Source organism: Rissa tridactyla, chromosome 5, assembly GCF_028500815.1.
Source record: "Rissa tridactyla isolate bRisTri1 chromosome 5, bRisTri1.patW.cur.20221130, whole genome shotgun sequence".
Lineage (NCBI taxonomy): Eukaryota > Metazoa > Chordata > Aves > Charadriiformes > Laridae > Rissa > Rissa tridactyla.
In genome coordinates, this window is record NC_071470.1 from 62,649,783 (window position 1) to 62,721,340 (window position 71,558).

A 71,558-nucleotide genomic window follows, 5' to 3' on the forward strand; every position below is an offset into this window, starting at 1 on the left:
CGGGAAATCTGTGTGTTATTTTGTTTTGTTGATCAGGAGCTGTTAGTGAGGTTAAATTTGCTGAGAATTGACTGCAGGTGCTCTCATTTCACAGGCATATTGGTGACTGCAGGACTGACCTTCCTAGGATCCCCTCAGATCCACCTTCAGCAAAAAAAAAAAAAAAAAAAGCCCCCAAAACTATCAGATCCTTCAGACAAGTCTCTTCATTTCACCCCACTGGCAGGAAGCTCTGTCACCATAGGATGGGGGAAGAACATGATGGAGTATCATAAGATTAGCTGCCTCAAAAAAAAAGAATCTTTATTTTTTATTTTAAATTTACTGCAAGCAAGTTAACAGCTGAGGTGCAGTTACTGCATGGTTTGCATATAGATCCCATTTGACTCCATTTATGACGAATTTGCTTTAAATTCTCAGTGAGAGAGAATAGAAAAACTTCGGTTTTCCTGGTGACAAAAGTGGTTGGGGTGGTGCTGCCTTCAAGTATTAATCTGTCAGTCTTCGTTATCATCTTATTGTTCTGTGCTAAGCAGTATTAAAGCCAGTGAGTGCACTTCTCATATTTTTTTCCAGCTAATTCAGATATCGAGTGGGATATTTATCGGCTGAAGGACCTCATGTTACTCTTCTGAGACTTCACAGCAGTGGGCTGGAACAGAAACATTCTTCCAGCTCTCTTTACACAGCTTCTGAAAGTTTTCATATTAGTTGAAAACAAGCCATTGTTTCCCTTCCCACTGATTTACAAACACAGAGAAATGCTTGCACTCTCTCCAATCAAAGCATACCCCCAACAATACTGCTTGCCTTAATGGCATTATACATACCAGGAAGCAAGTGGTACCCAGCAGAAATGGAGCTGCTTGAGAAATAGACACATGAGGTCCTGAGCAGCCACCTGAAAGAAACCATGTCAGTCCCTTTGGAAGGGCATAAAGGGCTGGACTTTCTTGCACCAGGATTGTCTATAATGGGATTTGGCAATTAGCTGAGGAACTGTCACAGCTGGCAGATCTTGCGTTCTGACCAGCCTGGTGCTACTGGGAAAAGTGTCTTTAACATTACCGATCATTGATAGTGAGCAAATCTTGTCCCGTGGAGCACTGGCAAATATCAAAACACAGCCATAAGGTAGGAGTAAAACAAGAAAAAATAATTTGGACTGCTGCTAGCTTGCCTGGTTAGGCAGGCTTTTGGTTTGCTCACAAGGTTCTCGGTGTCTGTGTGTGTGTGTCTTTACCTAAAGTTAGGATCATGTCAAAATTTCCCTGACATCAGGAGTGTGAAGCCCCCCAGCCCTCAAGGGTTAAGTTTGGTTAGGTGGTTTTGTTTTCTGGATTAGAGAGATGATTAAGCTAGTGAGCTATTTACAGTGGTATTTACAGTGTGTCTGTTGGAGTAGAATGAAGTTTCTGGGATATTCTTTTCTTTTTTTTCCTATTTGTAGGCCTTTCTGGAGAAAGGACACTACTCATTTTCTCTGTGGAAATCCCCCTCCCATAATTTTTACAAACTTATTGCAGTGCTTTTCAGGGAATTCCCAAAGAACCCAGTTTGGCTTCTGTCGAAGTGAGTGGCAAAGCTTCAGCCTGCTCTATGAGACAGCTGAGACAGAGCCTTTAGCTTCTTTAGAAATTCTCATTTGAAAACACAGTTCTTCTTATCACTTGTACTTTCTTGCTTGGCATTTTAAAATTAGTTACTTGTGGTGCAAAGTGTAGGATCTTAGCACTGTGGTAGACTTACAGGCAAATAGCAAGCTGTTCTGTAACCATAGTCCCCCCCAGAATTGAGTGACTCTGATTTTCATAGGTGCCAGCACTTCTTAGCACTGATAACAAGTGCCAACTCCAAAGCCTCAGTTTGGTGTGAAGAGTTTTCATGGGAACAGGGGTGTATACCAGCAGACCACGTACATGACTGGCTTAGGCAAAACCATGCCTGGTTTGATGCCGAATGCTCAGCTGTTGCTGCTTTTTTCATCCCTTTGCGGCATTTTTCTGTTCTAAGTTTGCCAAGCACCTGTGCCGTAATGACCCCTAGGTGATCCACTCACATTAACGAACCTTTCTGCTGTAGACTGCAGCCCTGGCCTTCGGGAGTGGTGCTTCGCTGGCCTGGAGGAAGCATCCTCTCCTGAGCCGCCCTGGGCATGTGCCTGGGTGGCCTGGCAGGATCCTTCTAGCCCTGGAAGCGCCCTACACGGCCCAGCTTGTCTCTAATCTTCCTATGGCACAGTGCAGTCTTTTATCATGCTAATTTGGGGGCCAGATCCTCTGGGAGTTGTTAAGGGGATGATTTAGCCCTTTATAGCCTTGCAGGTGTTACTGCGATCTTATTAATGTGGCTGGGAACTTCCTAGTAAGGAGAGTTGATTTACGGTAAATAAACAGCAAATCGACCAAAACTAAAACTCGGAAGGATGTAGCTTCCTGAATTCATTGCTGGTTCACAAATTTAATGACACAGTCAGAAGGAACTGCAAAGTCTTCTGAGTGCTTTAAAAATTATTCCATGTCAGGATGAGCTTTTAAGTCCTCACATTTTGGTAACACCATTTAAATTGACTTCTAGCATATGTCATTCTATCTGACAGGTCTCTGCAAATTTTGACTCTGAAGCATAATGGGTCTCTAAATAATTCCTTAAGGGATAAAAGGAGCACGGGGTCTTTCTGACAAATTGTATTCGTAATACCCCTGGTGACTGCTGAGTGAAAGATACTGTGTGGTAGCAAGCGGCTCTGAAGCGGGAAGTACTGGCATAGCCGGTCCCTGGTTTCTGTTTTTCCACAGCATCAGACCGTTCCAGCCTCTTGTCAGTACACCTGAGTGTACTGACTGTATCAGTCAGTGTTATTATTAGCCAAGGGTTACTCTTGGGCAGTAGATATTTACAGAGCCAAGTAAATACATTGCAAAAGGAGACATCACGCGTAAGTACTAATGGATGTGCATCTGAAATGTGCTTTTTTCACCAAACCCCCTTGTAACAGGATCTCGGAGCACAGTGCGCTCAGCACACTGAAATGACTGAGAAGATGCACAAAGTGGAGCGGTCGTGTTTGAGGAGGGGATGAGATTTTGAGTGCTGGTTTGTTCCGTTACACAATTAGGTCTCAGGGGACCTCTGGATCTCAGCCTGGATCTCTGTAGGAACTTGTAAGAGTCCCGAGGCACACTTTGGCATCTAAATTTTAAGACGTTCTTTGCTATTGATAGGGATATCACGTGATGTTGAGGAAACATTTGATTTACTGCAAACAGGCAGGGACAGCCCAGCTTGTACTGGCATCGCAGCCAAGGAGATGTTTAGCTCCTGAGGCGCTCTCCATGCAGCAGATCGTATACTGTCAAAAATTCCTTTGGGCCTCAGGATTTCAGCATGTCCCCCAAGGCTTGGTTACATGCCAGAGATCTCTGACCTCTGTGGAAGCATTTCTTCTTAGTCCACCTCCAGCAATATCAGCTACCCACCAGGGCTGTGCAGCTGGCATGATGCCATCCCCTGTTATTCTTGACTGTTCTGAAGTGCAGCATTTCAGGAGCTTTCAGCCAGCCCAGCTCACAGATGTAGTTCAAGGCCTTACCTTCGAGTAATGTTTTGAACGTTACCAGTGACCTTGCCATGATCTTAATTCAAACTAGATCAAATACAAATTAAAAATGTTTAATTAAAGTGTACAAAGCTCACTGGAAAAAAAAAAAAAAGAAAGATAAAAAGCAAGTTTTATCTGCTTATATGAGGATAATGCCTAAAAAGTGCCTCTTCTGTATTTGGCTGCTGTATTGCAGGTACTTTCTGGTCCTACATTCCTGGAAGCTGATGGCCTAGCTGTAGTCTAATTAGATTTCTGAGAGAAGGCTGTTTCCTGGTGCAGAATATTTGCTTTGTAGTCCTTCTGTCCTTCAGAAATTTTCCAGAGGTTCCATTCATGTTCAGTCCTTTTTCTGCAGACTTGTTCACTTCTGGCAGCTGACGACTGTGGCACCTCCTGGGAAAACTCGATATTTCACTGGAATGTCATCTATCACTTTCTGTATGCATTAAGAAGTTTCTGACTCAACAAGGGGTTGAACTCTCTCTCCCCTGTTTTACCCCACACACCTACTCTGGGGAATATACAGTGTGGATCTTGAACTGATCTTCATGTGTGTATCAATATTTATATCAGCTATATGACTAAATGCCAGAACGAAGATGAATTCATGCAGCTCATTTCTGAGCATTGGATGAGGACAAACATGATGATGATCAAACTTCCGTCGGATTGATAGCTTGGGCAATGGACTCCCTCACAGTCTGTCTTGGAGTGCTGTTCCTTTAAATGCAGAAGTCTACGCCACCTCTAAATGTGGCACTTGTGTAGGTTTAATTACAGGTTTTGCATCATGAGAACTCCCAGTAGCTGTGCTTTGCTTTGCATTTGAATGAAACCAAACCTTTCAAAAAAAAAAAAAAAAGCTCAGATTAAACTGCTCATTTTCATCCTTTTTGTGGTTTGATCATATGAAGTTGACATATTTCCCATGGTTTCTAGCCAAAAACATTAATCTAAGGTTCATCTGAAACTCAGTAAAACTTCATGTGGAATTGGGCTCAGATTTTGAGGCGATTTCACTGGATCCGGACTCAATTCCAGGGTTACAATGGAACCACAGTGTGTAGTGGAAAACACCTGTTTAAGTTCCCTGCCTACCTCCTGGATGTTGAACTTGACAATTTAACTAGCATTCCTGTGCTTGGAAATAATAACCCCCTGCCAGTGCAGCCTGTGCTGCTAAAACTCGTCTTCTGCCAGTATAACTGTGCATAAGTAAAGTTTTCTCTCTGTCTGAGTGGGAATGTCACCACCACACAGCCTTGGTAAGTTGGCTGTTGTGGCCAGCTGTACCAGGATGCTGGCCAGTCATTAGGGAGACGTAAATGGCAGTTTGCATCTTATTGGATATCAAAGAGAACAGGCTCGGAACAAATTGTCCCCACATCCATGCCATCGCTTTCAGTAAGAATGTGCTTTCATGGCTGCCTTAAATTAGTCTAGAGGTATGCACTGCTGCCAGAAGGCATGCAGTTCTGGACCTCTCAGTGGCTCTTGCCAGTTTAAGTGGCTTCAGGCTAGCTGTTCATTTTCAGTTGTGGCAGTACAACTGTTTGTGAGACAAAACGGTGAAATGGATTCAGGGAGGCTGAGCCAGAAATTTTCCTGTCCGTTCTTTTCCATGTCTAAGCACTGTTCCTACCGTGGCTTCCCAGACAAGCTGTATTGGTACAACCGTATGCCACAGATGAGCAGGGAACGAGCTGTTAGGGGCAGAAACTCTTAAAGCTGGTGCTGCACTGAGAGAAATGGCCACGGCGATGAGGCTCTTGGCTCTTTTAATGAGTTTCAAGACAGGTTCTTTTTCTCTGTACCTGCTCCATGTGCACAAATACAAGGCTGCTTGTTATACTTTTTACAGCATTTCTGTGCTGACTACCACTGACCTCATCTGAATGTGTGTGGATTTGCTGTCATGCATGTGAGTGCATGGTCAAACAGCCATGGTAAATGTAATACCAACTGTCAAGAAGATTTAATCATCGTATGAGGTGAAACATCTCCCACTAATGATACAACCTAATCAGAGGATGCTATTTTGCATGTGTCACTGTCAAATGCTTTAATAGTTTCAGTCAGAAGGTACATCAGTGATTACAAGCTGCATGTGATTAAAATTAGTATAATTGCACTAAAGGAATCATAGAAGGTCACTGGGTTGGTCAGGCAAGACTTCCCCTTGGTGAAGCCATGCTGGCGGTCTCAAATCATCTCCCTGTCCTCCATGTGCCTTAGCATAGCTTCTAGGAGAGTCTGTTCCGAGATCTTCCCAGGCACAGAGGTGAGGCTGACAGGGCAGTAGTTCCCAGGGTCCTCCTTTCTACCCTTTTTATAAATGGGTGTGATGTTTCCCTTTTTACAGTCACTGGGGACTTCAGCTGATTGCCACGAGTGAGGTCTACAAACCCCACTGAATTTACTTTGAAGCCTGTATGTTACTTGAAGGGGCATTAGAAAGAGCCACCTGTTCCTAGCTGGGGAACTCGCTAAAGCACCTTAGGCTTACACATGAGAGTCTGCATCCATCCCATCTACGTTGGGAGACGTAGCTTTAAGCTCAGAGGGGGAAATGAGGTTGCTGGGTGGGGGGCAGAGTGTGGGTGGTTCTTTGCCCAGTAAAATTTTTAAAGTTGCCTTTGTGCTGTCTAGCAAATTTTTCCATCACTTTCTACAGAGTAAGTGTATTTCGTAACCAGTGTGCTATTTCGTCAGTTCCTCTTCCTGCTACGAATAGCAGCGGCAGTTACTTGTGGTGAAGGCAGCTGGCATGGGACTTACCAGGGTTTTTGAGAGGCAGTTGCTGATTGAAGACTGGAGAGAAACTGAGCCGGTACCTCGGGGGAAAGCACAGTTCACCTCGGTGCTGACATACGCGCACTGTCACTAACAACACAGCTTGCCATGCCCGCCCCCAAGCAGGGGTGGAAGGCGTTGAGACAGAGCTCACAGCTCTGGACATGACGACTACAAAAGCAGGTTCATCTCCCAGGTGTTGTTCCATTTCCTGCATGTCCAGATTGGCCCTTTGGCAATTACGGAGGAAACCAGCCTTAGCTGAAGGACAGTATCCATGCCCGGGGCTGAGTGTAAATTCTATAAAGTATTAACGAAAGGACTTAGAGCAATGAAGCCCCACCATATCTCACATCCTGGGAGCCAGCCAATGTTGCAGCATCGCAGTGGCAAAGAGAGTGTGCTGTTCAGTCTGGATCTGGGTTGCAGGAATAAAACTTTCCCTTTGTGCCCAGAACACAGGCAGAGTTTGGGAACTATTAAACTGAAGGAAGTGAGTGATGGAGAGGGAGGCAGGCTTTCAAAGGAAGTGTGTGGTGGGATGGTAAAACTCAAGCAAAGCAAGTATGTGATATCCAGAAGGGATCAGGACACTGATTGGATCCACGTGTCACAACAAAGAGCAAGACAAATAAATCTCCTTAAATGTGGGCGGATTGAGCTGCGGCATTAGGGAGACCTAGCATGTCTTTCACACAGATCCTCATCCCTTAGAAGCAGGAATTCAGCTCCATCTCTCTAGCAGCTCCCTCTAACTTCTCTGAAGCCTTCATATAGTTCCTTAGCCAGAAGCCTTCCCCAGTGTGTTCTGCAGACTACAGTAAACCTCTCACTTCTAGTCAGGATTCAGCTCCTTCCTATTGTTGCTTTTACTTGCTTTTTCTCTTTCATTGCTTCTGCGGGGCTACACGTGGTCTCAAGAAATGACTGGAGAGCATGATCCAATTCGAAGCAGAGAAATACCTTTTCTGTTCCATGGTACAATGGTTCCCTTCTTGCACATGGGAGACAGTGTACCCTATAGTTTATACTGAAAAGTACCACATAGGAAAAGATTGCAGTTTTTGAAGTTGCTTCTATTATTCTTGAACAATTTGAATAATATCATTTTTTCATGTGCTGCATGATTTCTAAACTCAGAAACATGTATGTAACTTGAAATTTAATTGCCCTTATTACCATTTGCACAAAAAAAAAATACTGCAAATTAAAATGTTTCTAAGTACAGTCAATTAAAGAAAGCTTTGAGAAATCCCAGCCAGAAGATTTTTTAAAAATTTCTTTTGAATAAACTATTGTGTTTCAATGAAAATAACTCCGTAGGAAGTCTGCTACTTTTAGTTCTGTATATTTTCGGCAGAATAACAAGATTTTTCTTGGTTTTGAAATAGTAGCTGAATGATCACTAGTGTCCTAAAAATCAGAAATACTGACATCAGTAAAATAATAATAATTAATATTATGCTGGCTCTCTCATAAGTATAGCTATTCTAGACTTAATAAATGATAAAATGTCAATTAAAAGGGTGTTTTCTTTTCTCAGGGTGTTTTCTAAATCCCAGCATGGTAAATTCTTTAAATGAGTGCATTTCATCTGTTGAAAGCACTTAGAGAGATGGGAAATTTACACATTTATTGTTCAGTATCTCAGTATTAAAAGTAATAGTCTTCCTTACAGCAATGCCAGAAACTAGAGGGGGAGAAAGCAATCTTGTAATTGTAGCAAGCCGCCTTTGTAAGTGTCTGTCTTCTTGAATTTTGATGCAGGCATAAACAGGAGTAAAGTGCTCTCTATGGGTTACAAATCTCTCCTATTAAAAATGCACATGACAACCATGGAGGAAAGGGTGGTTTGGGAGTGCAAAAAAAAAACCCCCATTCTGGTCCTCCAGACCTTCTGTACTCCAGCAACACAGCTTCCAGGCAGAAGCCAGTTTTCAGCTAGGAGACTGGAAAAGGGGACACATAACCCCCATTTTTAAAAAGGGAAAAAAGGAAGACCTACAGGAACTACAGGCCAGTCAGTCTCGCCTCTGTGCCCAGCAAGATTGTGGAGCAGAGCCTCCTGGAAACTATGCTAAGGCACATGGAAAATAAATAGGTGATTGGTGACAGCCAACGTGGCTTCATTAAGGAAAAATTGTGCCTGATGACGGGGTTACAGCGTTGGTGGATAAGGGAAGAGCAACTGACGTCATCTACCTGGACTTGTACGTGTTTGACACTGTCCCACATGACATCCTTGTCTCTAAATTGGAGAGACGTGGATTTGACAGGTGGACCACTCGGTGGATAAGGAATTGGCTGGATGGTCGCACACAAAGAGTTGCGGTCAATGGCTCAATGTCCAAGTGACGACCAGTGACGAGTGGTGTTCCTCAGGGGTCGGTACTGGGACCAGGGCTCTTTAATATCTTTGTTGGTGACATGGACAGTGGGATTGAGTGCACCCTCAGCAAGTTTGTTGACGACACCAAGCTGTGTGGCAAAGGAGGGAGAGGGAAGTGTTATTGTATTATCCAAGGCAGCGTGGTAAACTGACATACTGGACACAAGCCAGATTTGGAAATGTGCATGAAGTAGAAGGAAAACTCCCTGGAGTTGTGCCTGATGTCTGTGATTAATAAGTTACTCACTATCAGGTGGTGGTGTAGAAACTCATGGTCCTTGTCTTCAGCTAGGCCACCGTATTCAGCAGTTTGTGCCCTGTGGAAGGGAAGATGACCTTGTCATTAGCAAGTTAGCCACAATGTTAGAAGACCACAGCTTAAAAATGCCTAAGTGATTCATAAGTCGATGTTTTCCTGATACAGATACCGAGTTCTGAGAGCTCCACCTAAGAGAGTGCCTTAACTGAGCAATGATCTTTTGAGCAGTGTGTTTCTGAGGAAGCAACTGGGCATCCTCAGTGACTGCTGCTGCCAGGACCCAGCCATCCACCCCTGAAGGAGAAGCGTGTGGGAGCCCTGGGCTTCATTCCCCCTATGGATTATTAGTTTCTGACTCTGTTAATATCAAGTTGTAATCTCTAAAGAGTGCTTGGAGAGGTGCACTGGTTAACGTGCTGGATTAAGCTTTCATTAAACCTATTTCTCATTGTTTGACTAGGGCAATTTGGGAAATGATGTTCCCCTGCTTCACCTGGGTGTTTTTATCTCCCCTTTAAAGCAGATCAATCTGACAACTTCAGAGGTCATAAAAATAAATGTTTGTAAGGCCTTGACCAGAAAGGAACTGGCTGCCGCTATGTGACATGATTTTTATATTCCCCAGTACAGATTTGTGCTTACTGTTGAGTAAAAATTTTGAACCATTTTTAAGACATCACTAAGTAGTAGTACCCTTTGAGGATTTTGTTCCTTTGGATGAAAGAAGCAACACTCCCAAAGCTTTCTGGGTTGCTTCTGCTGGGTCTGATCACAGCATTTAAAGCCCATTGCTTCCTGTTCCTATGGAGTGTATAGCAGATTGGAGTGATGCTCCAGAGCCGTAGGTGATGGAAAAGCTATCTCTATAACGGATGGTGGTGGGAACATTTCCTTGTTCAATTTAGTTAAAATCAGACACGGCTCTTCTGAGGAGATGTGGAGTATGGTTTGGGTTTTTCTAACTTCCATAGAAGAACACACAAGAATTCTCGTGGCAACTAGGACCAGCTGCTGGAGTTATGAATTTGTATGAAGGGCTTTCTGGCAGCCATATTAAATAGTGCCTTTAAGTCCACATATCGTCTCTCTGAAGTAATTTTTATATCATTAGATGGTGCAAATGGGTGATGTGTTGCAGCACTGGCTGCCATTTAAACTCCTGGGCTACTACAACAAAAGGCTCGTCTACTTTTCAATGTTTTTGAGTTTGCAGTTTATTTTTCACTCAGAGTGATGCTAGTAGATAGAAGAATTATGGAAGGAAGAGAAGGGAATATTTTTTCACCACCCAGGACTCAGTTATAGTATCGGTTTTAATATCAGTTGAATTTCTTTACATCTTACTACTGGTTCTAGCTTCCAGGCTATTCTTCACACCTGTGGCTTCTTTGAAACGGCCCCTAAAAACGAGCATCACCAAGAGTTCACCCTTCAGTGACTGATGTCTCAGTCCAAATGGACTCATATTATGTCATTCTGCGATACAGAAGGACAAATTCTGTTCCCCTTTATGTGCATCACCTGCATGTCTTCAAGACTCATGATGTGAAAGCTGTAAGTGTTATAGCAGAAGTTGCGTGCAGGTAAATGAAAGCAGAATCTATTCTGTAGAGTGCAGGTAAGATTTGTTGGTAAACGCTTCTGGAAAGAAATCCCATAGGGCTCAAGTCAGTAGGTTCATTTTATTATAGTCATGCTGTATTCTTCTCCATGATGTTTATTGAAATACGAATTCTGTAATTTTCACCTTAAACTCCATGGCATTGCAGAATACCAGAATCCAGAGTAAGTTCCTTCTCTAATCAAGTTAAATAATTAAAACTATTACAGTGATCATTCACTGATGATATAACCACCACCTCACTCTGCTAGCATTGTTTTTATTTCAAGAGGCTGTGTCCTACTCTGCAGCTCATCTTGGTGCTGTGAAGTCTGGTGGTTGCAGTTGTAAAGGATGCTCATAAATGTTCTCCTAACTGTTGGAAACTGGTTCGGGAAGTCTTTTTCATTTCTGGTTCTACTTTTTGAAAGCACACCGAACTCTGTGCAGGATGATGCCCTTACTTTGGAGCTATGGATTGTCTGACAGTTACATAAAATAAGCTGGTTTTGCACTGAAGGGCTTATCCTGTAGGAAATGGAAAAAGGGAAATGGGAGGATAGAGAGGAAATGATGCACATACAGCTACCAAAAGCATCAGTGACAGAACGAGGAAAAGAACTTTGCTCCTTGTGCTCTATTTCATTAGAGCTTTCAATACCAATTGGCAACATTAGCTCCAAGGTTTCATGCAACATCTTTTCCTTTGTCCATGTTTCCTGACAGACATGCACCATTCAGTTGCGTTTTTCTGCAGTTCTCGTTTATATCATCTGCAGGGTGGACGGGGCCTGTGACGTTTATAAAACTCTCATATACTCTAATGAAACAGTATGTGTAATCACATACCTGCCTTTGTTTTTGAAGCTGGTCAGTACAGGGTTGGGGTTTTTCCATGTGGGCGACCCAGAGACTTTTAGCAGAGTTTCATGCATATGGATTTCACACCGTTCCTTGCTGGCATACTTCCTGTTTGATTACAGCACATCTGTACAGAGCTTAAACTGCAATAAAATATTTCAGTGAAAACTGCACACAAGGACCTCTGATTTTCTCTTAGGAACTACAGTCCTCCTTAATTATCTTCTGTAGCCTGGAGTGTTGTTGTTGCCTTTATGGTTGGACTTCTTTTTAGCCAGTCCACCCTTGTTTAGCCAAATGCCCTCCCTCCTTCCCTTTCTCAAATCATAATGTTTGAGGGCATTTCTTAAGACGTGGGAACCTTCTTAGAGCTTTGTGCTGCCTTAGTCAGAATACTTTTAGGGATAACCTCTAATCTGTGTGAGTAAGTAACACAAAATAAAGCCCGTATGTCCCTGCCTGTACGCAGACAGAGGAAGAAAAGGGAAGGAGGCTTTAGCAATGGTAGCCTGATGACTGACTGTTCAGCAAAAGCAAAAACCCTTTTGGCTTTGATCACCTCAAATATTTGCGTTTGCCAAGAGAGGCAGAAACTTCTGCATGACTGTGTAGAATGCCACCTGCTCATTTGGCATTGTGAATTGTGACTAAGCCTACTGTTAAATTAATCCTGGCCTCAAAGAACGGTTATTAATTTTGCAGGAGGAAGTATTCTCTTACATAGATTATCCTCAGCAATCCGTATATATTAATTCCTTATTTCTTAATCTGAATTTAGGAAAATTCTCCCCCATGCTGGAAAAGGAAGGCATAGGCCCGGCTCTTAATCAAATATAATAATTCATGCTCATTCTTCAGAAACAGAGAGCTACACTGATTATATAATTGACTACTTGACTCATGGGTAAAAATCAATGTTGTATTGAAATTCTCTAGCTGGAAGCAAACGGAAATTATTTTGTGAAAATATTTTATTTACTTTGAAATATGAAATAGAAATCACTTTAAAAAAATCACAAAATCTTTTTCCCACATGATCCAAACCAAACCAGGTGTGTTTTGCCAGCTGCACTTTCCTTTGCATAAACCAAGGCCTACTACATAGGTTCTGAGAGGTATGACAGTGCTGTGGATAACACCTAGAACCTACCCCTTTGCTCCTGCTTTCTCCCAAACAATTCCTTAAAAATACACTTGGGTCGTATATACATGCTTCTTCCTGTAGCCATGAAACTTAGGTAAAATCAAACGATGGAAACCTTAGATTTTTTTGCTTTTTGCTTTCTTTCAATGCAAGGAAGCAAATATTTTCATGCCATAACATTTCTGGTAGAACCTTTGGAGCTCGCAAATTAAACTGAATTGCTGAAAAATGGCAGAACAATTCTGGCTTTGGTTGCTGTATGAAAGGTGAGTACAGCATTACTCCAGTAACTCAGAACACTGGAAACTGTGGCACTGCTGATTTCCAGAGGCTTGCTTTCAGATCCTTTCATAACTTACACATTTAACTATTGTTGTGTTTCTGAATCCTGACACTGTGGCTGTATCATTGTTTAGGTACAAGAAAGAGGCAGGAATTAATTTTAAAAAAAAAAACAAACACAACAATGAAAAAAACTAAAATTAGATTCAAAGCCTCTTTTTTGAAAAAAAAATAATCTTATGATTAATTTCTCCTAATTGCCTGTCGTTCAATGGTGTTCATCCCAGCATTAAAGTCAGAGGTGATGAGAAACACCTTACTTGCCTGAGGTTATGCTCTGATAAAGTAGTACAGCTCTGCGAAGTAGATGACAATAAAGCAATAATATTTAAACACTGTTGTAAATCTGAAAAAGAGTACACGTCTTTAGTGTAAACGTCCTTCCTTTCAGCCTGTGTCCTACATTCACGTGCTCTGTCTGACGTACTGTATAAATGTTTAATGAGACTCTGTCTCGGGTCAGCTTCTATTAATGTTGAGCGTGTGCATAACAGTTTGCAGAATCTGAATCCTGGTTTCTGTCACAGCGCCCTTCCTTTCTATTGTGCTATAAGAGGGGCAAACAGCAAACCGCCATTGAAAGCCAGTGAACAAACACAGCAGACGAGCTGCAGCCCATCGTGGGTGTAAAAGTATGCCTGCTAAATGATATTTGGACAGAATTGAAGTGTTTGCTATTTGTTCTGTTTCAAGAATGGCTGTTTTGAAGCCATTTCTGTTGCATGAAGTAACGTTTAAACAGTTTTCAAATGACTGTTTCTCGCTTATTGGAATGAAACACTGAAGAGTCAAATGGTGTCGGTGTGAGATACTAAGCCCGCGTTGTTTCATTTTCTACCCATCAAAAGTATCGACCCAATAGCAAGTCTTTGCAGTTACAGTGAATAACAGCAGAAAAAACGTCAATAGTAACAGTTTCTATCCTCTGCCCCACCATCTTTTTTCAGGAAAAGAAAGTCTTTGCAGATTTATGCAGGGAGAGATGCCCATCCAAATAGATAGATACATAGCCAGGGCTTCTGCGTGTGGCTGGAGAAGGTTTTGTTTTGCTTAGTTTTGTTTTCTGCCTTGTATGTCCTGCCTGTTGTACAGTACCTCCTGCAGTCTATGAGCTCAGGAACTGTTGTTCCAAGCCTTCTGTGAGACATACACCATGCTAAAAAAGGGGTTGAAGGCTGAGCGCCAGTTATTTTTCTTGCTTTGGGTGTAGTAGCTGCTCTGTTATGTGCATGCAGGGGGAGGGCTCCAGGAAGTTTTTATTCTGCAGAGCTTTGTAATCCTCCTCTCCACTGGAAGCAGACAGCTGGGGACACAGCAGGCAACCTTTCTATTAAAAGGAGAGAGTAGGAAATTTTCCAGTAACACTTTTTTCCCCTCTTGACCAGACAAATTTGCAAAACTGAAAACTGTTAGGAAAAAGGGTAGTTTGCAAAAACAATCACAACCTTCTTCTGAGGGGGGAAGAATCGAAAAAGATTCGGTATTTTCTACTTAGTTATTTCTGAATGTTAAAAAAAAAAAGGGGGGGGTGTCTTTTTTTTTTCAAAACGACCTTTGTTGGTTAATTTATTAAATAAGGTTTTAAAAAATACAAAATTTTGAATTTGAAATTTAAGCTTTTAAAAACTATATAAAGAAAATTTTCAGTCTGAAATATGTTTGGGATTGTTGGTTCATGAATATACATTTTTTGGGGTGTTTTCAAATTTGTGTTCTGGTTCGGGAGGGATCTTCGATACCTTACATATACTTGCAGAGTAGGAAAGACATTCCCCATTGTCACGGTTTCAGATGAGACGGGGTTGACTTTCTTGCTAGCAGCTGGTGTAATGCTATGGTTTGGATTTGGGATGAAAACAGTGTTGGTAGTGCACTAATGTTTTTGGTTGTTGGTAAGCTGTCAATGCCTTTTCTGCTCCTCACACCGTCCTCCCAGCAAGTAGGCCAGGAATGCACAAAAAGCTGGGAGGGTCACAGCAGGACAGCTGACCCCAACTGACCAAAAGGGATATTCCATAATGTGTGATGTCATGCTTAGCTGATGTCATGCTTAGTTGATGTCATGCTTAGCTGGGGGAACAAGAAGGAAGGGGGCAATATTCAGAGTGACGGCATTTGTCTTCCCAAGTAACCATTACACACGATGGAGTCCTGCTTTCCTGGAGATGGCTGAACACCTGCCTGCTGATGGGAAACAGTGAATGAAATTCTTGTTTTGCTTTGCTTGCATGCGCGGCTTTTGCTCTACCTATTAAACTCTCTTTAGCTCAACCCACAAGTTTTTTCTCACTTTTTCTCTTCCGATTCTCTCCCCCATCCCAACTCGGGGGAGTGAGCGAGTGGCAGCATGGTCCTACTTGCTGGCTGGGGTTAAACCATGGCACCCATGCAGCTGCTGGGTGCTGTGGTGACAGTTTTGAAAATGTGAATCCATTCCCTGGAACTTGACAGAGGTCACCCACCAAATTCCTTTCGTGTAGGCTGTCAAATGGCTTTCATTCATAATAAATCTTCCTTTTTCTTCACTGACCTACAACTGAACTAACACATTAAAAATAATAATGGCAATATTTGTTAGTTTTTGGGACATCTCTTCATTTACCTTGTCTTATCTGTTGAACTATAAGCCTATTTTGCAATACATAATGGTGGAAAATACACCAGATCCCTTCACAAAATAGCAAGCACAGAGAAACGTATGTGCACGCTTTATCCATAACTCAAAACAAAAGTTGTGGTTTGTGAAGTCTTTGAATCCTTTGTGCACTGTTTGTGGGTAGAGATGACTGAACTGTAGCCAAAGATTTTGACAGGGCACTGTCGAGTTTATTAAACATCTGGGAGGCATACCAGGTTTCCTGCAAGTCATATGGCACAGAAGCTTCTTACTATAACCAGTGCTTTGAGGTTTGTTTAAGAGCCATCGCTGCTGCAGGTTAGAAGGAAGAATTTCCTCCATGACATAGTCCGACGTGGTTGGTATGGTTGGAAGTGACAGAAGGGAATGTCTTTCAAGCTAATAGATCATCCATTATACCAGAGTCCCAGACTGGGACTAGGCCCACACACAAGAGAAATAAACCAAGTGCTAGTATAAACTGTAAGCAAACATAGTAGGATCATTTTCTCATTTTGATAATCCATTAAAATGGAAACTATTTTGACCTCGTGATACTTGCAGTACAAGACTCTGCACTCCAAAGGTAGTTCAAAGCTCTCCAATTCCAGTTCAGGAGTTCAGGGAGAGTTTATGAACACTACAAAAATCAGAAGAAGCATTGGTTTTGGCTTTGGGAGGAGGTGGTTTATTTGTTTTAATTGTGGGCTTTGGTTTGTTGTGGTTTGGGGTTTTTTTTCTTTTTTTCTGAAGACTCCCTTTGTTTCTATTTTCTCTTTCCTGTTATTTTCCCAAACCACTGAGTCTGTTTCTTGTAGCCCAGATTTCAGTTGTATTGTGGTACCGGGAAAGACGTTCAAAGCTTCACTGGCCAGAGATCAGGCCTCATTGTCTCAAGTAGCAAAAGGTGACAGTTCATCCACGTAGGTAAATCTGTCGCTGCAGTCACCCTTCCATCAGCATTTCCCAGCCCAGAGGATGGCAAAGTTTAGTGCACAAGGGTTTTTTTAGCTGCCTGTGTGAGTGTAGTGAGTCCACAGAACATTATTATTCCAACCCTATGCCAGACTGCTTATGTCTTAATGCTTATTCAAGTGTCAGGGAGTGCTGGCAGATGTCAGAGTAAATGGGAGGCTGTCACTAAGGAAATTACTTACCATTCACAGGGTGATTGCTGCAGTCTGTCAGGTAGCATTCGAGAGGATGTCAGGCTGAAAGAAGAAAGAGTGGGGAGGCAGGAGAGTTGTAAATGTTTCCTTGTCTTGAGGGGGTGAGGGAGATGCCTCCAGCAACAGAACAGTAAATCATTAACTAAACAGAAATAAAGATCTCAACATCCAGCTTTAGAATAATGCTACTGAAGGAGTGGTTTGGGGCTTTTAAAGCTTAAGGCACGTGGCTTTGACACAGTCTTGCAGTTATTTTTGCAGTTATCCACTAGCAGCAGAAGCCAGATCACATTCATCAGTAGTCCCGTTTCTCCTGTATTCGTACATCGCGTGTGTATCATCAGACAAAGTCCTAAATGAGAGCTTTTACCCATAGTTAAAGATAGTAATTGTGCATGGTGCGTTATTTCTTGTGGATAGTGTGCTTTGCAGTTAGACGTACTTCCCAATCCATGAGGTTCTGACCTCCCAAGCCACAGAGGACTTGGGGATCAGGGCTCGGTTCTGTTCTTGGTGTTAGCTGCTCCTGTGCTACATCATCTGTCTTTGAAAATGCCTATGTTTGTTTAAGAATAGGTGGAATATTTTTCAGATTTGCAGGTAACTGTAAAGATTTATTAGTTAAGATACTTTGGGAAAGTTTTATGTAAATAAACAGGAAACTTAATTATTTCACTCTGGACAGTGTATTCCTTTGTGGGAAGTTAAATAGAGGCCATCAATAATGCAAGTGATTGCAATGAATCGACAACTTCTCTTAGAGATAAAAATTGGGATTAAGCCCTACTGAGTTGGCATTGACCTTATCCACTTTCTGTATCTCCCAGTTCGTAAGGGACATCAGGAACTAGTGAAACATCATGCACTGACCTGCACGTTTTTTGATGGTTTTGAACTTGTAAAGCACCAAAATAGTACTGGCAAAATTCACTCGAAAGGAGAGAGAGCCTTTGCTCCTTGCATAAATACATTTTTAAGGTAGGCCAAATCCTGACACTTTTCCTCATGGCTAGTGGTTCCACACTGCATTAACGTTGAAGGATTCAGAGTGACTGTCAGTCTTGAGAGGGTCTGTAAGAATTGTGCTGACAAATTCTCACATGTGCTTGTAGGGCAGACAGAGAGCTTTTAGAAATTAAGACCTTGTCTGAATTTGGGCAGTTCTTGCATTAAAGGCAAATTACAGGGAGAGTATTCTTTCGGTTTTCAAGTCCTTGTCCAAGGCTTTGTCTCCGAACGTTTTCCTTCAATAGGTAACAGTAACAAATAAAAAATCTGCAGTTAGCACAGAAACATGAGCAATAGCAGTATATTTTTGTCCGCCATCTTTTCAGAAAAGCATAAATGATTTCATCTGCATTTTGCCCTAGCCTGAAACAGGCACCTGCCATCAACACTTTTAGCTCCCATTGATTAAATTCTGACAAAGTTGTAGACAGCTAAAAACAAAGTCTCATTACAAAAAAAATCTGTTACAGGATGTATTGTCTGCTTACCAGTCTGCTTGTACGTCTTAATCTCCACACAAAACTATTGCACTGTCACATCACTCCATCTGAACATTGAAGACTGTACTTGAATCCCTCTGTCAAATCACTGAAGCATGCACTTAATTTCAAACTTGAAGCCAAGGCAAGGTTTAAGTGATCTGCTGGACTGATCCCTCTAATCTAAATGTTTGAGGTGTAAATTTAATTTGAAGCAGTTTTTTGAAAATTCAAAGTGGTCAAGAGTTTTGGTCTCTCGTTCTGCACATGATTCTATCTGTGCAGGTATCTCAGTGATTGCAGCATGAGTTCTCTGCAGAGGTTTAAATGTGTGCTAATATTGCCAGACTAAAGCTTACCTTTGAATTTCAGACAATTGACTTCAGGCTCTAAATCCTTCCCTTCCATCCATTTCTGTCAAGACTACTATTTGTGTATGAGTTTCTGCTGAGTACTTTTTGAAATGCCAAATATGTTGTGCACTTTTTACATAACATGACTTCTCTACAGTGAGTTAAATGCTACTTTTTATTTACTTTGCCTTTCCTCTTATTTAAAACCACAGATTAGTTTTGGCAAGCAGTAATAGCTCTTAAATGATTAGTAATCTGTTTTTAATATGATCCTAGTTCAAGTTCAAAATGAATAAACATGGGGCTTAAATGAAACCTGATGTCTTTCCGCTTTATGCAGGGAAGTGCTACAAACCAGAGGGTAAGGGTTGATGTACTTGCACAGCAACAAGTATTGAAATGGAAAAAGAATGGGTATTGGCTGTTTTCTCTTAGTTCTTCTTCTTTGATGATCCTTCGGAGTACCAGGAGGCAGAGAGCAGCTGGTTTAGCGATTGTTCCGTGGTTCTGATGGAGAACTGTCCAGAGGGTTACTGCTGAAACAAGAGGGAACGTTCTCTCTTTATGCTTTAAATTCCGCATCGCCTAACTGTTTTACAGACCACGCTTGTGTGAGCTAACCAGTAAAAGATTACTGTCTAAACTAAGGGAAGTGGTTTTTGGTTTATCGCTTGGAAATTATGAATAGTTGGCAGGGGCACATAGCACAAGCAGTGCTGCATGGGATCAGGGTAAACCCAGAGCCGTGGGGGAGCTGGGGAGGAGGGGGTGGCGGGTAGGTTGTTTTATCAGTAGACAGATTTTCAACCATGAAACGGAAGTTAGTACAGAACAGAAGTTGCGTAGAGCTAACAACTCTATTCTCAGCATTCCCAGGCTTGGTGATTTTTCTGAAGCTTCACTTCCTCAAATGATGCCATTAAATATTTTCACCATGAAACAGAAGTTAGTCCAGAACAGAAGCTGCACAGATTTAACTCTCAGGAGGTTCCTGGAGTGTGTTGGGGATAACTTCCTGACACAGCTGGTGAAGGAACCGACTAGGAAAGGAGCCCTGCTGGACATGTTTGTAAACAGAGAAGGACTTGTGGGGGATATGACAGTTAGAGGCCATCTTGGGCATAGTGATCACAAAACGATAGAGTTTTCGATTCTTAGAGAAGCAAGGAGGGGGGTCAGCAGAACTGCCACCATGGACTTCCAGAGGGCAGACTTTGGTCTTTTCAGGAGCTTGTTTGACAGAGCCCCTTGTGAGGCAGTCCCAAAGGGCAAAGGTGTCCAGGAAGGCTGGACATTTGTCAGGAAGGAAGTCTTAAAGGTGCAGGAGCAGGCTGTCCCCATGTGCTGAAAAGCAAGCTGTTGGGGGAGAAGATCGGCCTGGCTGAACAGAGAGATATGGTTACAACTCAGGGGAAAAAAAAGGAGAGTTTATGGTTTTTGGAAGAAGAGGTGGACACTCAGGAAGACTACAAAAAAGTTGTAAGGCTATGTAGGGAGAAAATTAGAAGGGCCAAAGTCCAACTAGAACTTAACCTGTCTTGGGATGTTAAGAACAATAAAAAAAGTTTCTATAAATACATTAGTAACAAAAGGAGGACTCAGGAGAATCTCCATCCTTTATTAGATGAGGGCGGTAACATGGTGACAAAGGATGAGGAGAAGGCTGAGGTACTTAATGCCTCCTTCTTCTTTGCCTCAGTCTTTAGTAGTAGAGTCGGTTGTTCCCTGAGTACCCAGACCCCTGGGCTAGTAGATACAGGTGGGGGGCAGAATGAAACCCCCATAATGCAAGGGCAAATGGTGAGGGACCTGCTCCAGCACCTAGACATACGCAAGTCTATGGGGCTGGATGGGATCCACCCAAGGGTACTGAGGGAGCTGGCGGAAGTGCTCACCAAGACACTTTCAATCATTTACCAGCAGTCCTGGCAAACCAGGGAGGTCCCAGTTGACTGGCATCTAGCAAATGTGACGCCCATCCACAAGAAGGCCTGGAAGAAGGATCTGGGGAACTACAGGCCTGTCAGTCTGACCTTGGTGGCTGGGAAGGTCATGGAACAGATCATCCTGAGTGCCATTATGCAGCACATGAAGGACAACCAGGTGATCGGGCCCAGTGAACATGGGTTCATGAAAGGCAGGTCCTGCTTGACAAACCTGATCTCCTTCGATGACAAAGTGACCTGCTTGGTGGATGAGGGAAAGGCTGTGGATGTTGTTTACCTGGACTTTAGTAAGGCCTTTGATAGTAAGGCTCCCCACAGCATTCTCCTGGAGAAACTGGCTGCCCATGGCTTTGAAGGGGAGTACTCTTCGCTGGGTACAAAACTGGCTGGAGGGCCAGGCCCAGAGAGTGGTGGTGAATGGAGTTAAATCCAGTTGGTGGGTGGTCACAAGTGGTGTTCTCCAGGATCTGGATGAGGGCATTGAGTGCAGCCTCAGTAAGTTTGCAGACAACACCAAGTTAAGTGGGAGTGTTGATCTGCTTGAGGGTAGAAAGGCTTTGCGAGAGGGATCTGGACAGGCTGGATCAATGGGCTGAGGCCAATGGTGTGAGGTTCACCAAGGCCAAGTGCCAGGTCCTGCACTTGGGACGTAACAACCCCATGCAGCGTTACAAGCTTGGGGAGGAGTGGCTGGAGAGCTGCCTGGCAGAAAAGGACCTGGGGGTGTTGGTCGACTGTCAACTGAATATGGGCCAGTGGTGTGCAGGTGGCCAAGAAGGCCAACAGCATCCTGGCCTGTATCAGGAACAGTGTGGTGAGTAGGACTAGGGAAGTGATCACCCCCCTGTACTCGGCACTGGTGAGGCCCCACCTCGAGTACTGTGTCCAGTTTTGGGCCCCTCAGCACAAAAAAACCATTGAGGTCCTGGAGCGGGTCCAGAGAAGGGCAATGAAGCTGGTGAGGGGTCTGGAGCACAAGTCTTATGAGGAGTGGCTGAGGGAGCTGGGGTTGTTTAGCCTGGAGAAAAGGAGGCAGAGGGGAGACCTTATCGCTCTCTACAGCTACCTGAAAGGAGGCTGTAGAGAGGTGGAGGTCAGTCTCTTCTCCTAAGTAACAAGAGATAGGACAAGAGGAAATGGCCTCAAACTGCGCCAGGGGAGGGTTAGACTGGATATTAGGAAAATTTTTTACACTGAAAGGGTTATTAAGCATTGGGGCTGCCCAGGGAAGTGGTTGAGTCACCATCCCTGGAGGTATTTAAAAGATGGGTAGAGATAGTGCTTAGAGATGTGGTTTAGTGATGGTTTTTGTCAGAGTTAGGTTGATGGTTGGACTAGATGATCTGAAAGGTCCCTTCCAACCTAGGCAATTCTATGATTCTATCATTCTAATTCCTTTAATCTGCATTGCTGTTGTGGGCACTACCATATCAAAAATGGGAAAAATAAAAAAGCATCTGAGCAATGCAGGCTGGGCATGTTCTGTGTTTGAATTGTTGACTCATAACTGCTTAGCTCCTTACAATTTTTGGTCTCCTCTCAACTCTTGCCAAGTTATTCATAACCACTTGCACTGCTGCAAATGGGGCCTGAGCAATGCCAAGCACAGCAGACAAATTACTTCACTTGCTTAACGTGATACTTGACTGCAGCCCACTGAGCTGTAGCATTTGTCAGTCCTGCAGCAGTGCAGCGCTGCTGACTCATCCACAATGCGTCGTTCGCTGCACCACCCGTCGCTCCTCTGGGGTAGTCCTCTCAGCCAGGAAACCCACAGGCTGATTTCGCTCGTCAGCTTGCACCAAAAGAAACCAGGATAAATGTGTCTGTACATGCCGTTACTTCAGTAAAATATTTCTGCTTTAATCACAGATCGTGTCTGAGAATACAGGAATCAAGGGGAGGGAAAAACAAAAGTTTGTCCTCAAATCTGAGAGGGGGAAAGGAAAAAGGGAAAACTCTTTATCTGGATGAAGTTTAAATCTTTTTCTAGGAGATTTCTTGCAGGTATGGCAACAAAAGTTGTCTGATAAAGAGAGTTGTAGGGGTAAACAGGAATCAAGAAAGTTAAATAGTTATTGCAGTAGGAAACCTGTCACAGAGAGGAGATGGAGGTAGAAACATCACAAAGCAGAGCCTGAGGAACATGTGTAGCACCATCTCTGACATACTCACTGAAGTGGGAAAAGGACCAGAATACGTGTGTAAGTGCTGTGACCTCCGACTTCTCATTGTGTCATCTCCCTTCAGAAATAACATTGCAAAGTCATTTCGTTATACTTCACATTATATGTGGCACTGCGCAAAGGGACAGAGCGGGCTTTTCTGTGAATCCAGAACTCAAAGACTTGAAAGTAATTTCTAGAATCCACAGGGAAATCACATGAGCCTTTAAGTCCCAGTTCCACGGACTTTACTATTAGTTATCTTGCCAGCTCGGTTATTTTTAAAATAGATTTTTAAAGTATTTGTTTCCAGAGACTGAGTTTCAAGAAATGGAAATGCAGGTAGGTAGGATTGTGTGACTGACTCCAAAATCATCCTGGACAACGGAACGCAGGTCTACATGCTCCTATGCTTATATGCAGAAATAGTAGCCAGAGGGACCTATCTTTTGAGCATTTAAGTACTGGGGACAGTTTTTCTTCAATTGGTGGAAGATCTGATGCATGTAGCTTCATGTGCAAAGTATGGGTTCTGACCTGGCTGCTGACACTTGGTCAGAAGATCTTGGGTGTTCTGAAGGGTGGCCCCAGCTCAGTGCCCAGTTGCAGTCAAGAAAGGAAATGTAGCATAGGTTGGGAATTGCTAGGAGGGGATGGAGTGTAGGGAAAGTTGGCATACTGCTCCCCAAACCTAAGGTTCAGCTGCACCTTGAATTGTGCGTGTGCAGCTCCTTTTCCCTCATCTCAGAAGGTTTAGAAGTAGCGCAAAGAGGTTGGTGAAGGATAACAAGGATCGTCAGAGATTTGGACCCTGTTTGTGGAGTGACCAGGTACACCTGGACTTTTCAGCCTGGAAAAGCGGTGACTGAGATTGTTGTACAAGAAATGGAGAAAACTCAAGAGTGCTCTGGAGAGACCGCGTAGGAGCAAAATGTTTGTCACTCCATGAAAGAACAAGGGGACATCAGATGGAAGCTAGTAAGCCGACTTCAAGAGAAACGAAGGACAGTGGCTCTCTGAGGGGTTGTAGTGGATCTGCCCAAGTCCTTTTTGAAGGCTATTGTGGATGGTCTGCGGGGGGAACTGAACGAGTACTGGAGAGAAGGATCTGCAGAACAGCACTGGGCTCGGGCAATCCTCTGTGCTGAACGTACGAGCCGGGAGGAAGCACCGTGGGTACGTGTCCTGTTCTTGCCCGTGTATAACCACTGGCTTACGACCGCGGCCGGCGGCGAGCTGCAGGGCCGGCGGGGCAGTCGCCGCCCAGGGGCCGCCTCAGCCGAGCCCGGCCGCACACGGGCTCAGCCCCAGCTCTGAAACCCGCGCCTGCGACCTCTGCCCCGCTGGCGGCACCCGGAGCGGGCTCGCTCCAGCAGCCTCCCCGGGGGCCAGCGCCGCAGCCAGGACGGGCCGCCATCACGCTCCGCCGGCACCGCAGCGCGGGCGCCCCCCGCCCTTCCCGCCGCCCGGGGGCGGGAGCGGGGCGGGGCGGGGGAGCAGCTCCTCCCGCCGCTCCGCCTGCCGCCCGGCGAGCCCCGGCTTGGGAAGCGGCTGGGGGAGAAGCTGAGCGCAGCCGTGGACGATGTGTACCTGTGGGCGGTGAAGCAGCGGCCGTGGCCGGGAGCGCCTGCGGTCACTTCCAGGTACGGTCCGGGGCGTCTGCAGTGCTCGGGTGTGCGTCCGTCCGTCCGTCTTCTTGCTAGCGCCGGCAGGATGTCGCTTTCCTCCTGGTGTTTATCTCCTTACCAGCTACCCAGTTCTGTACAGCCACTCATTTCTGCGGGACTTCAGGATACCGGGGAGGGGAGAGAGACTTCAGCCCATCCGGAGCATCACTTGGCGGTGCGGTGGTTGGGTCCCTCTCCCTGGCCCTTTCCCTGTATTAATATGGAACAGGGTCCTAAAACTGCGTGATGGAATCTTTCTGTGGCTATAACCCTTGGAGGAGCTCTCCCCGTTTTTCCTGAAGCCCGTCGGTTCAATTGATGGCTGCTTTTTTTGGATCGGAGGGATGAAAAAGCAGTTTGCCAGATTGTGGTTGTAGGGCTGCATAAAATGGGTGTGCAGGTGGGACAGAGGTGTGTGTGTGGTATCGCTCAAATGTGTTTATGGGCTTCTCTTATGCTGGGCATCTGCTGTGCGTGACTGTGGTAAAACAGGTCCTCTGTGCTGAGTAAGGTGGAAGCAGTTCAGGGACAGGAGGAGAGTAATGGCTGTTAAATGACCCCTAAGTTGTGCTTAGGCCAGACTGTAAACTAAGGCAACCCTAAAAACAAGCAGTGCCTCCCTTTTCTTCCTGTGCGTAAAGCTAAATATAGCACTGAGGCATGAGGAAAACTCACTCAGAGGAGTTCCCCTGAATAGAGCAGAGGAGGGCTGATTCCTCTTAAAGGGGAAGAATGGCCTGAAAAATCAAAAGAGCCGTGAACAAAGAGGTACTCTGGACCTCAGACAGGCAGCTATCTGTCTCATCGAGGAGTGCTGAGAGGGTTGCTTTCAGTGAGATTACAGCTGTAACGTAATGTAATGTGACGTGGGCTGGGCTGAGATAACATGCCATCTGTGGGAAATGGGGACTTGGGCAGTTAGAACTGGGTCTCTAGTCTATCTCTGTGTTTTGAAAGCCAAGAACATTGTTTGAGGGATAGGTCCCTCAGGCTTACCTTACAGCTTCCAAATGAGATGTCTTGGAGAGAAGCTCATAATCAGCTGAAGATCAATGCTAAGCATACTCAAGACGAGTAGCTAACTGGTGAGCTGTGCTGGAGAGACCTAATAGGTCAGACCCAGCTCTGGTTTTGGCTTAGCAATGGGGATATCACTCTAAACAGGCAGGACTGAAACAAGCCACTGTAGGTTATGTTAACTCTTTGTAAAAGAGGGAAGAAAGTGCTGGTTTGTCTGGGGTTAAGCTCGCAGCGGTGCTACACACTGAGTAAAATGCTTTTTTGTGCAGTACAATGAATCCCTGTTGGTTCGTGTTCTTCATGGTTTCTTTCTGCTGAGGTTTTCGGGGATAGCACAGTGTGTTGTTACCTGTGCCCCAGTTGCATGAGTTATCTAAACAGTCCTTGGGGAATGCAGTGAGTCACCGTACCTGTTCATGGTCTGCAGGGTGAGCTGCTGTCACACTGTGTCAGAAATGACAGGCATAGTTCAACACTAGAGCCCCATCAGTGAACTGAAAAAGCTGAAAACATGGGAGTTTTTTTTTGTAACTCACGGTAGTTAAAAAGTGAGTTTTTCTTGGGGTAAAGGTAGGAAGGGGCTGTGTGTGGATCATATTGCCAGTTTGTGCTACGTCGCTGGAAGGGTCTGGCATTGTGACACCTACTAGAGCTGACAAAATTGTGTGGGTGGGATCTTTCTTGGCAGCCTTTGACTACATGGCCTCTTGGGCATTGGTGTTACCCTTGGAAGAGTGCTACAAAGCTAAATGGTTAAAACTGGTGCTCTCAAGCACCTCTGAAATGATCGTCGGTAAAAGGTTAAGTGATGTTTGGAGCCAAAGATGCTGAATGCTCCTGGTAGCAGGGATGCGTTGTGGCTCTAAGCTTTTCTGAATATCAAGCTCTAGGTGCCTTGTGCAAAGAGAGGAAGGTAAGTATTGGATGGTTCACACTCCAAATATTTCCTATCTAAATCAGAGGGTTTAGAAACTTTTTTTTCTATGCAAGGTTGCAGTCAGTCAGCTGGTATTGATTTTAACTGGAGTGTCATTACACTTAGAAAACGTCCTGGGAGCTCAGTCAAATGACTTGGAAAAGGGCAAGCTTGTGGTGCTCATTTCATTCTTGCACATCCTTGATGTGGGTGTGTTGTTCTTTGCAACTGTGTCCCTGCTCAGTTTGTAGAGCTCCTTCCATTAGCTGTGATCCTTCTCACTCATTTAGAGAGATTAATGTCAAAGCTCCAGCGCTGAGTAGGGTAGCTGTCATAGGAGATTTCATTTAAAGCATAGTCTTCAGAAGACAGCCCTTGATTTTTGGAGATAGAAATGATCCAAACCATCTATTTCCTTATATCTTTATGCAGCATTTCTAAATGAAAAGCTAATTTTGCGTTCGTCTCAAGATGTCTTCCTTTTCTTCAGTCATTTGAGCACTGTTGTGCTGTTCAGTAGATGGTTGGGCAGTACAGAAAGAAGCCGTCGGTTGGAATAGGATGCCTGTGTTTCAATGAAGGCAGGATTTATGATTGCTTATACTTAAGCATATTTTCCCAAATGTTAGTAGATACACAAGTGTACTCTGCAAGCACTGATGAGTGCCCTTTGCTTGCTGGAACCAGGCCACATCATCTAATAAACACTTTGCTAGAAAATGAGCTTGCAAACAGAAGTTCCAGAGTGTACTTTGCAGCCGCAGCAAGTACAGTACATAATTTACAAACAGGAGGCAAAGACTCTACCTCTAGCCGAAAGCTATTGCTAATTTCTCCTCTATTATAGCTGCTGTGAGAAGTAGTATTAAAAAATATAAATCACTGCAGTGAGGAACGTGAACGGATGGTATTCAGTATGGCTGTATTTTTAATTAGAAAATGAGCAGGATCATGGAAACAATACAGCTCAGTCTTCCTAGGCGGCTCTAGAATAGCACTGCGTGACTCAGATCCATGTATTCTGACTATTTTGGTTTTGACTCATTAAAATGCATCTTCTCCCCAGAGTAAAATGTTCCTCGGGTCACCTGCCCTTCCCATGGGGTCAGGAACTCTGCTTGCATCTTGTCACATCTGGAAATAGCACCAAAAATACCAGGTTACACACCAGTAGAGAGATGAGCCTGGGAAGCTGTGAGTCTGCATCAGCCAGAACAATGAGACATTTAGATTCATAAGCAATAAGACAGAGGATAAATATGCTTGAGTCAGATTGAGGAGTGGGATATTCTCTGAGATAATTGCTCTAATTGATACAAGGCCAGGTGCTTTCCGCATGAAAGCAGCATGCTGACCTGACGATACCTGCCCATCAGGACTGCGAGTCGATCCTCCCTTATACATCCTGCAGGGATTCAGACTCTATTAGCCTGTGTTTACAATGATCCTTTCACAACCCAAGCTGGTATACGTTTGCTCAATACCATACTTACTGTGTGATGAATTAATAGGTGTAATAGTTTCAAGGCAAGACTTTGTCCCATCGATTGCAGAGGGCAAGGGTCCACCTTCAGTCGAGCATGGGAACTGCTGCCGGGTCTTAGAGGCTGGCACAAACCAGTAGACGCAGCATGTAAGCGGTGGAGATTTCTGCTGTGGCCCTGCCTAGACTAGGGAAAAAACTTTTCAGTCAGTTTGGCTAGACTGTTCTTCTCAATTTCCCAAGGAGCCAGTCAAGCTGATTGGAGGAGCCAACTGTTTTAAAGGTCTCCTGTACCTCAGACCCAGCTCTTCGCTAGAAACCATTGGCTGATGTTCAGGTTGTGAGGCAAGTATAACTGATCCAGATACAGAGCTGTGTTTGCTTTCTTAACTCCAAAGTGGGACCATCCCTTTTTATCATCAACCTAAACATTTGAAGCTGTATTTTTTTTGTTGTGGTTGTTTTTTAACTGAAGTATTTCTACTGCAGAAACTCTAAATATACTGCTCTCAACCTGCTGTACGTCTGTAAGTGTCAGTAAAAATTCCATACTGTTCATGGTTTTAGTAAATGGAAAAACAGAGATTAGGTGAATTGTTCACCTTAAGCCAGCATTTTTTCTGCATCATCTAAGTGGAAAGAAGACGTTTGTCAATGAGGTTTTAGGTAGAACCAGTTAAATGAAACTAAGTACTGTTATTTAACACTATTACAGCTTTCTGTTGTAAATTATAACTTGGCTGTCTGTTACGATTAGAAGAGGGAATGGTGCTTTCTTCTGAAGTGTGTTGTAGGTTTCACCAAAAGGCCAAGCATGGATGTCTGCAAAGAACAACAGCTTTTGCATTTGGAAAGTGTCTTCCTTTGATGAGGTCGAAGAAGGAACCGTGTCAAGAGAGCTTCATGCTTAAGGCTAGTGCTGTGCTTCTAGAATTAATACAGTGTGATACATCTTCTGTACCCCTTTTGAAAAAAGATCTTGGAACTTAATGAAAGGAAATAAGCCCGTACTAATCCCGCTTTGTACTGTCAAGCAGAGGAATGCAGTAATGAGAAACTGAGTGACTTGACTAAAGCCACTTTAGGAGCTTGTAGCAGCGTCAGAAGCAGATCTAAGCTCCCAGTTGCCGTGTCTGAGCACTGAAATCATGCTTTTTCTGTTGACTGCAGATGGATGTGTAAACGGTTCTTGATCGAGCTGGTTATCACTACGAACTAGTTTGGACCCACGCTTAGCTACTGACCATGCAGATAGAGAAGGTGTATCCTTTGGCCTCGACCGCCTGGGGTGGGTTAGGATTACAGAGGTTCACATCCCTGTCTCATAAAATGGGTCATATTCCCCAAGCTTAGTGGGAGTCTAATACCGCATTGAAATCAGCGATACTATTCTGATGATAGTCTAGGGGAAACTGCTCCTGTCTCTACTGACAACATCAGTTTTCTATTTCTTCAGTTTGAGGTATGCAGGAGGCACAAAGCGTGCTATGGAAACGATAGTCAGGGTTCTGATTCACTAATGGGGATGGCATGGCATGGATGACATGCAGATCTCAGCTGTCCACCCCACCCCACCTTACGTCCCATTCCTGGACAGCTGAGCCATAGTGAATCAGCTGCTGAATGACTCGTTTTACAGCATGATGTTTTGAAGTTAATCATCACTGCTGTTCGCTTGCCTTAAAACTCCTGACTGCAAACTGCAGCAATTCATCAGCTGATTGATGAGCAGCAGGTCAGCTGTCTGCTCAGCTGCATGGGAGGCTGGGATGGTAACCTCCTCAGATCTGTAGAGCTTTGCATCTTGATGGTGTGTGGGAGACCAGATGGAGCCAGTCTGCAGCTGGCTGAATAGAGAGGTGGGATTTTAGTCTTTTATGATTGTAATATTTAAGTACCCTCTATTCCCAACAGAACAAATGGCAAAACTCTTCTGTACTTCACTGGGTGCAATTAGGGGAATGCTGTGTACTTATAAAAAGCTTACCCTGCTTCAGTAAGTTAAAAAAAGCATAAGACTTGAGTAGAACACTTGTGTTTTCTTTGCACTTAATATACTTGTACTCTTATTTCAAAGCTCTCAATTTTGCCATCAGCAATTCTAGCCTTTTTCTCAACACTTTTTGCTGGCCACCCACTAGGTTGTCTGCCTTTCCTGATGGTATTTCATTTTGAACGAAATTTAACATGTAGGACTGAGGAGATCACACTCAGCTTGTGCATTGGTGTAGTTTTTTAAAAAGTGCTTGAAGGACAGTTAATTTATGAATTTTTCTAAAGGAAATAGATCCAGGGGAGGTGAAGTTGTTTCTCTAAGGTGATCCCAGTATTGCTTGTCTATTAAAACTTCTTTGCTTTCAGTCCAGCTGTCTGCTCATAAATTTTCGTAGAGAAAAGTAGCTACATGCCTTGTCTGTTGTTTAAGATGGGCGATATTTCATTGCATGCTTTGGCTGGTCTGAAGCCTTTGTGCATCCTTTTATGTTTCACTCATTCTGTAAATCACTCAAGCTGTACAGGAGTCACTATGGAGCATACAATGGACTGAACTTTTCTAGAATTTCTGGTGGCTTGTAACTTGTAATTACTGCTGTGCTAATCCATCATGTCACTTACAACAGATACTTATCCTGTGTGGCTCATGTTTTAAACTTCTCCTCTGATACCAGAAAAAAAAAATAATGTGTGATTATCAGAGAGATCTACAAGGTTAAAAAACCCCTCACATTTGTGGGAGAACAGCCTTATTTTGAACAGAAAAATTAATTAAAATGTTAAGAGGACATCATCCAGATAAAGAAATTGTCCATAAATTAAAATATAATTTACAAATGAATTTAATAGAAAGATTAGTCAGTGATGGAACACACTTCATATAGTGAAGTTTTAACCTACAGATAGAAATCTCAGCTGCATTGTGATCATGGTAGGATACAAGTGTGCTGAGAAAGCTAGTATGTGCTACGTGTGTTCTTCTTTTCACATTCTGTGTTTCAAGGCTGCTGCTTTTGTGTGCCCAGCAATACAGACAAATTGTTTCATGTGTTTTGTTTGGAAGGAACTTATGTCCTCTCCTCTCCCTTGGCCTGGGTAGTTTTCCTGCAATTGGGGGTTTTGCCGTGATGTAGTTTGCCTTTGTGTGCTTGTCTGCAGCGGTGCTGTGGCATGGCCACCCTCAGCATCATTAGGCTCGTGTCACTCTTCCTGCCCCACAGAAGAAGAACATGGAGAAAGGGCAGAAGTGGGGTTGGTTCTGGGGGCTTAAGCAGGGGACATGGATTTACAGCACAATGGCATCAAGAGGAACTTGTTTGTTTTCTTCCCTTTTTCCACCCTTGCAGATTTTGAAAAATTAAAGGCGTTCTTAACCCCCCTGCACTTTTCGCTATGCTCCCAAGCATATACACAAATGCATTCATATCCGTCACACTTTTGCAGTTCAGTATCCAAGGACTTTAGCATCGAGGGTCCGTTCTCATATGTGAGTGATCAGTCAGCAGTGCTGCATCTGTCCTTCCCGCATCATCAGCTGGATCTATTTATAGATCCAAGAAAGAGTTCCTTTGCACATTCAGGAGGAAAATGCCTTTCATTGAAATTCAGCTCCTGGTCTGTTCTTTGCTTACTGGGGTTTTCCTTTTTCCTTTGCAGCCTATTACTGCCTGAGTAATTCTTTGAGAACTTGACAAAATTGTTCATCCTCTGCTGTTCTAGTGAAGATGAAGAAGTATCTCAGGGCTCGGTCAGGTTTATTATGCCTGCCTCAGGTGCTTGCTCACCCTGCCAGAGGCTGCAATTCACTGGTCTCTGCTGTGTGCAAGATGTGTTTCTACTGTTACGTCGCTGTCTAGCAGTATCACCTATGGATAGTTTTAGTCCTCTTGTTACTCTGTGATGGATTCCTTCTGAGTTGCTCTTAATCTTGCTCTTGATTTCAGGAAAAAGCCCATGTCACTCCTCTTTCCATCTCCTATGTGAGTATGAAATACCATTCTGTACTCTGCCGTTTACAAGGTGCAGTTAATAAGAAGTATTTCTAGGAAGAACAATATATAAGAAGGAACTGTAAGTCAAAGTTGGTGCTGAAGTCACACTGCCAGAATCGTATGGCAAATTCTTCATGGAAAATGGAAGCAAGAAGACTTGAGCTGGGATAGTTCTGTGATCTTAGTTTCTGCAATTAAGGCATATAAAACGCCGACCTGGGTTTTTTTTCAGGTTTCTTATTCTTCTCAATAGTTTGAGCTGTAGAATTGCACTTTACCTTTCAGTGCAAAAAATGCTTTGTAAGCAAAGCAGTGACACCCAGCTGTATGGAATGCAACCAGTGGCCTCTGGGTCTGGTATGCTTTTGTTTTAGGTAGCCTGGGTCATTGTCTAAAATACTGCACACTTTCCAGAAACAATTAAGAGAGCTGGATGTTGCTGACAAGCACCTAGTCCTTACTTCCTTTCTATATGTTAAAGCTGAGGCTTATTCTGACTTGCTCAGACTTTCCCAGGTTGGTGCAAGTAGTCCTTTTCCCAGCAGTCTTTTATTTTGCTATACCTCAATTTTGTAATGCTGTCCTTAGCAGCAATGGGAGATGGTAATCACTTGCTAAATGTGGTTTGGGGTTTATGGTGAAGCATTGAGGTATGATGAAGCGGCTCTGAGGGGATATAATTGCAGACCTGAGGTTTGCATCTACTCTGAGGAGGTGTGCCTTGGGACTCATAACAAGTTCAGTCACCATTCCTCTGATTGAGGGAGGTAGTGTGGGAGATAACCTGTACATAACAGAGGAGCTGAAAATGTTTGGCAGTGGCTTTAAAGGCACTTTTGTGGCTACTACTGAACCCCTCAGTGGGTGCTTCTATAAAGGATGCAAGCTGTCCATATTGTTGATTTTGTTGTATACACCTGATGTGCAGACTGAGCTCTTTAATGTAAATGAAAACAAACCAACGCAACTTTCCACTGTTGCTAGTAGAAAACTGATTTTTTTTTTTTTTTTCTATTGCTGATCATAGAGGTTTGGACAAGCACTCGGCAGCCTGGAAGCTATGTCCGATTCCTTTCGTTTTGCCAAACTGGAACTCAACTCCTGCAGGAAATGGTGGCGTTTTGAGCACATCATCTTTGGCTTTCTAGTTACACCAGTGTTACTGGGAAGATTGAGGCTTCTTTCCTGTCAGAGGCTACTCAAAGTCAGAATTTGGACCTTAATGCCCAAGATCTCATGTTCTTCATAAGGATACTAAATGCAGAAAAAATGTTTTATTCCTCTTTCCATAATGCAGACAGTTAATCGACTTCTCGCTGTCACAGGAGAACATCACTGGTAGAGAGCCAGGAAACTATTTCATTGCTCTTTCCTTCAAGTCGGATCTTTAAGTCACTCTTTTCCTTAAAAAAAAAAAAAAAAAAAAAAAAAAAAAAAAAAGGACAGAAAGAGGAGAGATAAATGTTTTTCCATGTTAGTGGTAGCCAAATGTTTCCAAAGCCCCCTTAAAAAGTTCCAGTTTTAACTCTCAGGACGTCTCTTACTGGAATCATATTTCCTGACTTTTTTTTCTAATTCCTGCTTCTCAGACATAGTACTGTTGTGGTTTATGTAGACCTCTGCTCTATATGCCAAGGATTTGTGGACCAGATTCTGTTCTGTGCCCAAATTTCAATTCTCCTCAGGTTATTCTGAAGACAAGGTTTGGTGTTACGTGTTTAGCTTCTAAGCTAATTAAAACTAAGCATGCTGCTTTGTGGCTCCACCTCTGTATAAAATGCAGCAGGAGAGTCAAGGTAACAAAGGAGTCCTGCTGGAAAAAGTACGTGTGTTGTATGAATCATCCTGTTGGCTATACTGTATTTATCTCAGGCACACTTTGATATCGTCCCTTTTCATCGCATGGAGAACGTGTCCTGTGTCCTATTCACTTACAAATGAAATCCTCAGTGTCTGAACACAGGACATACAGAACGTCTCTTAGCTGTACGACTTGATGTCTCACTGAAGCAGAACTGAACTATCTCTATCAAGCAGCTTCCAGAAATAAACAGCAAACAAGTGAGCAAGTATGTACCTTTTGGGGCCAGACTTTTGGGAATTTTATGTTATTGTTATGAAGCAGTATATCTATTTATGACCTGATGATTTTTTTCTTTCCTCTTGGTGAAGCTCTGTGTGTCTCAAATTTAGTTTTGTCTGAAGAAGGACCCATGTGGTCCTGGGTGTAATTGTTTTGCTGAGAGTTACAGGATTGCAAGCTTCAAAAAGGTCTCATTCCCTTTGGGAGTTAGTTGGTAGAATTTAAGCACTACCTGCTGACCTTCTAAAAAGCCTTACACTTTAATGGGCAGTAAAATATAGTGTGCATGCGTGAAATATGTTGGAGAAAAACCCTTCTGTGATTCACACCTGTTTCTGTTCTTACCATGCTCGGTAAAGTTAATGTATGGTGGAAGTGAAGGTTTTTCCCCAAACATCGTATGGCAAATGAAAGGAGATATTGCCTGAGTCTGCAATATACGAAATAGCAACTAATTGCTGGCTAGGCTGGCTAAAACCTTTGCAGATTCCAGTCTCACACTGAATTGGGCCGTTTTGGTTAATACGAGATCTGGATTGAAACAACTACTCTCCTTGTTTTTTCAGAGTGCCAGCATTGATGTCAAGTTGTTTTGCAGATGCAAGCTAGCCTTTCTCACTTTCCCTGGGGAGTAATACCTTGGAGCCACAGGGCTACAAATGTTTGGTGGGTGGCAGTGTTTACACACTGTCCACTGCCACTTGCCTTTTGGCTGAATAAACTTTGCTACCGTAGCTGAAAAGATTTCTGAATTTTGGTGCGAACAGGACACCGTTCAGTGCCAGGGGGCTGCAGAATATTTTGGATTTGTTCAAGTCTGTGGTTTGTGGTTAAAACACGGTGAGCTTTACACCGTATGAAAACCTAGGAAATGCTGCAGAAGGTTCGCGTCAGCTCCTTAGTAATAACTTTGTTTCTTAAACTTTGCTAGCCTTTCAAAGAGTCCAAGAGTCCTTATGCATCAGAGTGCTTTAGTGTTGCAGAGTGGCCGTGATGGGGTTGCACCTCACCTGCCCGGTGATTTGAACTCTCTTGTATGGGAACCTTGTTCTCTTCAGTCCTGCCCCTCGTCCTCTTATTCTGTGGCACATGTGTTTATTTTATTCTTCTTTTCTCTCAATTCATTGGGCTGGATGGAATTGAATTGCTGTTTGAACAGCTGCACAGAGTGACTAATGTCACCTTACAGACATGGAGACTCCTCACTCCCATTTTGATGCAGATATCTTTTGGCATCTCACAAGGCAGGATTAGCACAAGCCACATAGGCCAGGAGGCTCTCTTCACCGTCCCTCTCTGTTTTGGCAATTGTTTTCACTTTCTCTTACTGTTTACTTACTGAATCCCTCAGTCTTGTGCTGGTTTGAATGCCTCCATTGTCCGGAGATGCTGCCAGCAGCAGCAAGTCTGTGGCTCTCTGTGTGGTGCTTCAGGTCCCCAGGAATCTAGCTAATAACTTAATAGCTTCTCATCTCCACTCAGCTCACCCTGAAAAGTGCTTTGTTGTGAGTTGTGGGGCACACAGATGGCAGCACGCTATTTATTTCCAGGCTGTCACATTGCCAGTTGTTCTCAAAGTGGAGTGCCTTTACAGACTCGTGTTTGCTGAGGTCTATGGCTTTAAAGTGCCTTTTCCCAACTAGGATTCAATACAATGGAGAGAAAAGCAACAGCATCTGCAGTTACAATGATGGTTCAGAGGCATTAACGCTTTTCTCAGGCTCAGGGACATGCTCTGTCAACGCAGGAGCCTGGCAGCCTGTGGATATTACCTTCTCAGTTTGATCTCCCTTGCCTCCCAGTTGTGGGGAGGATGGGAAGCAGTGTGCGACACTTTCTTGCATTTGATCCACCCGCTCCCCAAATGCGGCTGCCCCATTAGCACTCACAGCCCAATAACTGCCCTAGTAGTTAAAACCAGCATGTAAGTATTTGTGGTCAAAATTGGGCACAAACTTACTCGTAGTCAAGACTATAAAACCCAGGCTCCTTAAACTGACAGGAATTGGTACTCACAGAAAACAGGGGAGGGGAGAGGGAAGGAGGGTATGACTCAACGCTCAAGAAATCAGGGAGATTTTATCTTTTGGCCTTTTCACATACTGCTCACCAAAAGATCTCTTGGGTGGTCATAGCCCCCTCGCCGCCTACCCACTACTCTGGATGACTGAACAGCCTGCAGCGCTGGCTGATCTTTTCCTTGGAAAGACATTTTCATTTCACAAGCACTGAGGTGCAGGCTGATGAGTAATTGCTTTATTTTTCCTTAAGTATTAAGAAAATCTGAAGCTGGAAAACACAGCGCTGAATTTTTACATTGTCACAGAATTTGGAGAGAGGCTTTAACAGATCTCTGACTCTGCTCGTATCTTTGATATCATTGGTGAACTTGGACAACGTTGGTGAGCAGCTATACACAGGCATTTTTTTCTAAATTTCTGTGGAGCCCCTCAGAGAGTAGGTGGAGACAGATGCGCTGTAGCATCAGGCTTTAGCCTGGGTCACACCTGTCACGGTGTGGTTGGAAAAACCCAGCACTAATTTACCAGGGTGGAGTTGGGAAATTGGAGCTTTTGATTGCAGTTACGTGGCTGTTGTGTCGCATAAGGAGACTGTCCTCGCACACAACCTCTTCGGGGCTTTACTTCAGCCTCTCTTCCTCTGCTCGGACTGGGGCTATGTCAGCCCGTGACAGCCTGAACACGCTTCCCCATCAGAGTGCTGCTCTTAGGTACCTACTGTCAGGATTTGCCCGAAGCTGTCCATGAACATTATGCCACATGCCCAAAAGCTTTACAGAGAGCTTGGGTTCCCAAAACCCGTCGGGATTCTTGTATCCTGCATCTAACTCTTAACCTTGACCTCTTATCTGTCGTTTAATGAAGAAACAGCAAGATATAAAAGAAGCGCCTGGCAATTGTGACAGACAGGTAGTGATGAGAGCCTGTGTTGGCCCTTTCCTGAGAAATCTGCGCAGGCTGGAAGACAGTACAATCTTTACTGCTGTGTGCAAGCAACACAGGGTATGACTCTGGGTTTTCTTCCTAGTGCAGTACTATCTCTGGAGTGTAGAAATCCTCTTACATCACACCTTCTGGTAATTATCACGTATCTCTTTTGTGTGTCTCCTCAGGAAAGGATGCCACAGACGCCTCTCTTTGCAGCTATGTTTGACAGCAGCAGCTACAACAGGAACCTGTATCAGTCAAAAGAGGATACCTGTGGAGGGCTCTATTACCATGACAACAACCTCCTGTCAGGGTCTCTGGAAGCTCTGATCCAACACCTGGTACCCAATGTAGATTACTATCCTGACGTAAGTCTATATACCCAGGTAACTACATGGCTAGGCCTGATGTATCTTGTAAAGGGGAACTTTCACATATGCAGCAAAAGCAGAAGGTCTCACATCAAATTGCTAAGGAAGGGGTTCAAGTGACTGATCAGCAATGGCGGGATAAACACATGCTTCATGTGAGTGCAGTATGCAGTAACTAACGCAGGAAATCTAATTCTTTATTACTCCTGTTGTGAGGTGTGCAACCCTGGTGACTCATTTATAAAGTAAGTACCTATTGTGACCTGCTGTTTGATGGATTGTATGTACCATTGACCCTTAAAAATCTGTCAGGCAAGCTGAGGAGAAAAGCATGACCACTGGCGTGACAGGATGAATGTATTTAGTTTAAAAATAAACAGTTTTTAACGCATATTTCCCATTGCTCATCTGAGGTCGACATGTATCTTGCAATTGGCAACTGAAGTGTTGAACTAGTACCACACTGTTCAGAATCAGCAGAGGCTTTACATGAGAAAAGGACATTTGTCATCTGAGAATTTTTGGTCTGTCTAGATGCATCCATGCATTGAGACATTTTATTTAATTCTTAGAAAAGAAGAGTGATATCAAAAGGTCGGGGGGGGAGGGGGCAGTCAGGGATGACTGAGGGATGATGAAATTGCATCTCTGCTTGTTGAAAGGCTCCTGCTGAAGACATAACTCCACTTATATTCAGCTTCTGTTACTGTCATAGATGTATTCACATTTCCAAGACAGGATCTTTTTTAACTTGGGTCAGGGTTAACAGCAGCACAGGACTGTGCTTAACCTTAAATGTGCTTAATGTAAAATTCGAACATGTAGCAATTTAGACATCAGTTGGTCGAACGTGATGATTTATTCCAAGTCCCTAGAATTGGAACGTTGTAGAATCTTTCTTGTGGGTGCCACAGATACTTAACTACTGGCAGTGTGGGGAGTGGAGTGGATGTTTTGAATATCCATCTCACAATGAGTTCAAATCACGATATATGGAAAATTAAAGCAAAATAAGGAGCCTCTTCCTGTAACCTCAGAATGAGTTATTAATTTTAATTCTCTGTAATTAAGCTATGTAGTTCCCTCTGCTTTCACTCAGGAGACCAGCAATACCCTGAGAAATGAACAGCATTTGGGGATTCTTAAAGGAAGCACAAGGTCATAGTATGCGGTTTACTGAGGTTAGGCAGGCAAACACGGCATAGCAAAGATGGTGTGTGTGGCAAAATTGAGTCAGCTCAACAATCTGGTCAACTGGCATCTTTTTTTTTTTTTATTATTTCTCTGAAGACTGTTTACTTTCACTAGCAATGTGGAAGCAGAAAAGATTTCTCTGTTGGTATTCTAAGTAGCTTGGACTTGCAACATGAGTTTCATTCCATTGTCAGCTAGAAAGAGTTATGTAAGCTGGTAATGGCTCTCACAAAGGTTTGCTGTAGAGCAAGAGAAGATGAGTTTAAATTTGATTGTGGGTAATTTCAGGTACTGAGCTTGTAATAAGGCGGTGTGCAATAGGAGAGCAGAACGAGCCCTGCCCTGCCTTGTTTTGGTTAAATCTTGCATAACTTGGCTCAAGAATTAATTTATAATGCTGATTCTGGAGCAATGACAAGTGTTAAACGCTTAATGCTGTAGTATTAGCTCCTGACACAGCCACATGCAGAGTTTTCTTCTGCAGATAATAAAGCATTAGGAACTGATCTGTCAGGAACACATTTTGAGAAAACATAAAACTGGTGGTAATTTATCTCTGTCTTCCTCTTGTTTGCAGAGGACATATATCTTCACCTTCCTTCTCAGTTCACGTCTGTTCATGCATCCGTATGAGCTCATGGCCAAAGTCTGCCACCTGTGCATTGAGCAGCAGAGACTAACTGAGCCAGGCCTGGACAAGGTAAGATCCTTCACTCTCAGGATCTCCTCTTAGTTCCAGTCACTGTCTCTACCCTGCCCACAGCAACGTGTTCCTACTCAAGAGAGTCCTCAATAGGATCAAACAGATTGAAAACCCGATACCAGCAACTAGAATTTGACCCTTTATTCACTGACATTCGTGAGAAATTTCCACAGTGCTCAGCCTGTCCTCCGTGAAGACTGTTGCAGCTGCTGCACTGTTTGTTTTGCCAATACGTGGGCCAGAAACAGAAGTGCTTGCTGTTAATGACATATCCTGCACCGACCCTGCAGTGGTTGCTTTTGATTCACGGTTCAGCGCCAAAGTGTTGGAAAGACATTAAAGATGAATTAAGCACATCAATGGGAATTACACTGACCTGTCTCCTGTGCTTAAGCTACACTCTTGCTACAGTCTTTCCAGAGTGGCTTAGGTTACTGGCCCCTTTGCGCAGGAACACATGGTGTTTTGTGTGTCATGTCTAGAGTTGAAAGGAGGCAGGATGTGGACGTTTGGGTAGAACCTCCACCCCAGTGGAAAATGACACAAATTAAATTAAGATACTTGAATACTTCCACTGGTTTCTCACTATAAGGTATAGCGCATGAATAAGTCTTGGCAGAACTGGCGATTATCACTTTCATTGTTGATAGTTAGCCGTAAGTTGTGGAAACACTAATAAATGTCTTGCACTGAGACGCTCCTGATAATGAGGAGAATCATTCTAAGGTTTCGACCTACCTGGGCCTAATTTCCAGGTCAGTTAAGCCAATGAGATTCTCTTCATTGGCTTCTGTGGGTATTGGCTCTGGCCTGTAATCCAATGCTGAATTAAATAAAGCTTTAAAATTAACTGACCTTCATACCCACTCCACAGTATCCTACAGAAGGAAAATCTATTTCCTTTGGGTTAATTATGTGCTGTATTGCTGTTACATGTAATATTCCTCCTTACCATTTTCAAATAGAACTGGAATCAAAAAATTGCGCCCAAAATCCTGCAATTGTTGACTGAATGGACAGAGACATTTCCTTATGATTTCCGAGATGAAAGAATGATGAGGAACTTAAAGGAGTTGGCACAAAGAATAGCCAGTGGTGATGAGGTAAGTTGTCTGCGCACAGTTATTGAATGAAAAGGCATCCCTTTAATGCTTTGATATTGCGGTTTTGTTGTTGTTGTTAACAACATGGTATGGCTCTGGGTGGCTAAACTAACTTATTATGAAGCTGCTGGTAGGCAAAAGGTTCTGTCCAGTACCTAGGCCTAGGAAGAAACTACACAGCATAAGCAGACCCTTTCCAACACACAGGCAAGGTTCACTCCATCCCTAAACACATAATATAATTGAATATTGTGCAGACAGACGCAAGTTGGTGGGTATTAGTATTTTTCATTTTAGCAATTCTGCTTGGAAGAAGCTAGATAAGACACTGGAAAGCCTTGCATATCTGAGAAATCCCTACTGATGAAGTTGTGTTGGAATTGAGCCTCTGACCTGTAGGTCAATGTAAGAGTTATAGCAGGTTTGGGAAAAAGTTTCTAAAAGAAAACCGGTCCAGGAAGAATTGTCTTGAGCTTAAAGCATCAGATATGGACTCAGAGGAAGTCTATCATATTCCTTCTTTATGGATTGAGCACAAAAGGAAATCACTTGACTCTTTTCTAGTCCCAGTTCTCAGAGAGAAGTTAAGTTTCACGGAGGTCTTATGAAATATTCTGATGCTTAACTGATGCTTGTCTTGTAAGTACCGAAATAAACTCAGCTGAAAGCCAAGGTTGATATTTACTTAGTGGAAAGGCAATTAACAAGGTTTCAATAAGCAGATCATGTGTAGCCGGGGTAATACTAAGATTACAAAGGACACTGGAGCACTGGAGTGGCATTTGGAAGAACTATAAACGCAAAGAGCAATTGCTAAATGGCACCATGTTCCTAGAGTTCCTTATGTAAACTTTTGAATAAGGATATGGATGAGGCAGCAAAGGGCATGTTGGCAAGCATGTGTGTAAGCTTTAGCGGGAGGAGTTGCGAGTGCTGCCAAAGGCTTGGGAAGATCTTGAGAGATTGTAAACAAGGATGGAAGAGAACAAACCTAAACTGAATTTGGAAGCTGAAATACATTTTGATGTTGTGAAAGTGGGAGGGGGACAAAAGAAGATGGCACAAGAGGGTGACATGCAGTATGGAATACAAATGAAAAAGATGCCAAATTTGATGGGCAAGCTTAGAGTTGCTGCAAGATAGCTACAGGGGGCTTTGGACTCTGGAGAGGCAATAGCTTTGCCTTCACTGTGAGGATGCCAGGAGGCACCTTTCCCCGTACAGTACTCCTGCACGGTTGCTTTGTTTCTGGGTACTCTTAATAGGAAGATAGGGAACTGAAGTTCATTTCAAGGAAAAGCAATAAGATTGAGGACTCGCGCCTACTTGAAAAATACTCACTGGCACAAAAAGAGAGAGCGAGCTATTTAGCCTGGAAGAAGTTTAGTTGGTGGACACAAGACTGAAATGGCAACAGTGAAGTTTCTGGCAATACAGACAGTTTAAACAGTTAAATCATCTATTGAGGGGAAAGGCAGAAGTACAAACTGCTAGAAAATGAGCACTAGGGAGCAGTCTTACTCTGGCAGTGAGCTATAGATCTCTTCTAGCTCTAGCTTTGAGCTTTTTTTGACTTTGAGGTCGCCTTTAGAAAGACAAAAGAGAAAGCAAGTGCTGCAGTAAATTGACTTGCATTATTGTGAACTGCTTGGAACAGTAAATGGCAACATCCTTGACCTTGCTTTTCTACAGATTGCTAGGATTTGTGCGAGTCATTACCTTGAAGGATACAAAAGAAGCAGTGTTTCCTATTCCTGGTCACTATAGCTCTTCTACTTGTAGCTTCTTATTCCACGTCCCAAATTATTGTGCTCCAGTATTGTTAAGAGCTACCAGTAAAAGTCCAACTAAAACTGTTCACCATGTTAGTGTATTGCTCCGTCAAAAAAAATGTCTTTAGAAAAACCTTATTTTTATCCCCTTCTTCTCCCTCAATTTAATTCCATTCCTTCCACTTTTCCCTGCTCTGTGTCCCGAGAGGTCATCACGCTCGTGAGATATTTCTAGATTGTAGTGGTCCCTTTTACTGCTTAACTGACCTTTGTTTCAAGGTACGTCTTTTGAAACCTTTCCCATCAGCCATTGCCTCACATTTCCTGATTAGTTCGATATAAACATTTATCAGTAGCTTTTTCTGTTGAGTGTACGCACTCACACCAAGCCACGTCCTGTATCCTGGTGTCTTTTCATGTGCACTGACCTCTCTTCTTTTTTTTTTTTTTTTTTTCTTCCCCACCATGATATCATATAGTGAGATTGACTGTGGAAACTCATTTAACATGTGATATTCCATATCTAGCAGGTAGTAGTGATGCATCCAGCCACTATCCATACCAAACAGAGACAAAAAGGCGTGACCTTTAGGTGTAATGTCCCATCACTTTTCTCCTGTGCTGTCCAATCCTCAGAGGTTTTTAAATATAAATGAATATCAGTGTTGTCAGTGTGAACATAAAATCAAAAATGAGACTGTGGGACAAGTAAGTGGAAAGGATTGGGTTTGTCGGCTCAGGTAGGCTCTCACATCTTTGTGGGCTCTCACATCTATGAGGTGTGAGAGGAAACTGCTATTTCCTTCTACCTTTGTGCCAAGAGGGTTTTACCTCATCGCTGGACAGAGGGGTGTTTGTTATGTTGAACTGCTGTTAGGTCAGGTGTTAGATGAGATTTCTTGTTCTGTTTTGGAGGGTATCTCTGCCAGTTTGCATTTTCTCTGGGTTTCTCCAACTACAGAAGCAGGTTGACCGGAATTAGGTGGTTCAGCTTTGTATGTTCACACGTTTTCTCCCTGAATTTGTTGTCAGTTCTGGGTTGATGTGAACCACAAATTCAGGCAAGGTTTGTGTTGGGTTTTTTTGGGTTTTTTTTTGCTTTGAAGCTCTAACCCACTGATTATTATGTGATTTCCATCAGTAGCCAGAATTCATCCTGAGTAGTTTAGATGTTTTTTTCATTCTCATTTGATTACCAGCGGGGCAAGAAAATGCTTCATGAAATTCTCTTAGGATAAATTTCAAAGAATTTGGAAGGAAATGGGTCAGTGAAGCAAATGTCTCTGTGTGTCACCTGTTTATGGAAGTGCAGCACTTACGAAGTAATACTCCTGTGTCTTTCTGAGGAAAATGTAGATCCTTTTCTTTAAAAGCTTGAGATCCTGTTCTCCCCACCCCACTGAAAAATTATGCTGTATGTATTTGTCTAGAAAATCAAAATACATCTAAGCAGAGGGCAATTATTTACAAACTAACACAACAAATTCAGCCTTGGTTGAACACAGCTGACTCCAAGAATGAATCTGACCAAAGATAGTGCTGTTGTATTGAGTAGATTTGGAAATCCATATAAATGGCAGCTTTGGAGGGAATGACAAATTCATTAGAATACAAGAAACATTCCTGCCCTGGACTGATCACACCATAATGTGACCGTTGGACGTCTATTAATAAGTTTTGGATGCTCCTTTTTTCATCCACTTAGGTTTCACTTTACTGGCTTTAGGATGGTATCCGGAATTTGGAAGAGTAACCACCTTGAGCTCAATTACACAGATCTATCTACCTGAGTCAAGTCCTGCTCCTACTTAAATTTGTCACTCCTGTTAACTTAAACTGCCACAAGGAAGGACCGGAATGGTGAAAGAAAAGAGAAGCTGTTTTATTGAATTCTTTTTCTCAGATTTACTGCAAGTTTTAACTGACTTCAGTGAAACTGGTCTTGATTTACTTCAGAGAGAAGCGGGCCCTTTCTTCATCATTGAATGACTGTATATTGCTTTTTCTGTGGTGTTAGCAGGAGAAGATGTAGTATTTTCATTTCTGGTATTTTGTCCAGTACTTTTCATGCAGTAGATTACGCATGTCTTTTCTGCTGTTCCTTGAGCTAACCAGGTCACTATTGAATCTGTGAGACAATCAGTGTTTAAATCCTCAATTGGATTCCTTTAGGTCTGATGAAATGCCAGTATTAGAAACTTACGTAGTAGAGTGTATGTTAAGTTGACAACAAATACAGGTATCGGCATCAATCTGTTTTGGTGTTATGCAGACTTCAATACTATCTTCTCATGTTTTGAAAACATCTTCCCATTGTTTTATGTCACGACAGATGTATCGGAAGAACGTTCAGCAGCTCCTCCAGAACCTGATTCGGAAGCTCTCCACTGTTAGCCAGTATGAGGAAGTACTTGCAAAAATTGATGCCACGTCCACAGATCGCCTCACGGTTCTAAAGACCAAGCCCCAGTCCATCCAAAGGGACATAATCACAGTCTGCAATGATCCCTACGCATTAGCTCAGCAGCTGACACAAATAGAGCTTGTGAGTTGTTATACTTCAAGTATGATTTCATCCTTCCTCTCCTTTTGAAATGCAAGTTAACGTAGGATATGACTTGGCTGCTTGTGTGCTTTATTTAGGAGAGACTCAATTATATTGGACCAGAAGAATTTGTCCAAGCGTTTGTACAAAAGGATCCTTTGGATAATGACAAGGTAATTGGAGCAGATCTGGAGCAGCTCTGAAATGTGATGTTTAACATCCTGGAGCTCAGGAGCCCCATGAGCTGAAAGTGAGGTCCAGCAATAAATGAGGACCAGCAGAAACAAGCTTTATAGTGAAAATGCTTTAGTATTCCTCTAAAAAATTTTGTTGATGCTTTTTCTTTCTGGAGGACAACTCCTGGAGCTCCAGAACTCAGACAACAAATTGACTTAAATTAACACATTTGCTATTTTTTTTCTGATTGAAGCTAAGGGAGAACTTAATCCTGTTAATATTTTCTCCAAGCCACCTACGTGGTCTACAGCTGAAAAAGCTGAGTTTAATTTTGGCTTTTGCGTTACTCATTTTCAACATCTGTTTATCCTTTTAGTAAACTTTGCAGCAAACTGGCAAGTGGGGCAATTTGCAGGGAGAGCGCACATCACAAAAAGGGGGCAGTGAGCTCTAGATCCATGTGAGATGAAGGGCAAAGATGCAGTGTTTTTAGCTAACCGTGACAGAGTTGTCATCTCCTTGAGTGCTGCTTTTGAGATGACTTATGCTCTGTCAATAAACTGCGCCAAAGTCAGGCAGTTAAAATTTGAATTACTGTCCTCTCTAAAACTGACAAACAGAACAGAATGACTCAAGTTTGCAATTTGATGTTCAGTCAGACAGCCTCTGAAAATGATTTTATAGGTAGAGATCACTAAAACTGCCGTGTGCCCCTTTTTAGGCAACCCTTGAGATGTGGTGTGGGAATCATTCCAAGACAGAACTAATAGCACTCGTTAGGAAAGGGGGAATCCAATCAACGTGGTAGAGCTGATCTCCCAAAGTTAGGATGCAGTATGTTAATTTGGTGTCAATGACTGAATGTAAAGGGACAGTGGAGTGGGCTGGCCTCTGTTTTCCTTCTGCACTTGCAGAGGCCATAATGTTGTCTCTGCTATAATTCAGTGGGACAGGAGTGAGGACTGAAACAGTGCTCATATGCAAGGAAATTTTAAGCAGATACTTAGCTTTGATTGTTTGCATAAGTTTATCTTAAGTCCTTAAAGCATCCCAGTAGGACTTACAGCAGGTGATGGATTCTGCGTGCTTGCTTGAGTGCTTTACTGAGTCAACAGCTCAGGACGAAGTTATACACGCCCAAATACTGTCACTGCTGCTTTCCCTCTAAGCTTTTTGTCACTCTGTGTAATTGAGTTATTCCTGATTACTTGACAGTGTCTTGGGATGGTGAGGTGGAAAGCCAAAAGGTCTCTCAGGGAAAAGATGAAGATTACACTAAAAGTTGCTATTTTTCTTCTGTCTGCAGAGCTGCTATGGAGATCAAAAGAAGACCCGGAATCTGGAAGCTTATGTGGAATGGTTTAACAGGCTCAGTTACTTGGTTGCAACAGAAATCTGTATGGTCAGCAAGGACTTTTTCTGCTATATAAGGTTTTGTTTAGTCTAGTTGTCTAAAACTGTGAAGCCTTTTCAGGTTTGGTGACCCTTTGGCACTCTTGACTTGTGCTCTTCGACTTTTCATTCTCTCAACTAACTCTGTACTTTTTCACATATGGATGAAGTGAGCACAGGGCTGAAGAGGAAATAAGTTCCACGTTTTTGGCATCATACTCGTGCCTCAGCCTTGTTCATTTGGCACAGTAGTGATGTTATGCTGGGTTAGCCCTTCCTGGCACAGGAATGCGTCTGGCCTGCCCTTCTCTCCTGTGAATGCCTCTTTTGAATGGGGGCATCATTTCTCTCCCCTGTGCTGACTCCCGTTTCCGCTCCGCTGTTCTTCGTACCCTTCTTGGCAGAGCCTCTTTACCCATTTTCCTTGCTCTCTACCTGCCTGGTATCTGGGTTGTCTTTGCTGCCCTGAGGGCTTTTGAACACAATAGTGTGGCTTCCTCTGCACGTAAAGCATAGTGTGAAGTTGTGGTAGGTGAGGAAGACTTTTAACTGGAGTGTTGTTTCTTTTGGGGATGGGTCAGAGTGCTCTGTTTCTGTCTGAGCGTAACATTCTGATGGCATCTCTTGCAGCCGGTGAAGAAGAAGCACAGAGCAAGAGTGATAGAATATTTCATTGATGTGGCACGAGAATGTTTTAACATTGGCAACTTTAACTCCTTAATGGCTATTATTTGTAAGTATGTGTCCTGAGACGTTTTGAATCCAGTTTGAATCTAGATAAAGGAAGCACAGTGCTTTATACAAAAGTCTGCTGCGTAGCATGCCCAGCAGTGTGAAGTTGGGGGTGGGAATTGGTGGAGAATCGCTCAATGTTATTGTGGTGTTATGTTTTAAGAAATTATTTACTGCCTTGGTTAAATTATAGAAAAACAAATTTTTCATTGCAACTATTCAGAGAGGTAAATCCCCACTTTTTGAAACCAACTGTAGTGCTAAATTGGAATAGAAGCTCTTCTTGTAATATGGAGGATTGACGCCTTCCATTGTTTCTGTTGCACCATAAATACCCTAGTGCTTTAAAAATTCCACACCTTTTTTATATTTGATAGGAAAATATTTTGAATATTTTTAAAATTTGAAATGTGAAAACTTCATAGATATGTGCAGTTTTCAATGACATTTGTAAGAAGCGGTGTTGAGAAAACTCATTTGTGTTTTTTTACTGTATATTCATGTTTTATCAAAACCACATTAAATAATGTCATAGCATGTTTTTGGAGCTTTCATTCTGTAAGAGATGTTGAGTTTGTTTCCAAAGTTGATTTTAACGTTGGAATTTCAAGAAAATTATGAGCCTGATTTCTGAGTAGCTCTGTTGAAAATACTTGCTATTGTTAATAGCTTCTTTGCTTTAGAAATATTTACTAGCCTTAGTTACGTGAAAGATATATTTTTAAATACTCCAACAATTTCTCTTTCTTACATCAAGCTGGCATGAATATGAGTCCTGTGTCTCGGTTAAAGAAAACTTGGGCAAAAGTGAAGACAGCCAAATTTGATATTCTTGAGGTAAGCTTTGCCAATATTTGGACATGGAACGGTTAATTTTACTTTCAACCGCTCTAAAATGCGAGTTTGTCTTCATTATGACATGTTTAATTTACTATGTTTGTGTTCTGTATGGAAGTTCTAGAAGACATAATAGAATTGTTCAGCCGACTTGTGCTCTTTTGATTTGGAGGAAGGAAATTGAAGTTGTTTTTTTTTAATTCACAAACCCACCTCCTAAGAATTATTAAAAAAAACCCACCACGTAGGTAACCTCTTTAAAGGGAGATGTATTTGTGGATTGACCTAATGCAGTTCTGCCTTTGAAAATCAAGTTGAGCTGCAAGACAGCTGCCTTGCCCTTTCAGAAAAAAATTATCTTGAGCTAATTGATTGCCAGTTACCTTCAGGTAGTAGAGAGCTCTGTCAAAAGTTCATGTAGGTGCAGTGTATGAGTTTGTGATTTACCCAACAGATTATTTGCCAACAAGTTAATTATCCTGCTGGAAATGGCAGTAGGGTTAATTCAGGTCACGTATTAATAAAATAAAGAAAGTATAATGTTTTGTACTTAAAGAAAGCATGAGAAGTTTATTAATATCATCAGGAGATTTGACTTGTGTTAGGACAACAGATTAAAACTGGATGGCTGCAGCTACTTAACTCTTCCTTCCCCCACCCTTGGGTGCGAAATAGCCTTCCTTGTGTCAAGGGTGGCTGCACAGCTCAGGAAGTCGCTTTTATTATTGCAGGTCTATTTCATTTGACTTTATTATGCAGTCTGGACTTTGCTGGTTAAGGACGCGCTTTGTGAGCCATGCAGTCATCCTAGTCATTGAAGCGCGGCAGTCAGTCTTGGAGCAGTGAGGTGGGGGCACTAACAGCTTTAGGTGTCGCATCTTACTTTGCCATTGCAACTGAATTGGCTCTCAGAAACCTACACGCTAGGAAGAGCAGAAAATTAGTGCCAAGACCCATTGTAGTCTTAGTTCCAGGATTTTGGCTTCCAAATTAAAGCTGAGCTACCTTCTTTGTGGAGAGAGAAAGAAGGTCCGTGAAGCCTGTCTTTGCTTTCCTGCCCCTGACTTGTACTGGATCCCTTGTTGTGCTGAGTGAACGTTTTTAAGACAAGATTCTCTTCTGATCGAGTGAACAGATAAAGAGATACTGCAGTCCTCTAAAAGGCCGTTTTTGTGGTGCTGCTCAGCAGACCTCTTGCTTTTTAAAATAGTTGCTGAAGTGAAAAAGAATTGAGTGTGGTGATGACTGGCTCATTATTTACATTTTTTCATGCCTGGTAGCATCAGATGGACCCTTCTAGCAATTTTTATAATTACCGAACTGCTCTGCGTGGAGCCGCTCAAAGGTCCTTGACAGCTCACAGCAACAGAGAGAAGGTATGTTTACAAATGACTTGGCAGCGTGCAAAAATGAAATGTGCTTGATAAGTTGCATGGTAAACTGTTGTCTTGGGATTCTGATCCTCAGCAGCTTTACCCTGGTGGGCTTGAGAATTAAAAGTCTCAAAACCGAATCCTTCTCTACTGGGAAAGTCTAAATATTGCCTGTAAGCTACCGAGAAAATAAATGGGATGTTTGAGGAAACCAGGTGGCTCGAGGAAGCTGACCATCTTAGGGATGCCAGTTCAGTTTGTCACTGACTGAAATCTGCAAACATGAAGTGATTCCTTTGATTATTTATATAAAATAAGTACACTGCCTCAGCTCATTTCTTTTTTGACAGAGAACTTTATCTTGGAAACCAGCAATACAGATGGAAAGGTTAAGGACTGAGATAAGGTTGCTAGTAATTTGTTCTTATAGCTGCGACTTGTGCTCAATTTTAAGAGGTTTATGTTTTGGGGTGAAAAAGCTTTAAAACTTACTCAGAAAAGGTACTCTAAATCTCAAATCTAGACAGAGCTTCTGTCTAGATTCTGTGGAGTCCCCTTCCTGTGCACAGTCTTTAGATGAGCTTTAAATATACTCTGGAGATTTTTAGTGGAAATGGTGAGATGAATCGGGTGTTTGTGTAATGCAGTGGGTTAAAATCCACCTTTAGATTCAAGAGTGGCTGTGAACTATGCGTTAGTAGAGGTGACATCTTTCTTTGCTCTTCAAAATAAATTAGCTTTTGACAAATAAACTGGGTTTGGTCACACATTAATGCAGAATCTCAGTTGTAGTTCTTGTGGAAAGAAGCCAAATAGTTGCTCCCCACTTAGAAGCATTGCTTATCAACTGCTGTTAATATTAGGACTTCATGCTGTGTTTAATATACCCGATCTTGGTGCTCGTAGAATAAACTACCAGGCAGGATGAAGCAAATCCACATGCAGTCTGCCGGTCTATATTGTGGTTATACACATGTAAATTAAAAACAGGGATTTTTTTCTGAGTCCTGAGGATCTGTTCACATATCATTCAAAATACTGGAAGTTTAAATGCAAGATGCTTACTTCCTTTCAGAGAAGAGTGAGTTTTAAGGCATCAAAGAAAGAACTTATTGAAATGGTGCAGCAAAGTCTTCCATGGAACTACTGATATTTGTTTTATCCCCAGTTGCAACAAGGACGTGCAGCTGTGAAAATTTTTGTAGGATGCAAATTAAAATACAATCATTTTAAGAACGTAAGAATGTTCCAGCATTCTCCAAAGAAAAATACTTTGATTTGTTCAGTTGGCAGGAAATGCTTCGTTTTGAGTCAGTCGGTGCCAAGGTTCAATTTCTTGCAGGAGCTCAGGGAATTGTATTTCGAAAGCCATTTGTGCTGCTATCCCCAGATTTTCCATGCTGTGCTTTAACATGCATCTCCTTTCATTTACCAAGCAAGAGGGAGAGCTGTACTAAAAGATACCCTGCAGGAATTACATGTAAGAAGTAGGCACCTCTGAACTCTTGTGTTCTGGCATCTGCAAGGAAGAACGAGAAAGTGAAAACAAGAGGGACATGACATAGAAATGAGACGAGTTAGGCTTATTGTTATTCTAAACATGCCTCATAGCCACAGTTGACAAGCAGTGGAGTGCCAACAGGTACTTTAATTGTGACCTTGAGAGAGCTACATACCCATAAGAGTTCAAAGTAATGGAAGCAGTTTGGCACAAAACTGGAAATAAAACTGTATGGATTAGTTTACCTTCCAAAGGATGACTGTCTTTATAGAGAAACATCATGTATTTTTAAATGTAGTGAATGCAGAATTTTTGTCTAGTGAAAGAGAGATATCATACAGATCTTAGTCCTTTGATATTTTGCTTACTTTTTGCACCACCTGTCTTCCTTTTATTTTTCTCTGTAGAACATTATATTTTGATGCAGTACCAGACTGAGAATAATGTTGTTCTTTCCTTAGATTGTAATACCTTTCTTCAGCCTCTTGATCAAAGATATTTACTTCCTCAATGAGGGTTGCGCCAATCGTCTTCCAAATGGTCATGTCAATTTTGAAGTAAGTAGAGCACTGAGTTGGGTATTGATAAAGGATCAGCCCCTTTAACAGAAAACTGAAGTAAATCATGGTTCAAGTTCCACTGGATTCTGGGAGAGCAAAATTAGACTCGAATGTGAGTGTATCTGCTACTTCTCACAGGAGCTGGGAGGTAGTCAAGATATTCACAATTTTTTAAGGGGAAAAAAGTCAGAACTTTTTCCCAGGGCTCTAATTCATCTAAACATTTCAACTCATAGGTCTATTATACTGAACAACAAAATCATTCAAGTTAGTATTTTAGAGCTGCCTTGTGAATTCCACATGTAAAAGGTGAGGTCATCCTTTGTCAAGATATGGATGCAGTATTTTCATACATGTAAGTCACAGATGATTGTCTTTGAAGAAACATGATAGTGCAGCAGGAAAGAGTTTTCAGTCGCTTGTCTTTCAGTAGTTGTTCTGCCTCCAATTTTACACTTGTTATCTGACAGCGTGGGTTACCCATTGATTTGTTTGCTGGTGCTTTCAACTTTCAAGAAGCCTGGGTCGCGCACAAAATTACAGCACATTTCACTTGGAGTCATTGGCCTGAATTAGCCTGGTTCTAAAGCTGTGTGATGATCTAGAATGTACTTTTATTGTAGGAATCCATATGCACTTAAGACATGTTAAAATTTAATTGAAAGAGTTTATCAATGGATGACATCAACACACTATGTGGGGAATGTTTATTTTTGGCATAAATTTCCAGTAAGAAAATTGCGCATTTCAGATTAACTAATTAAATGGAACATCTGGATTTTGAAATGTCAGTATTAAGCATCTAGAGACTTTTGATGTGGTAATTACTAAATATTTCACTCTGAAATAAACAAGCATGAGCATCATCAAAGTGAAACGTTGGGCATAAGGAGTGTTATCAGCTCCTTGAAAAGAAACTGAATGCAAATCATGGTCTACTATTTATATTCCTAAGTAGCAACAATTTGACCATGGTGGAGGAGTGGAAAGTCATCGCAGTTTTGAAACAGAAACGCAAAAGTTAGAAGCTGAGTTGTTGAGTCAGATCATGTTCAATTCTAGCTTAAAAGCCAGGGAAAATCCAAGCCTTGGACTTGAAACCAAGATATCTCTCTCTCTTTAAAAAATGTTCAGGGTAAATAGTACTGTTCAATGTATAGCACCTCTTCTGTTTTCTCTTCTATTCTGACAGAAATTTTGGGAATTGGCAAAACAAGTCGGTGAATTTATGACATGGAAGCAGGTGGAGTGTCCTTTTGAAAGGGATCGGAAGATTCTGCAGTACTTGCTCACTGTCCCAGTCTTCAGTGATGACGGTAAGAAGCTCTGGACTTCCTGCAGGTCTGATGTCACTGTCTACTGCTTAGTCTCTCTCCATGTTAAGTTGTTGCTTCCTCACAATGAAGAAAGACTTTGCCCCGAGACATCTTTGTCTGGCAAGTAAATAGTGATTCTCCCTTACAAATGAGAGAGAAAATAAGATTTTTCTTTTTATGTATGTGTGGTCTGTGAGAATTGACTTTATCCCTTTTTCTGAAATGGAATGAAAAAAATTTGGTATGTGGTCCCATAAATATAACCTGAAGTGTATTTATATGGACTTTCAGGATGCTTTACACTAAAGAGTACTGCCTGAAAAAGAAAACAGGGACTTCACTAATTGCTTACAAAGCACCATGTCCCTGGGCTCAGTTTTTTATTTTAAGTGTTTTCTTCCACTCTTGTGCTTTTGAGTTTTCACTAGTTGTTCTTTTCCCCCGCAGGGTAGCCTTTGTTCTCATGCACTGTTTGTTAGTATTGTCTGGGTGTAATTATAAGCAATGCTATGCTTCCTAATGGGATTCTGGAGCTCTAATCTGAGAGAGGGGTAGTACAATCCTGCTTCCTTTAACTTCAGTCCACTTTCCAGGGAGAGCAAATTTTAAAACGCCGTAGGCCTAACATACTGTATTTGTTTCTGATTGCAGCACTTTATTTGGCTTCCTATGAGAGCGAAAGTCCTGAGAATCACGTTGAAAAGGACAGATGGAAGATGCTAAGGTTTGTGTCAGAGATTACCTGCACCACTAAATAAAGAGAATGGGATACAGAGCAAGCATCAAACAGTTAAAACCAAATGGCACACTACGTGTTCGACAGATGGGGCACAGCATTGCTATAAATCCCCCCCTGCAATCTAAGACTCTTGGAAAAAAGAGAGCAGTCAGTCGTTATCTTAAACCCTCCCAGGCCTTCTCTCCCTTAGGGGATGGGAATCAGAATAAGTAATTTTTAATCTTAATTTCTTGTGTTATTCAGTGTAGGAAAAAATGCTTTCTGAACTTCAAAGAAATCTCTACTTCCTGACAACTACTATACAGAATACTCTGGTTTCCAGGCAGATGTTTCCGCAGCTATTGCATCCCTTGATGTGCCTAGCCTTTCAGACAGGGATGACGTTTGCACAAAGATCACCCTGGGGCAAAAGCATTCATGAAACCAGGTAATGATTTAGAGTCCAGGCTGGGAGAAACAAATTTAAGCAAAATCCTATTTTTGGCTTTTCTTCTGCTGCTGGTTGAACATAGTCTTATCAACTCTTTCATTTTACTAATTGTGGAAGGATGCGTGAACCATTATGGCAGTGTTTTAGCTCATGCTTTGCCAACCAACTGTTGGGTTTTTTAAAGTTGAATTCATGGCAGCAGAAAAAAATAACCATGTGCATAGATAGACACAGAAGTAAGTAGGTGTATGAATAGTCTGTGTTTTCACCCCTAAGCCGTACCTCCACTTAAGTCTTAAAGCTACCAATATCCCAAGGAGCTGACCATTACTCAGATGCTCTTGTCACTGTTGCAGACGGCTGGTACGTTAACACCTAGAGGTGCCCATTGATAGAACATTCCAATTCTTCTGATCCACTCTGCAGCACCACAGTGAGATAACCATTCTTGGAAAGGATTCTCAGGCAGTGTTGTTTCTTCCTGGAATATCACAAGGACCAGTAACAGTTCCATCTGATTAACTCCAGTTATTTTGGGGAGAGAACAGAAAGGAAACGTTACTAAAATCAGTGCACGGACACTCTGCATTACACAGGGTGGCAAGATGAACAGACAAAGACACTGAGCTTGAAAATCTGTGATAACACAAACTTCAGTTTCACAGGATCCTTATGCAAGACACTCTGAAGCTGTCTGAGAAGATTTACATCATTCTAATGATTGTCTTTACTTACTTGCATTTGCCTCTTCCTTTCAGGTCAGCGCTTCTGGGCAGAGCCTAGTGCACAAGATAGCTGCCGTTTCTGCCATTGCTACGTTATGTGGATTACCAAGGGGCACGGCTTGGTTTATTTTTCTGGACACTGAGTGGCATTCAAAGTTATAAAAAAATGTGCAGTCAGTCGCAATATTGTGTCAGCAAAGATGAAACGAGTTAACTCAAGAACAAACAGGCAGCCTCTCACATGTGACATACGAGATAAAATCACAGCCCACTCAGCTGTGATTCAGGCTTAAGTATTGATTGAGGACAGCGCTGACAGAATCCTTTGAAGACCTCAGATGCCGCCTATGAATCATTTCACACCTGGATGCAATAATTTTCCCCCTTCCTTTTGCTGCAGCTTGCTGCTACAAGGACTCTGTGGAGTTGATAGTAGATTACAGAGGGGAAAAAATCACCTTTCCTTTCAGTGAAACCCAAGTCTGTATTGAAGAACTTCCATTCCTAATAAGCTGAATATAGCCAGGAACTTTGCCTGATCAGGATTGCTAAGAAGGGAAAGGACTGGACACAACAAATTGGCTGCTGGGGAGTGTTTCTCCCCACCACTGTAATGGTGGCTGGGGTTTTTTTTGTTATGTTTTTGAGTTGGCTGCTGGTAGGCAAACTCATTGTTATTTTAAGTTATTTAAAAAAAATATAAAGTAATAAAAATCAAGGCTGTTGTAGAAAACACCTGCTGCAAAAATATAGTAGCTATGTAGCTTGGACTACAACTTTTAGGGAGGCTTTTTCTTTCTTTCAGCTGTTTACAACTAACCACTACATGCTACAGACATTCTTATTTTTACTATACAGTTTTGTTACTCTAATTTTCCATACTTGACCTTCTTCTTATATTAGGTTGAACAAGCTGACTTTTCTAGAATAGTCTTTGAGAAACTGGTGTACAAACTGCACTGAAATATGAAAGTATGTTTTTATGAAGTCATTTATATAACTCCTTTTTTTTGAAAGGGTAAGAATGGAGAACACAATCCACTTTGACTGAAATAGCAAGATGCCAAAAAGAAAAAAAGATGAGGCTTCTTCTCAGCTACAGCTATGAACAAAACAGTCTCCCTGTGTATTTGCTTTATGGATTATGTTTATGACTGCGAAGTAGTACACATCTAATAAGTTCATAGTAGCTCTGAATACTTAGTCACTCTATTTATCCTATGAAGAACCCAATGGGAAAAAAAAAAAGAAACTGTAGCTGTGGATCACCCTGGACACAAAATCACTAAGCAAAAGCACATACTTGGCAGAAAAGGTAGTTGCAATTATCCTGCCACTGTTATTTAAATAAGAAAAGAAATAAGAATAAATATAGCTATTTGTTGCACTGATTCTCTTGAGTTTTAAGGTAAGCTGCTTTTTATGTCCTGTCCATGCCTTCTCAGGCAAGTATTTAGTTTTTTAATTCTGTAAGAACATGCTGAAGTAGCTTTCATCAATGGGGATACTGTCCTTAACTGCAGCCCGTTTGCTGGTACAAGGTGCTGGAAGTTACATATTCCATGAACACCAGCACCAGGGCCTCAAGCCCCGATGGTGGAGGAGGATTCCTCTCTTTCTCTCCTATTCGCTGAGTTAGGGTGAAGGAGAAAGAAGAGGCTAACTCTTTGAAAGGAAGAGACTGCTTCTGCAGTTCACAGACTTACCTCCTAGCTTTCATCAGGTGAGGTCTTTTCCCATCTTCCCCTCTAGATCCTTCCCCAATTGTTCAGGCTTATAGGCAGGACCTAGTTTATGTAAAAAGCTGGGGAAAACTGTGTATTCCTCTTCCATGTCTTCTGAAAGTAGGAATATAAGGTACATAAATGAGCTTCCGTGACACAATATTTGCTATCCTTTTTAACCTGCTTTTTGAGACCTGCTGAAATCGATCCATAGGTCCTGAGTGAACTGGTGAATGAAGTTGCTAAGCCACTATCCATCATATTCGAGAGGTTGTGGCAGTCTGGTAAAAGCCCCACTGACTGGAAAAGTGGAAACATAACCCCCATTTTTAAAAAGGGGATAAAAGGAAGACCTGGGGAACTAAAGGCCAGTCAGTCTCACCCCTGTGCCTGGTAAGATCATGGAGCAGATCCTCCTGGAAGCTATGCTAAGGCACATGGAAAATATTGAGGTGATTGGTGACAGCCTATATGGCTTTACTAAAGGCAAATTGTGCCTGACAAATCTGGTGGCCTTCTACAATGAAGTTACAGCATTGTTGGATAAGGTAAGAGAAACTGACATCATCTGCTTGTACAATGTGTTTGACACTGTCCCACACAACATCCTTGTCTCTAAATTGGAGAGACATTGGTCGCACTCAAAGAGTGGTGGTCAATGGCTCAATGTCCAAGTGGCAGCAAGTGACGAGTGGTGTTCCTCAGGGGTCAGTACTGGGACCAGTAGCTATTATTCAACATGTTTGTTGACACGTGGACAGTGGGATTGAGTCCACCCTCAGCAAGTTTGCTGACGACGCCAAGCTCTGTGGCGCAGTTGACATACTGGAGGGGAGGGATGCCATCCAGAGGGACCTGGACAGGTTTGAGAGGTGGACCCATGTGAGCCTCATGAAGTTCAACTAGGCCAGGTGCAAGATCCTGCACCTGGGTCGGGACAATCCCAAGCACAAATACAGGCTGGACGGAGAATGGATTGAGAGAAGCCCTGAGGAGAAGGACTTGGGGTAGTTGGTTGATAAGCTCAACATGACCTGGCAATGCACGCTTGCAGGCCAGAAGGCCAACCGCATCCTGGGCTGCATGAAAAGAAGCGTGGCCAGCAGGTCAAGGGAGGTGATTCTGCCCCTCTCATGAGACCCCACCTGCAGTACTGCATCCAGCTCTGGGGCCCCGACATAAGAAGGACATGGAGCTGTTGGATGTCCACGAAGAAGGGCCACAAAGATGATCAGAGGGCTGGATCAACTCTCCTATGAAGACAAGCTGAGAGAGCTGGGGTTTTTCAGCCTGGAGAAAAGAAGGCTCTGGGGAGACCTTATAGCAGCCTTCTAGTACTTAAAGAGGGCCTAGAAGAAAGCTGAAGAGGGACTTTTTACAAGGGCTTGTAGTGATAGTATGAGGGGTAATGGCTTCAAACTGGAAGAGGGTAGATTTAAATTAGATAAAAGAAAGAAATTTTTCACTATGAGGGTGGTGAGGCACTGGAAGAGATTGCCCAGAGGAGTTGTGGCTGCCCCATCCCTGGAGGTGTTCAAGGCCAGGCTGGATGGGGCTTATGAGTAGCCTGGTCTAGTGGGAGGTGTCCCTGCCCAGGGCAGGGGGGTTGGAACTAGATGATCTTTAAGGTCCCTTCCAACCCAAACCATTCTGTGATTCTAGGAAAAGCCGGAGGGTTGAATACAGGGTTAGCTTACCTGTAAAAATAACTTCTCTATTTCCCTCCTTCATTGTAACACGGTTTGACTACTAGCCTGGTTTAGAAATAGGTTTGTTATTTATGCAGTTGGAATTAAGCCTTTGTAAATAAAAGGACAAATAGCATTATGCAGCCTTCATCCGGATCGCAGGCTCTGTTATCTTGTGGGCCAGCTTCTTGCGGAGAAAAGGCAGCACATACCAGAGGGATTGCTATGGACAAGACGGCTGCTGCCTTGGCACAGAAGCTGGGCAGCAGGTACAGGAACCTGTGACTGGTGCTTGAAAGGGGAATGCAAATTGCCTAGCCCTGGGCAAGCCAGAGGCTGCTCCTGTAAGCATTAATGAACTCAGTGTTTGATGTTAGAGTGATACGCTCTGCACTGTACCCTCTGCTCCATCACTTGGTGCAGCCACTGTGCTGAGCTTTAATTTTGACCATCCTGAGCTACTGTCAGACTGTTGAACTGTTGGCTTGGCAACAGCTGTTCACACCTGTCTGTAGCAAATAAAAGAGAAAATGGCTGAATCTTCTATGGCTACCCGCTCCTAGAGGAAACATCACAAACTTTCTAAGGAGTTGCAAAAACTCCTTAACTCTACAAGTTGAGTGTTCAGCCAGGACTGAAAATCCCAGCTCCATGCTGGCAGATGCTCAGTGCTTAAAGGGGAAGAAACAACGTTGAAGTCTCGTGTATAAGTGGCTCAAACAGTACTTACTTCTTTATGGTGCAGAGGCGAAAACTGTGGGTCTTACGGACCCATATGAACCAACTTGTTCATGTGTCTGCATGTCTGGCTAAGTCCACAAGAACAATACCTGTCCTTATCATCCAAATATTGCCTTTTTTTCTCCTACTTGGATAGAGCTTCGTGGCATCATCATGAAAGAATAGTTGCATGCAATACTGTGCAAAAGCCTATTTACAACTGTCATCTCTAAAAGAACAAGCAAGAACTTATACTTCCACGTGGTTTTTTGGGGGTTGTTGGGTTTTCGGGGTTTTTTTTCAGCCTTCCTAGACAGCCTGTTCTTGACAGAGCTGAAACTGGTCCTTGATCTAGCACTAAAAAGAACTTTTTTTGGGATAATAAGCAGAATGTCATTCATTTTCCAGGACTATCATTCTTCTGGGGAATTTTTCCTGTCACTTTGGTTGGCTTTCCTTCTTGTGTGCAGCAGGACCCCTTGTGGGCTTCGGGCAGTATTTCTGCTGGAAAAGAAGAACAATTCTTTGGTAGTGTACCAGCGTTTGATTTTTCTCTCAGCTCCTCTCTGTCTCCTCTTGGTCATGCTGAGCCGGATTTTCCCCACATAAAGGGAGATGCTAATCCCTAGAGATGCATTCCCTCACAGCTGCATTTATCCTGCTGCTATCAGTCAGATACGGATAGCCTGCTTCTACCAAGCAACAGTATCCCAACCTGCGCTTTATGGCCATGGGGTCCTGTGTCATGAGCTGGTTTTTAGCTTGAGAACACAGCTGGGAGAGCTTGAGAACAAGTCTGAAATCCTTTCAAGGGAGCTAGTCTGTTTACAAGGTTACTGTTGTTACTTACCTGCTAAGCTGACACTTCAGACTCAAAATTGATAAAGTTCAGAAAGGGTAAAAGCAAGAGTTTAGTGCCAGAAAGCATATCATTTGGCACCAGCAGACACTTTGCCATTATTCCACTGTGCTGCACTAAGCTCTTGTGGAACATGTTTTTTTGTTTCTCCTTTATTAGAAAATTTTAGCTACAGTGCGACCCAAAAGGGCCAAGTAAACACACTGCCTTTCTTTCATGGAGATTACTTTTCAGGAAGAAAAGTGTAAAAGATAATGTGACTAAAGCAGCTGTTTTTCACCGGTTATTTATGTAGCCAAAGCAATCTGAGTGTCAATGGCACCATGGGGCAGGATTCTCTGCTTTCTGTTAGAGCTTTTCTCCCCTGCCCCTGTCAAGGTTGGAAGGGGAAGTGGTTCTTAGGTGGACCTCTAGCTGCAGTTGAAAGCAGCATTTGGAGCCAGAGAGCCACAGACAGCACAAAGCACCTGTCTTGGTGTTACGGAAGGATCCTCTGTAAGCCCTGAAGTTCGGTCAAGTGGTCGAAAGATGAAATAGCTTTCATTGGAAAGAACCAGTAAGCCATCACCCAGTCCAGGGAGCTCTGATAAACACTAGTGGGAAGGGCGGGGGGAGGCGGGGGGGGAGGAGTCCCTTGGCCTTTCAACTGCTTTTCTTTATTGTCTCATAACTCAGTGCATTTACATTTGGGATGCCTCACTGCTTTTTATATGCATTTTTATGGGGAGAAAAGTGTATATAGAAGACCATCACAAAGAGCTGTGGCTGAAAGTTCAGGGCTGGTGACTCAGAAGGGAGTGAATGATGTGGGCAAAGCAGTTCAGAGAAGCTCACCTTGTTGTCAAACAGATCGACCTCGTTTGTATGAATCAATGTTATCAACATCTATTGATAATGCTGTCTCCAAGGACAGAAGTATGTTTTGAAGCTACCATGAGGGGCATTAAAGCAACCACCTTGATGCTTTGTTTTTTATTTAACCGTAAAGGTACTAACACATTTGGACAGCCGACGTTCCTGGCCAGTACCTTTTTCTCTTTGTGTGTGCAACTGCAATAGAGGGTTTACTATTTACTCCAGAGAAACACACTAACATTTTCTTTGCTGTGTCTCTCAGAGCTGGGCCATCTTCCACGTTTCTAATCTTGCCAACCTACTCAAAATTGAAAGTATGAAAAAAAAGACAGAATACATGTGAAAAACTGTGCTTCTTGCTGACCTTAACATATACGGGACGACTGTTTTCACTAAATGTTGATGGAAAGTCGGAAATAATTAGGGCTGGGAGCGAGTCAGTCATTTCAGAAGGAGTTGCATTTTCCTTAGAAGACCTCCTCTTCCCCGGGCAGTTCACACAGTTGCAGTTCTGCTTTTCTGTAAAAGAAGCGAGAGGAGGATCTGTGGAGTAACAGAAAAGAGGATCTGGTAGAAAGTGAATTGGCATCCCTTTCCTGAGACACACATCACCTAGTTGTGGCCCGTGGTGTTGAACAGAAAGAAGTGCAAGCAAGGAAAGTTTAGGTTACAGTAGTTTGTTTGACGTGCGTATGTTGAACTGCAGTGTGCTGACAAAGCAGCTCCACTCATACTTGGAAATACCATAGCGACTCTCTTATAAAGGGTGCCAGAAATATGCTCTATCTGCTAGACCAGGCAATAGTGATCTTTTGCTTAAAAGGAAATAACACGAAATTGCAATGGGATTAACCTGGTAATATGACAGCAGAAGCTGATATAAAATCAGAGCAATATGTAAGGAACATACTCACCAGTGTGGTTAGCTGATAGTTTAGAAAATTAACATGTGAAACATGAGAAAAAAAACAAGTAAAGGATATGTTTATTGGGGTGCACACAGCATGATGTTTCTTGCTACTGCTGCTGCCAGGGTAACAATATACTCTGATGCTAACAATGGAGAATGTTACCATGTCCCCTTAATTTCTGTTTGAGCAAATGTATTGCTTTTTTGGTACTCATTTCTAACAGTGTTAATTTTTTGACAAAATTTTTCTTACAGTCCATACAAAATCAAATATTTTCATCCTACAAGGTTGCTTTTATAGTACAGAGTTTTATGACACAGTACACCTTTTGTTGATGTGCTATTAGATTCTTATTATGCTTAAGGAAAAGTCGATCACCTTCTTTAAAAGCAAAACATGCATTTATGTAAGTCCATTTGTATTTCTGTCTATACAAAATCTCCATTTATATAATAGAAGTATGTTTCATTGGATTATTTAAATGCTGCTTTTCTTCACAAAGAATAAAACTCTTTCCTTTTTATTAACTGCCTTGCGAAATAATACTAGTTGCATAATATCTTGAGTAGAGCAGCAGTTGTATATTTAGCTGGTTTTCAGTTAATTATTTGTGAATATGTTGGCTAGTAATGAAATTAATATATCGGGGGCTTGGCTTGTTTTTAACAGCTGCCTGGCCTCAGAGATCAAAAGATAGAAAACTAACCAAGGGGAAATGAGCAAAGTAACGAAACTTGAGGGAACTGGAACAATTGATGCCGTAACTGGGCGTACAGAAAAAAGGTTCCTGTTCCTCAAGATTTTTGGACAGTTGGTCTGGAAATTTATTCTGAGGAAAAAAAAAGTTTGTAGCTGTACATCTTCAAACGCTTCAGAGTATAAAGGGCTCTGTAAACTAGCCCTGTGCGTGCTGTTCATCAGAAGAGGTCAGTGCTCATCAGCTTAAGGAACTGATCTGTGACACTTAGCCATGGTAGAACTGATCTGTGACACTTAGCCATGGTACTGTGTTGAATGGGCCAGTCTAAAAAGAGGTAAATGTTAGCAGGAATGTCGGTGAGGAGGTAAACCTGATGAGACCCTGTTTTTCAGATTTCAACCAAAATTCACAGCAGTGTAAGAGGAAGGGGGTATCGCTGCATTTGCATCGGTGGGCTGCCAGTCTGAAAGAACATTTCCTTTACAATATAGGGGTGGGACTTGGCTCACAGATGAAGGTATCTAAATGCGGGTGCTGATATCTGAGCTGGATATGGAAATTCTCATTACTAGCAATGGACAAGAAAAGCTATTGAGTGTTCAGTGATGTCTAAAGTTGGCACCCCAGGGGTGTCCTTCAGTTGCCTACAGGCAGAGCAGGAGTTCAAGTGCCCTGGGATATCAGATATTTTTCACCTGCAACTGGCAGGCTTGGCTCAGGAGCTAGGGGAGACCCAGATCCTTCCAGATGAACTGCAGGGAGGGGCTGAGAGAAACCTTCAGCGTGTCTTGAACGGTACCAGAGGCCCAAGGGGCCTAGAGAGCAAAGTCACCTCCTTCGCTGGGTATGGGCCGCTTCAGGCACGTATTTGCAGCAAACAGAACATTTCAGGCACGATTCTCCCCAGGAGCCTGGAACCTCATTGGCAGCGGAGAAAGCCAGGCAACTGACCATCAAATAGTGCTTTTTGCATAACCTGGCAAAATAGTTTTAAATTGCTTCGGCGGTTGGGTTGCGCGGAGGTCTGAAAAGTTAACAGTGAAGGCAAGAAAGGAAGAGTTGCATTTCAGTTAGCTTCAGCGTGGCTGAGAGAGCATTTTCATTGCAGAGCGTTATACGGTTGTTTTGTTTAAATGCCTTATTTTGAGTCGGCTACTTTTTAATTCAGTTTTAAAGCTTGTAGGAGTCCTCTCCCTACAGGGATCACACAGAGGAGAGAGAGTATTTATTGCTGCCAGCGAGGAGAGGTCACTGCCACTGCAGGTGCAACTGGCTGTTCCCTGGTGGCTCTTCCTTTGGTGCCCCTCTCCCTGTAAGCCCATTTCAGTCCAAGAACTTTACTGTTTTCAGCTTTTGCCCTTCAATCTGTGTATGGGAAACTTACTGTAGTCAGGCGAAGGGTGCCCTCTTGTGATATAAATGAAACAAATCCAGAGATATGGGTGGGAAGCGTTGAGGAAATAATGAAGGTCCACAGGAAGAAATGTGTTTACATTGTGCCCATGCCCAGCAGGTGGAAACTGCTCTATTGACATATTCTTCAACTTCTGTCCACATGTTTTAAGTGAGCCCATATTGCAGCTAAGTTCACTGAAGGGGCAGGGGACTGGCACAGCACAGGTGGAGTTTCTGGGTGCCTTCCATGGGATAGAGAAGTCCTCAGCTGGGTACAGACAAGGTGAGACCTGGAACAACTCGGCTGTCATGTAACGACTGTCCCAGGGAAAGTCCCCTCAGTCTGGGGGTTGAGAGGGGAGCTGTGGAGCAAGCAGGAAGACCCTGCCTGCCACACAAGGGGTTTCCTGGTAGGTAGGAAGACTAACTGAAGGAAATAAACTGAAGAATAATGGTGAATTGGAGGGCATCGTCTTGTTCCTGTGGAGGGTGATGGGGAAAGGTTGGGAGAACAGACTGGTTTCAGCCTGTGGAGTCTGGAGCTGACAGCAGGAGACGTATTTCATCTGAGTCCCACAGAAGACATGGCATTTTGGCCAGCTGGCTGTCCTGGACAGCTGCTTGGCAGAGCAGTGTGGCACACACTGACAGAGGTAACCACAGGGTGGCTACTGGTGGTCTTTGGTCCCGTCAGAGAAGCCCTGGTCAGGAATCATTTACTTCCCCAAACAACTGACAAATCCAGGTTTCTCTCTGATTATTTTCAGGTTTTGGTGCTTCAGGCTACTTCAAAACTTTCTGACCAGGTGCATTTTGTGTGGAGAGATGGCAGATCTGTAATCCAAAAGATCTTGAGCATAAAAAACCCTGCCCGCCTCATCTGTCACACCATGTTACCATATGGCACTTCACTTGACTGTGGTGAATGGCTCAGTCCAGCATTTTCTGGTACACAATTTCTAAAGGCGCGTGTGTTTTTGTGTTTGCATGTGTAGGAATGGAGAGGCTTGTGCCGGGTTACGAAGCCCCTTTTGCCTTAGTGTCAATGTATATCTGTTCTAGGCCTTTCGTGTTTGCAAGCCTTTGCTTAGTGTGGGATTGCATCTATATAACCAGTGCTTTAGCGCCTAACGTGTTCTACCCGTGCTGTGAATTTCGTTATAGGTCGTATGACTGTTTGTTTGCCCACATAAATCTAGCCTGTTATCTTTTGCACGATACTGAAGCAGAACAAACGTGGGGTGAACAAGCCTTCCCAATTAGGTGAGGGCAAAGGGAAAGGAAAGTACCAGAGCGGTGTGAGGTTGCACCTTTACCTCCAGGGCCATAAGGCTGGTCAGCACAGAGCAGCAGCTTCACTAGGACAGAGAAGATGCAGCACGTCTCAGAACAATCAGACTGAAGAGAAGCGAGATTCATTGTCAGCCATCCAGTGTCTCAGAGCAGTCCGGGACAGAACTGAGCAGCCAGGCCATGAGACTTTGGCAATGCTGTGTTGGACCCTTCTCCATGTTGTCTGTGGCTACTCCACCTAAGAAAACAAATCTTCAGGAAGCCTGGTACAACCTCAGCCTGATACATAAATGGTTGTAGTGGATTGCTCAAGCCCAGCCCCTCTGGTGAGAGCTTTTGCATGTTCTGTTTCTCACTGTTAAAGGAGGAACTTTGTCAGGGGAGCCAGCGCACATGAGATTTCCAGAACTGTTCACACGTGAGGAGAAGCACTTCCCACCCCCTCTCCATCTTCCTCCAGCCACCGTGCTGCCTAGGGGATGGAGAAGTTGTGCTACGATGCTCTCTCTCACCCTACGTGCGGTCCTCCGTGCTTCAGGCTTCAGCTTAGACCCAAACTACAAAGGGAGAGACAGTATGATCTATGTGAGGCAGTTTGATGTGTCACAGCCAGTGTATGCCCAGTCTCCAGTTCAGAGTTGTTCCTTCATGTGCAACATAAGCACTGCTTGTCATGAATAATGCCTTGCTTTTCCCTGTCCGACTAAGCTAAGATGTAAAGCCTCATTTATATCTTCCATTACACTTCATAGTCATCCATGAAAGAAGTAAATTTAGCTATGAAAGATCTTTCAGTGGCTCTGAAAACTCAGTGGTACATTATATGATACTATAATGTACCACTATCTCCTTTGCTAATGGATTGAGTTTTGCCAGGACTATTTGATTTATATAAAATAAATGGTTTCCTGAGATGTTTGAAGAGCTGCATAGTTTAGTTCTGGTAGCAGGCGGGGAACATTTAACTAGCTAGCCAGTCGGTATGAATGATAATAGAAAAGTTCATCATGAAGACTACCTTCACAGGTTTTCCCCTCCCTGTGTAATACAGGGGGGCTTCCTGTAGGAGGAAGTTCATGTGCCTTGAAAGGTGGATCTTTTCCAGGAAACTGAGGCTGTGGTGTGAAGCCAATGAGAATTAAACATCATAATAAGCTTTACTGGGGCGTATTTCCTAGACAGTCTCATTTCTCAGAGCTTTTCCCTTGGAATATGCACCTTGTAATTGGAATAAAGTTAAAAACAAGCAGCAAATCAGGTAGGACACGACAGCCTGTTTTGCGCCAACTGGAAAGCTGGATTCTTTGGAGTAAAGGAAGCAAGATTCAGCACATGACAAATGTTATCTTGCTTAATGTTATCTTGCTTAATGACCCACTGAAAAGTGCTCAGATATTCTGGAGATGGGGACAAAGTAAAAAGCAAAATGAAAGAAATGAAAGCATCGAGAGCATGAGCAGAGCTTTTTCCCTGTAATTTTACATCCTACTGAGTCAAAATTGAACTCATTGAAATGTTTCTCTCAGGACTGACCAAATAGGGCATATGATTCAATGTAAATTTTCTCTTGTAATTCCTTTTTTCCTCTAACTGCAGAAGAAGAGGTGGACTTTGAAAACTGCAAACAGAACCCTGTGTGGGGAAAAAACCCAACAAGCCTGTAATCACCCACATATTTAATTTTTGAAACCAAATACTCGACTACTTGCGGAATGAATCCAATGAGCATACAAAGATATTTTTAGATAAATTCATTCTCCCTCTCTTCCCGCCTCCCAGCCCTGTTTACCAGCATTGATCAAAACGCAAAAACATTTTCTAAGTGCTGTCTCTCACCGTGTTGCTTCAAATCACATTCTTGCTACTTTTGTCAGTCTGTTCACGTATCAGTTTGATATCACATTGCTTTCACAACCTCCCGTAATCAGGCAAGTCATCTAGCTTACAATTTGGAATTTACTTGGCTATAGAACAAATTCTATGAAGTAAGCAAGCTCATGGCAACAGGCTGGCCAACTCCGCTCCTACATTTCCAGGTAAAAACATCGAAACAAAACGGCATTAAAAAAGTCCACTGAAGTTGAGGAAATTACTTGTCTTAGAAACGCAGTAAGTTTTTGAAGAAACACTGTAGGAGCACGTACTTGCTATGAGTAGGTACATTTTTATATTTGGGGTGGGGGTGGTGCATGTTTAGTTTATTTAGTGTGTATGTAGTAAATAGCTGAAACATGACCAAATGTTGACAGCTAAGTTATAAAATGTGTAAAACTGCTGTTGCCTCAGAAGTGGATTAACTGCTCTCTGCTGAGAAGTTAGAAATTGCATTATCACAAAGTTCATATTTAAGTTAAAAATAGCTTTTTCTACTTTCTAGGTATTCCCTATGGGATTCATTCTTTTCGGGAATTTTTCTATACGTGCTGTAAACTCACTTTTGTTATTTCTTGTGTCCTCGCTTGACCAGGTCATGGTTTCTTTTAACACAGTAAATTGGCAAAATAAATGTACAGTAACGCTGAGGGGAAAATTTTCCTAATTTTCCTGCACTAAATTTTCCTGTATCAAATGTCCAAAAAGATCCAAATCTAGAGGGATTTGTTCAATTTGATTATGTTTTGGAGAAAACAAGGGAAAATATGGGAGCTCTTTGAAATACTTCAGAATTTCTAGGAACTGAGTGAGCACGAGGTGAATTTGAGACAATGTATGTCCCTTGGACTCTCAGATACTGTATTGCTTAAGTAGATGTACAACTCTGAGCATACTCTTTTAAAGATCTGTCAGTTCATCCCTATGGAGATAGGTCTAAACATTGTGTTCCTCTTTGGAAATAGCTCATCTGTCATAAAGATTTCCTGAGGTTAATAATCTCAGTTAACATTCTCAGATTAGGCTTCCTCCAAGTAACCCACGTAGGACTTTGTTTTAGTTCTGGTAATTTATTCCCAATATCATTGTATTTACTCATCCATGAATCTCTTATTTCTTAGAAGAACTGGAGATATCAGGAAAATCAAATTTCAGTTTGAACATAACTGAATTGAGGGGTAGATGATACCAATGGGAAACATGAAACATGAGCAGAATGAGAAAGACTCAGAATCGTTAACTGAATTAAAGAGCAGTATCTTCTGGGGCAAATGAGTGCACCACGTGGAAGCCCTTGTGCTTTCCAGAGTTGACGTAGCTTTTGTTTTCCTTATAAAAGAGACAGTGTCACATTTTTGCCTTATATTGTCTGCTCTATTACTTCTGGCTGCAGATTAGACTGGAGTTATGAAGAACACTGGAGAACAAGTAGGTCACCTGAAGCTGAATATGGTAAAACAGGGTTCAATAATCAAAGCCAATTCTTCTTGAGCCCAGAGCAGCATACTGCTGTAATTAATGGGAGACAGAGGTGTCATTACTATGTGAAAGTCTGGTGAAATCAGACTGTAGCTGTAAGAAAATTCAGTTTCTCTGGAAATGTTTTGTCCTGTAAATGTATATCATGAAAACAGGAGAGGCGGGGACAATACTTGGGAATGTTTTGTGAAAAATGTACTTTCCTCTGGTTTTCTAGCTTGATTCTAAAATAGAACTCAAATTATCTATCATCTTCATACTTCACACTGATGATCAAAACTGTAATTGTGCAGAAGGCCCTGCTTATTTCTGTCTGTAGCATTTATTAACAAGATACAATTATGTTCCAGGAAAGGGGATTCTGAGGAGGCTTATGTGGGAGGAGCCATGTTGTGGCTGCGGGTTGAGAATTCACCCCTTGGTTTGCACAGGGTCTTAAACCCAAGCCAAACCACCTTACAGATGTTTATAAATAAGCATCAGGTACAGAGATGTCCCCAAAGTCCTCTAAAATAAAAATAATTGCAACGGGTACATTTAAACAACAGGCTGACAATGAGCTTCTGGGGCAACAAAGGTGTTGTGCACAGCTGTGAGACATCTGCAGCCGATCTTCTCCTCCCTGAAGTGTATGGAAAGTGGTCTTTGCCTTTCCCTCTGTACAGCAGAGCCTACACGGAAATGCAGGCAGAGCCTGAGTTGTTTCCCTGCTTACCGAAGTTAAGGGCAAAACTCTCCAATGCTCTTTGACAGTGGGAGACCAGAGGCTGATGTGGAAGGATATTGCAAGAGGATTGTTTGTTTCAGCAAAGGGCTACGCACAGCGGGTACCACAGCTTCATCCCTGTCCGGCACCTCTGTTACTATTTCCCGGGGTGGATTTTTGTTCACTGTGGCAGGTAGCACTAACTGAAATCAGCTCGTGTTCATTGTTCTGTCTCACGGGATGATCTGTTGTGGCATTGACACAGTAGTGAAAAAGAGAAGTTACATCTAGAAAAAGGTTGGAACTGAAACACAAAAAATTGTGCAAAAAATATTGGGTGTTAATCCAGCCCCTTTTTTTTACGGCATTGATATTGTATATCAGGATGGTGGGAACAGGGGAAAAATAAAAACAAATGTAGTTTTACAACCAGTCAGACCCATTTCAGAGCACAGACCTGGGCCAAGTGCAGGATGTAGAGACTTTTGCAAAATTCATCTATGAAATGCTTAGTGCCCTGCGCTGCTTTTCAAACATGGTGAAGTTGAGGGCTCCATTGAATTACCCTGCGTTTGCTGAACAGAGCGTGGCTGTAAAACAAAGCAAAACCAAAAAAACCAGAAAGTTCATGCCAGCTCTGATAAAAATTTACTTCTGCGTTTTTTTCAGACTATAACTTGTTTTCTTATGCGTCCATACATGTGACACAATTTGCTATTGGTTCTAAGCCAGTTCTGCCATTGCACGTTTACTGTTTGCCCATTGCTTGTGGGTTTTGCTGCACAGCCGCACTGAGTGCTGTGTTACATGGGGGTGGATGGTGGAGTAAGCGAGTCGGGGAAGCTGATTTGTCCCTCAGGTGTGAAGAGCATCTCACCTCAGGTAGATCTGCATGGTGCTGGTACTGTTGTGCTGTTTCTAAAGATAAGGAGAATTTTATCCCCTAGAGTTTCCCAGATATTCCCTTCTGTCAATGTTACAGGAAGCAAAATAAGTTAATAGCTCTCAGCAGCAAGAACGTGCATTCCAGCTTGCCTCTCTTGAGAATTCCCACGAGAGTCTGGTTTGATTCCAAAGGTTGGAACTGAAACTAATGATTTCTTTAGCAGAGAACAGGGCAGTTTTGCTGAGATGGTTTCATATGCAATTGTTCAGGGCATTTTCTATGACGTTTTCCGTGAGCTCCTGAGACTCCTTCTTTAAGTAAGATATTGGTCAATGATACCCTCTGCAGATGAGATGCATCCTGATTTGGTGTCACAGAGCTAAGGCAGTTGTCCTCTGCTAAAACAGCTCTAAAAATATTTCTTAAGGAGGTCGTTCATGTAAGTATCACAGGAAAACTCTGCCTGCGAGTAGCCCCCCTGCAGAACCAGTGAGTAATTGACATCTTGATTGGTGATTTAATGGGTTTTGCTCGGAGCACTCAAGAACTGCTCTCTGTTGCTGCAATCTTCCTGAGTATTTTCCTAGGATTAGGAATATTATAATAATCAATCTTTGGGTTTTCTTTCTGACTCTGTTCTCTGCGTTCCCCCTCCTCCTTTTTAATGGGTGAAGTGTATGTCTGCGTTTTTCCTGTAGCGCAGAGCCGTTCTTCCTCCTTGTCATGTCATTTGCTAAATGTGCCCCAGTTTGCCTGCAGCAGTGGGATTTCCCGAGAAATCCCAAGAGCCTAGAGGTGCCAGCAGCCACCAAGGATGCAACAGACATGGCAGCACTGCAGTAAGGGCAAATATCCCCATCCCCTCCCTCCTCTCTTTAGCAAGAAACAAAGCCTGTACTGGAAAACATAAGATGTATCCAAGAAGAAGCAGGAGGCGGGGGATTGCAGGCAGTCGGAGGCAGTCCAGGAGGGTCACACGCACTGTCCGGAAACACTGCCTGCTGCAAACTCCTCTGGCTGTCAGAGGGAGGAGTAAAATGCAGTTACCTGCACTCGGGCGGGATTGACTGGAACTGTTCTTTGCAATATGGAGCATCTATGTAGCTGACATTGCTTGGGTGTGCGTTGCTTGCTCTGCAGATCGAGTCCCAGGCTGAAACAGCCTCCGCTTTGGCTCTGGGCACGTTTGCATTTGCAGAAGCAATCTGAAGAAGCAATCTGCACCCTTTCCTCCAAACACCCAGGAGCAGCAGGTCCCCGAGGCTTGAGGAGGAGAGAAGATGAACGGCACGGTAGAGGAACAACAAAACCAAAAATAAATCCTTGCATAGTAGAGTTTGGTTTTCCTACCACTAGGCCAAGGTATATGAAAAAAGACCCCGCATCTCTTGTTGGGCTTCCCTTGCTCAGCTGCCAGCACTGGCTGGACCACCAGATGTCCGCACTGAGCAGAAAACTGAAATGTAGCCTGGAGAAGACCAGGTGGGAAAAGGAAAGGAGACTGAAGTGTCAGGGAGGTGAAGTGCAAAGGGACGTGGAAGAGCTTATTGCCAGGCCCGGACACCCTTGAGGCGGGGATGATGCTCAAGCCTCTCTTGTCAAGTTCTAGTTTCACAGTCCAGGACTATATTCCCACCAATGTCGATGCTGAACTGAGACTGATCTCTTTGGAGAGTGGGAGGAAAACGGGAGGCTCCTCTAGTTCCAGTTGGTGTAGGAAGTGGTGGTGGTACACGTTTGACATCAGTGTTAGGCATCACTACCATGGTTATTTAACCTGGCTGCTCAAAGGCAGGTGCCTGTCTTGTCTGGTGAGATTGGCAGAGCGCAGAGGAGAGAGTTGCCCCGCTTGGCTTCTGTGGTGGGATGGGAATCACAGAATGGAACTATAGATAGGAAGCCACTAAGGACCTGGACTGATGGTCTTGCCAAGTCCACACAGCAAACGTGGCCTGTGCAGTTTCGGCAGTGTGGTGCCCAGGCTGGGGTGTAGCTGGTGCAGGTGTCTTGGCACTGTACTCCCCTAGTCTTCTAGTTCTGGAGCTAACCTCCACCTCAGAGCTTTTGTGCGTGCTCACACACACACGCTCAGGTGTGTTAAACACACATCTTCTAAATGAACTGCCTGAAGAGACAGATAAAAAGTAATTTAATTACAGTCTTAAATA

At 42.9% G+C, this 71,558-nt stretch overlaps 1 protein-coding gene across 2 annotated transcripts; it reads left to right on the top strand.

Annotated features, from left to right (window-relative positions):
- Positions 1-24,250: 24,250 nt before the first annotated feature.
- On the top strand, positions 24,251-55,416 carry RASGEF1B (RasGEF domain family member 1B). Of its 2 annotated transcripts, none has more exons than XM_054203859.1 (14): positions 24,251-24,372; positions 37,018-37,218; positions 38,975-39,097; positions 40,066-40,203; positions 44,308-44,520; positions 44,619-44,693; positions 46,004-46,099; positions 46,720-46,822; positions 47,579-47,658; positions 48,939-49,034; positions 50,994-51,089; positions 52,285-52,408; positions 53,060-53,132; positions 54,336-55,416. In XM_054203859.1, exons 2-14 carry the CDS (start codon positions 37,024-37,026, stop codon positions 54,358-54,360), a joined length of 1,437 nt encoding a protein of 478 aa, XP_054059834.1. In that variant the 5' UTR covers positions 24,251-24,372; positions 37,018-37,023; the 3' UTR covers positions 54,361-55,416. The 2 variants fall into 2 exon arrangements, with proteins under 2 accessions (XP_054059834.1, XP_054059835.1); XM_054203860.1 differs by having other exon boundaries at positions 37,018-37,200.
- Positions 55,417-71,558: the final 16,142 nt, after the last annotated feature.

Bases quoted from the DNA above. Each gene is read 5' to 3' on its own strand.
- RASGEF1B (XM_054203859.1), top strand. From the start codon at position 37,024: ATGCCACAGACGCCTCTCTTTGCAGCTATGTTTGACAGCAGCAGCTAC. The intron at 47,659-48,938 runs GTAAGCTTTGCC...CATGCCTGGTAG, and splicing joins CCAAATTTGATATTCTTGAG to CATCAGATGGACCCTTCTAG. The intron at 53,133-54,335 runs GTTTGTGTCAGA...TCTTCCTTTCAG, and splicing joins GACAGATGGAAGATGCTAAG to GTCAGCGCTTCTGGGCAGAG.